Source organism: Notolepis coatsorum, assembly GCF_963971535.1.
Source record: "Notolepis coatsorum genome assembly, chromosome: 17".
NCBI lineage: Eukaryota > Metazoa > Chordata > Actinopteri > Aulopiformes > Paralepididae > Notolepis > Notolepis coatsorum.
This window is the reverse complement of record NC_140181.1, coordinates 94,791,628-94,863,716: the sequence shown is the minus strand read 5'-3', so window position 1 is coordinate 94,863,716 and position 72,089 is coordinate 94,791,628. Positions and strand designations below refer to the sequence as shown.

Here is a 72,089-nt window from a genome sequence, read left to right as displayed (position 1 = left end):
GGGCAAAATGTGAGGAATAAATTGTAAAGCGCTTTGGATAAAAGCTGCTATATAAATGCAGCCATTTACCATTTAGAAATGCCTGTAGGCCTACGGTTTACACAGTAGTGTTTTGATATAATACCATTATGCAGTATGTGCAAAGCACCTCAGACAAAGAACCATTATAATAATAATAATAATAATTCATTTAATTTATATAGCGCTTCTCAATAACCCGAAGTCGCTGACAGTAGTCGGGAGCAGGGGTACAAACAAAGAGGCGAAAGCAAAGAAACAATTATGTTGTTTATGTCATCTCTGTGTGAGCAAACACTAAGCCAACATTCTTGTATGTTCAACACACTTGGCAATAAACCTCATTCAGATATTTTTTATCACACAAGAAATCAGTCATCCATTAATCTGACTCAAAGACTGTATAAATGAGGATACATAAATATATATATTATACAAATTCCTATAATTCATTTAGTTATTTTAATCAAATACACCCATAAGCGAAAAGGAGCAGGAAGAAGAATAAATTCTTATTAATACCTGCCCCCTATCCAATTAAATAAAGTAAATTTGATGGTCGGCGCATACAACCATTACTTTACCATTACAAATTTAAACAAATTCAAAACAAAACAACTAGAACAAAAACGTGCAACAAATGAACTGTTATGGTTTGTAACCGACCCCAATCGCACAACACAAGACAGGTATGAGAGTAAGCCAAAACAGGGCAAATATTTATTATAGAACAAAAAGCGGCACAGTCCCTTTAAGGGAAAACACAAAAACACTAGAGTCAAGGAAATATGGAAAATGCGGCACTGTGCCTTTAAGAGGCGAACAGGCTAAGGGACTAAGGCTAAGGGCCAGGGCTAAGGACCAGGGCTAGGACCAGGGGCACTGGAGAGGGGGACAGGGACAGAGGCCCGGAGAGGCGGGCTGGAGACAGGGACAGAGAACAGGGTTAAGGCCTTGAACAGGGCGAGGGCCAGAGCTGCTTACAGGGATGAGGACAGGGTTCCGACGGCGGAGGCCTGGCACGGGGACAGGGGCCCGACGGCGGAGGCCTGGCACGGGGACAGGGGCCCGACAGCGGGTGCCTGGCACGGGGACAGGGGCCCGACGGCGGGGGCCTGGCACGGGGACAGGGGCCCGACGGCGGAGGCCTGACACGGAGACAGGGGCCCGACAGCGGGGCCGGGCACGGAGATCCTCCTCCTCCTCTTCGGATGCTACAGACGGGCAGCGCAGAACAAAGGGGGTCCCAGGGGACCGGGATGGGAACACGCCGTCCTCCCGTGGAATACTAGGGAGCGACGACGAGCCTCACCCCAGGAACGAGGATCACAAAGAGACGCCTTCCTCCCGTGGAATCGGGAGCGATGGCGTGCCGCCTTGACGTCTGGAGTGGGAACACTGGAAAACCTCCCGTAGAGAATTAGAGAGCGAAGACGGTGTCCCACTCCAGGCAAACGGCGACAGGTGGTGATGGCTGGCACGTCGTCTCACACCGGAGACGCGGCAGGTGATGGTAACGTACAGGATGGTAACGTACAGAACTCCATGAACACAGAGTGAACACAGATACAGATACAGAACGACCCGACCAGGACTGGAAGGGAGCCTGCCACCTAAGTACTCTCCCGAGCAGATTGCAAACTCCCAACAGGTGCGTGAGGGTAGAGGAACAGAATGTCCAAGGGTGGGGGCTGGTGAAGAGTAGGAGGCAGGCAAAAGTTCTCACAAGGGTGGGGGCTGGTGAGGTGAGGAGACAGGGAAAAAAGGTCCAGGGAACAGGCGAATCCTCACATGAACAGCGCATACAACCATTCCTTGCACTAAAATGCTCATTTAAACAAATCCAAAACAAAACAACTAGAACAAAACGAGCAACAAATGAACAATCAAACATGTAGAAAAGCAAAAAATAACCAAAAGATAACTCCAAATCAGGGATGGATATATAAAAAAAGAGACTGATGTGACAAGTGTTTCTGTGGATAGAGTCACACTCTTGGAAGGCCAGGAGGTGTCAGTGTGTGTGTGTGTGTGAGAGAGAGAGAGAGAGAGAGAGAGAGAGAGAGAGAGAGAGAGAGAGAGAGAGAGTGTGTGTGTGTCTTTCCGTGTCTGTGTCAGTCACAATAGGAGGCAGGAGGCCAGGCTGTGTGTGTCCTACTTCAGATGTGCACACACAGCAATGTATACTGTAAGCTCCAACAGCACAAACACAGCCCACCTCCCAGGCTGGTGTGAAGTGTGGCAAAGGCCACGCCTCCCCATGTGGTGCCAGGTTTACTCATGTTAACATTTATCTTGAAGGGGAACATCATGGTAAATGGCTGATTTTTTATATGGCGCTTTTATCCAAAGCGCTTTACAATTTGTTACTCACATTTTACCCATTCATTCACACACCGACGGCGGAGGCAACCATGCAAGGTGCCAACCTGCTCATCGGGATTAGGGGTTAAGTGTCTTGCTCAAGGACACATCGACACGCTGCCCGGGAGGAGCGGGAATCGAACCGGGAATCCTCCGGATTGCCAGACGACTGCTCTACCTCCTGAGCCACTGTCGCCCCCAAAGATTCATCTCCATTGTCTGGGATTCCGACCGTGCTCAGATCCTCTTTGAAAGAGGGGGATGCGTCGCGACAAATAATTTAGTTCTATTCAGAGATGTGGATTTCTTTTATAGTTTACTGTAATTAGGCAAAAATATTAATAATAAACAGAGCAGAAAGAATAAAAGACAACAGAATATGTTCTCGAGCCAAGGAGTCCCTAAGACGAAATGCCACAGACTGGTGGGGCCAGTTAGCTGTCCAGCAGTTCGCCTCAAGAAGCTCCCGTCTGTCCAGTTAGTCTGTCATATATAGCAAAACGTAGGAGTTCCTGGCCCTCCCTCGACAGAGAAAGAGAGAGAACTCTCAAGGTCGGCCTACAAATGGAATGCCGGTTACCATGTAACCTCAACAGTAGTTATGGCATATTGTAGACACTGTTTCATAGTCCTTTTTACAATAGATAGATATAACATAGACACGAGCCAGAAACCAGAGAAGTAAGAATCAAACATCACATAATGAGGTACATGCACACTAGACAGACAGACAGACAGACAGACAGACAGACAGACAGACAGACAGACAGACAGACAGACAGACAGACAGACAGACAGACAGACAGACAGACAGACAGACAGACAGACAGACAGACAGACAGACAGACAGACAGACAGACAGACAGACAGACAGACAGACAGACAGACAGACAGACAGACAGACAGACAGACAGACAGACAGACAGACAGACAGACAGACAGACAGACAGACAGACAGACAGACAGACAGACAGACAGACAGACAGACAGACAGACAGACAGACAGACAGACAGACAGACAGACAGACAGACAGACAGACAGACAGACAGACAGACAGACAGACAGACAGACAGACAGACAGACAGACAGACAGACAGACAGACAGACAGACAGACAGACAGACAGACAGACAGACAGACAGACAGACAGACAGACAGACAGACAGACAGACAGACAGACAGACAGACAGACAGACAGACAGACAGACAGACAGACAGACAGACAGACAGACAGACAGACAGACAGACAGACAGACAGACAGACAGACAGACAGACAGACAGACAGACAGACAGACAGACAGACAGACAGACAGACAGACAGACAGACAGACAGACAGACAGACAGACAGACAGACAGACAGACAGACAGACAGACAGACAGACAGACAGACAGACAGACAGACAGACAGACAGACAGACAGACAGACAGACAGACAGACAGACAGACAGACAGACAGACAGACAGACAGACAGACAGACAGACAGACAGACAGACAGACAGACAGACAGACAGACAGACAGACAGACAGACAGACAGACAGACAGACAGACAGACAGACAGACAGACAGACAGACAGACAGACAGACAGACAGACAGACAGACAGACAGACAGACAGACAGACAGACAGACAGACAGACAGACAGACAGACAGACAGACAGACAGACAGACAGACAGACAGACAGACAGACAGACAGACAGACAGACAGACAGACAGACAGACAGACAGACAGACAGACAGACAGACAGACAGACAGACAGACAGACAGACAGACAGACAGACAGACAGACAGACAGACAGACAGACAGACAGACAGACAGACAGACAGACAGACAGACAGACAGACAGACAGACAGACAGACAGACAGACAGACAGACAGACAGACAGACAGACAGACAGACAGACAGACAGACAGACAGACAGACAGACAGACAGACAGACAGACAGACAGACAGACAGACAGACAGACAGACAGACAGACAGACAGACAGACAGACAGACAGACAGACAGACAGACAGACAGACAGACAGACAGACAGACAGACAGACAGACAGACAGACAGACAGACAGACAGACAGACAGACAGACAGACAGACAGACAGACAGACAGACAGACAGACAGACAGACAGACAGACAGACAGACAGACAGACAGACAGACAGACAGACAGACAGACAGACAGACAGACAGACAGACAGACAGACAGACAGACAGACAGACAGACAGACAGACAGACAGACAGACAGACAGACAGACAGACAGACAGACAGACAGACAGACAGACAGACAGACAGACAGACAGACAGACAGACAGACAGACAGACAGACAGACAGACAGACAGACAGACAGACAGACAGACAGACAGACAGACAGACAGACAGACAGACAGACAGACAGACAGACAGACAGACAGACAGACAGACAGACAGACAGACAGACAGACAGACAGACAGACAGACAGACAGACAGACAGACAGACAGACAGACAGACAGACAGACAGACAGACAGACAGACAGACAGACAGACAGACAGACAGACAGACAGACAGACAGACAGACAGACAGACAGACAGACAGACAGACAGACAGACAGACAGACAGACAGACAGACAGACAGACAGACAGACAGACAGACAGACAGACAGACAGACAGACAGACAGACAGACAGACAGACAGACAGACAGACAGACAGACAGACAGACAGACAGACAGACAGACAGACAGACAGACAGACAGACAGACAGACAGACAGACAGACAGACAGACAGACAGACAGACAGACAGACAGACAGACAGACAGACAGACAGACAGACAGACAGACAGACAGACAGACAGACAGACAGACAGACAGACAGACAGACAGACAGACAGACAGACAGACAGACAGACAGACAGACAGACAGACAGACAGACAGACAGACAGACAGACAGACAGACAGACAGACAGACAGACAGACAGACAGACAGACAGACAGACAGACAGACAGACAGACAGACAGACAGACAGACAGACAGACAGACAGACAGACAGACAGACAGACAGACAGACAGACAGACAGACAGACAGACAGACAGACAGACAGACAGACAGACAGACAGACAGACAGACAGACAGACAGACAGACAGACAGACAGACAGACAGACAGACAGACAGACAGACAGACAGACAGACAGACAGACAGACAGACAGACAGACAGACAGACAGACAGACAGACAGACAGACAGACAGACAGACAGACAGACAGACAGACAGACAGACAGACAGACAGACAGACAGACAGACAGACAGACAGACAGACAGACAGACAGACAGACAGACAGACAGACAGACAGACAGACAGACAGACAGACAGACAGACAGACAGACAGACAGACAGACAGACAGACAGACAGACAGACAGACAGACAGACAGACAGACAGACAGACAGACAGACAGACAGACAGACAGACAGACAGACAGACAGACAGACAGACAGACAGACAGACAGACAGACAGACAGACAGACAGACAGACAGACAGACAGACAGACAGACAGACAGACAGACAGACAGACAGACAGACAGACAGACAGACAGACAGACAGACAGACAGACAGACAGACAGACAGACAGACAGACAGACAGACAGACAGACAGACAGACAGACAGACAGACAGACAGACAGACAGACAGACAGACAGACAGACAGACAGACAGACAGACAGACAGACAGACAGACAGACAGACAGACAGACAGACAGACAGACAGACAGACAGACAGACAGACAGACAGACAGACAGACAGACAGACAGACAGACAGACAGACAGACAGACAGACAGACAGACAGACAGACAGACAGACAGACAGACAGACAGACAGACAGACAGACAGACAGACAGACAGACAGACAGACAGACAGACAGACAGACAGACAGACAGACAGACAGACAGACAGACAGACAGACAGACAGACAGACAGACAGACAGACAGACAGACAGACAGACAGACAGACAGACAGACAGACAGACAGACAGACAGACAGACAGACAGACAGACAGACAGACAGACAGACAGACAGACAGACAGACAGACAGACAGACAGACAGACAGACAGACAGACAGACAGACAGACAGACAGACAGACAGACAGACAGACAGACAGACAGACAGACAGACAGACAGACAGACAGACAGACAGACAGACAGACAGACAGACAGACAGACAGACAGACAGACAGACAGACAGACAGACAGACAGACAGACAGACAGACAGACAGACAGACAGACAGACAGACAGACAGACAGACAGACAGACAGACAGATAGATAGATCCACGGAGGACCCCATAGCCCATGTGCTGCACACATCAGCATCACACCTGGACAAGAGGCAGGGGAACTACCGTATGTGAGAATGCTATTTATTGAGCTCAGCATTCAATACCATAGTCCCCTCCAAGCTCGTAGTCAAGCTCATAGACCGGGGCTTGAACTATGACATCTGCCAGTGGGTCTTGGACTTCCTGACAGGAAGACCCCAGGTGGTGAGAGCAGGCAACTGCACCTCCTCATCCATCATGACTGTGTGGTACAGCGGAACAGCAACACAATTATCAAGTTGGCTGATGACACAGTTGTGGTGGGCCTGGTCTCTGCCAACGACGAGAGGGCCTACCTGGGAGAGGTAGAGAACCTGATGCTGTGGTGCCGGGAGAACTGTCTCTCCCTGAACGTCAGAAAAATGAAAGAGATGATTGTGGACTTTAGGAGGTAGGGGGCCAGGGGCTACAGCCCCCTCAGCATCGACGGGGCACTGGTCGAGAGAGTGAACAGTTTTAAGTACTTCGGAGTCCACATATCCGAGGATTTGACATGGATCACACACATTGACAGTGTAGTGAAGAAGGCACGGCAATGCCTCTACTTCCTTAGGCGCCTAAGGAAGTTCAAAGTGAGTCAGGAGATCCTTAAGAACTTCTACTCATGCACAATAGAGCATCCTTACTGGTAACATCACCTCCTGGTTTGGGAATAGCACCACACACGACCGCAGCAGACTACAGAGAGTGGCATGTTCAGCCGAACGCACAATTTGAGGTGAGCTTCCCACTCTCCAAGACATTTACAACAAGTGTTGCAGGGCCAAGGCTAAGAGAATAACCAAAGACTCTAGTCACCCAAACAACTGCCTCTTTGAACTGTTGCGGTCAGGCAAGCGCTACCAGAGTCTCATGGCCAGTACAGACTCAGAAGGAGCTTCTATCCCCAGGCCATCAGGATGCTCAATGACTCCATGTAACAACCTATCATCTACACTCATTGCACACACATCCACATGCACACACTCACTTTTAAACAAACACTCACCTTAACACTCACTTTAGACACTTTAACACTACATTATATTGATCTATTATTAAAGAGATTTGCACTACATTCATACCTCATTTGAAATTGCAACTTACCTCAAAGTTCTGTACCTCATTTTATGCATTGTACCTCACTGTTTACTAATTTTTACTACTTTAGATTGTATATTGCACTGTATATTGTATATACCGGTATGTATATTGTATATATTGTATATTCCTCTTACTTTTTTTTTTACTTACTTTATACTTACTTTCTTACTTACTTTTTTTTACTGTATGAAGCACACTCTCAGGGGCTTATACAGAACCAAGCATTTCACTGTAAAGTACCTGTATTTTATTGTGATATTTAATAAACAAACTTGAGACTTGGATGTAGTGCAAATGTTTTTGTAATAATACTAGATACAAAAAAAGCTGCTCCATTGACAATGAATGGGAGATTGATTTTGTGGACCCACAGAACACCCTCCACTCTTTATACTTAATGTCATTGTCATCAGAAGTTTGAGTTTTAGCACTCCAGTATTTGGATTAGGGAGAGAGTTGTTTGCTCTCACTAATATTGAGACCATAGGAATGACATGGCATAGGAATACCATGTATGAATTGGGTGTAGTTCCCTTTTAAAGGTGCACTATGTAGTTTTGTGAGAGTCAGAGAAGTGGATATGTTTCCTAACTGTCCTCAGATGAAAAGTGGATCCCTGGAACACAGTTTGAAGCTACAGTAGAAAGCTCCCTGAAAAATTACTATTTCACTGCTGTTGTTTACGCCAGTGATTTCATCACCTCAAAAGCCCTGTTTTTCAAAAAGCAACAGGGCTTTTGAGGTGATGAAATCACTGCGCCCAGGCAGCAGTGGTTCGGCAAAAAAAAACATCTGAGTATATATCTGCTTAGAAAACGAAAATGTCAAAAAAAAATGTAATATATATTTCTCCACGTGGTAAATACACAGGTCACAACAACTCCAGGGTAGATGGCAAATCAGCAAATTTCCCCAAAAGTTGGCGTGGTCCTTTAACAAACATATTCTAGGCTTACGTTTGGTTCACGGTGCCTAACAATTATTTTGTTTTTAATTTATGATAACATGAGATAGGATAATTAGAGTAAATGTATTTTGCAGGCTCTGTAAACAAATCCCCCTCATCCGAAACTGCATAGTGCACCTTTAAAAAAAGAAGAAGACTGTTATCTTATATAAAGACCCTTTAAAAACATGCACAAACGCTCACTTCCTAAGCGTATAGAGGTGGTATGAATGGAAAACAAAGGAGGCAGGGTTGAGGCTAGTGGAATGGTGTGACCAATTACTCCTGTTTGTTCTCTCACATGGATGTCGGTATACAGGAAGTGGATACAGGCCAGACTTATAAAACATACCCTTCCTACTGCAGCTAATGCTGCAGAACTGAAATATGTTTATAACCTTTTGACATTACATTTTTCCTAACCAAAAAAAAGAAAGATAGCTACTAAGTCTCTTCTTAAGTCTTCCAAGTATACATATAAAACCTGTGATGTGTTTCTTGCCTTAACCCTTTCAAGTCAAGATTTGAATTTAGAAAACTGAACATTCTAATAATAATAATAATAATACAACAGAAACTGCAGCTCAAAGTGCTTCACAAGAGAAAAAAGACAGGCATAAAATGAGCACATAAAGTGCAGACATATAAAATCACAGTTTTTCACATTAGGATCTAACATCCCAACAGGCCACCTTGTTTATGGTTTGATTCAGTTTTAAAAATAGAAAATAATAAAAAGATTAAGATAGAATAGACAGAGTAAAATAGTGCAATAGTGCAGTGCAATAAGTAGTAGAATAGAATAGACATGAAATTAGCACATAAAGTGCAGACATATCAAATCAGTTTTTTTTACAGTCCAATAAAATCAATGATGATTCGAGATCAAAGGAATCCGGCAGCACACTGTGTGTTCCAAACAACTTTCAATTCATGGTCATAAATAAAACATGGGAACGAGGGCTATGAATTAAACTGAAGTCGATTTGAAAGCTCCTGGATCACTTTGATGTTGAAGTGTGTTCCTGCTCTGGCTGGGTGAAGAGCACGGCTGAGCACAGGACACCTGCTGGTTCTCATACCGATTAATAAGATACATTTAAATAAAAAACAGCTTTTTCCTTAATAACCTTCGTGCACCCCACTAAAACACTGCACACGGTGTACCCTTTGTACTTTACATGTAATATATATATATTTACTTGTGAATTTCTTTAAAAAATAATTATGAATACCATTATTAACTTCAGTCCTCAACATACATATAAAATATTAATTCATTTTCAGGATTTTAACCCCTTAAATACCAGTTTGTGTGATTGAAGCGTGGCTTATTTTCAAGACAAAAAATACTAAGGGTTAATTATTTTCCATCCCATAAATGCTAATATAAATTTTTTTGGGGTGAGATTATGAGAGCCTGGAGTGTCGAAGATTGGCAAAAAAAATAAGTTTGATACATAATGTTTTGTGCAGTGACACAGTGTAAAAAACGTCCCTATTGACTCCCATGTTAAACACGTTTTTTGAAAACGACGCCATTGCAGATTGAATTTAGATTTAAAAAAAAAAATTCATCTAGGCCCTTTTATGGGCATTTACATAATATGCATGATTACTAATTTCTTTCAAGATGGCCGCATTGCGTCATCAATTTCCGGCGGCCACAGCTTGTGTGTTTACTGCTTATATCCTGCATACCGTTCAACAAATATTTTTATCTAAAATGATACACACACACACACACAGTGCATGTGAATGGCACACACACACACACACACACACACACACACACACACACACACACACTGTAGACACACACACACACACACACACACACTTCATCCACAAAAGGACTGCATTGTGTGGCTGCAAAATGACACACACACACTGTAGACACACACATACACAATACTGTAGACACACACGAGTTGAAATAAAGGTTTGAAATTTAATTAAGTTAAAATGACGACAGCTACTATTGATCGGTATAGAGTTCTAGAATTCTAAGACAGAATTAGGAGAAATCGTTACCAAACGTTAACTTAAAACTGGGTTAATCATCACTAACATCATCACTGTTGATAACAGTGTCACATGGCTTCCAGAACCTTCTGGAATAGATTAGAGCAGCCACCGCCATCAATGTCACAGTGCTCTTAAAACACACTGACTCAGGGGAAAGGCATGAAAGGCTTTACAAACAGGCTCAGAATGTAGATCTTTGGTGTCAAAACTAAACAAAGATGGAGAAAAGGGAGATACTGTAGTAAAGAAATGTAAACACCCCCGTTCTACATAGATTTGCATACTGTGCGCCTGTGCATGTGCACACACACACACACACACATACACGCACGCACATGCACACACAAACACACACAAACACTATGAGGTTTTTAAATCAGTGCTCAAAACACACCTCTTTTCCCTGGCCTTTGACCAGAGCTAGCCTGCCATTTACATATGATGTCCGCTGTCACTCTGGACTTTTTATCCAATTTTCCTGTCTCTTTTTATATTGCACTTTGCCCTTGCTTTCCTATATGTACTGTACTATACCTTTCTTCTGTAATTCTATTGCATTGTATGTGTTTTTATCATGTGAAGCACTTTGGTTTGGCTTTTAGTCATTTGTAAATGTGCTATACAAATAAAACTGACTTGACTTGACTTGACTATGAACATACTGAGACTGTGTTGCTGTACATATTTATGACTGTGTCATAAATGAGCATACACACAAGACACGAAAAGACACATACTGTACACACATGCTTGCAGACAGGCACACACACACACACACACACACACACACACACACACATACATATGTTTACTTCTGCCACTTTTGGGGACATTGCATTGACTTACATTCATTCCCAGCCTCTAACCCAACCTTAACCATAACTGCATACCTAACCCTAATCATAACTATTGATCCAAAAATCTAAGCACAGAAACACACACACACACTCTCTCTCTCTCCTTCACACATTTGCACACACATTTGCTTACTCTCATACACACACCACTTTCCATCTATTAGATGACTAAAAGACCTTAGTCCTTTAGTAGACGTCTAGATCACACCTAGCAGTTGTTTCAACTGTTTATACGTTTTAAATATATACAGTATGACAAACCAGAGGTTTGTCACAAATAGCGAGTCCACACGTGATACCAAGTTAACAAAATAATTTGCTTGGTGGCTGATACAACCTGTCCTGGTAGATGGGGAAAGCAGATGGGGAAAGCAGATGGGGAAAGCAGCCAGAGGGGTTAGACAGGGGAAAAACATATATACTGTGAGTGTGCAGGCAGCTCTCTGCACTGCACAGGTGAGGGTAATTGGGTTAACGACCTACCCACTCTACCATGCTCTCTGAGTCAGAAGACTCCCCATTTGCAGGTAGAGTGGGGGTCGTCACACCCTCCCCCTAAAGAAAGGGGTTCTACCCTATTACCAAATTACATTTTTATTTACAAACAAGCTAACCCAAATCCCAAATGTAACAATAATACTTTTTCCCAAATTCAAATCAAAATCAACATAGTTTTACCCTTCACCCATTCCCCTCACCATCCTGCCTCCGCTCTCAGCAACATAGGGCCCTAGGAAGCAGTTTTAAGAGAGCAGGAGACAGTAGGGAGTGGGGAACAGACAAACCAGGCAAAACAAGAGTTACACACCAGAGGAGCACACACAAATACAAATGTCAAAGCACAAAAGTCTACAATCAAACACATGGGCCAAAAAGGGATATTTTTATCTACAGAGCTAAAAGGTGTTTCCAACCAAACTATCATGGATACCCCACATAGGGAATTCTACATTATCCACTTTGTTTAAGAGTTTAGGCCTCTTCGTGTATTATCAAAATGAGCCCTATGCTTATACAGCAGTCAATGAATTAAGGCCAACAGGTAAAGGGATAATACACCACACAATGAAACACCATCAAATTGGTTCGAGGGGCAAGAGATTAAACATATTTAGAACCTAAACAAAATACAGCAAACTAAGAGTAACTTATTCCCCTGGTATATATACAAATAAACAACATCAAAATCACAAACAAAGCAACACAATTTCAGACACAAATCATCTCCAACACCCCTGCTGACCGGTCACCCTTTCCCCTCACCCTCCTGCCTCCGCTCTCAGCAACCGTGGATCCTAAGAAGCAAATTAAGAGAGCAAGAGACAGAAGGGATTGAGGAACAAACGAGACGAGAAGAACACAGGATGTTAAAAGATGAAATGTACTTCAAAACAATGGAGTCAACCCTATCAGGTCACTCTACCATTTAAACTTAAATGGTCAACCACGCCCAGACCATGTCATCAGGTGCTGGAAAGTTGCGGGCACAACAACATCATTTATCTCAGCACAATGACCATAAAGAGATTTTATCTTCTTTTTTTTCCTTCTCTTTCTCTTTCCAGTTCTCTTTTTCCTTCTCTTTTTTCCCGTTTTAATTTTCTCCTTCCCAACCATCTCACTCTGAATAGTCATGGGACCACCAACTTTCTGACCAAACCTCAGGTCATTAGGGCTAAACCCTGTGATCTCCTGGGCAACCTCTCTGGAAGCCAGTAGGAGCCATGGCTGTCCCTTCTCAGGAACGGGTACTGGAGAAGTGGAACAGAGAAACATTATTGTAGTCCCCATTATTCCCCCCCCCCCCCCCCCCCCCCATTTAGATGGGCAAAAGTTGGTGGGCTTTAAGAGGTTCACATGTTCACATGTTATTGCATTTTTGCCTTTGGCAATAACATTTGTCTCATCCATTTTTTCAAACGGCACAGCCGTATCTAACAGCCCTTCTAAAGCTGGATCACTGTCCTGCTTCCCAACTCACGTAGTCTGCGACATGGACTGAAATGGGTCAGGCAGAAGGTCCCGGGTTCAAATCCCGGACGAGCCCCCATATATGACAAACCAGAGGTTTGTCACAAATAGGGAGTCCACAGGTGATACCAAGTTAACAAAATAATTTATTTACCTATCTAAAGAAACAATTATTGAATAAACAACAAATGTAGGTATCAGAATTGTCAAAGGATCCAAAGTTGGTTCGCTTGGTGGCTGATACAACCTGTCCTGGTAGATGGGGAAAGCAGATGGGGAAAGCAGCCAGAGGGGTTAGACAGGGGGAAAACATATAATACTGTGAGTGTGCAGGCAGCTCTCTGCACTGCACAGGTGAGGGTAATTGGGTTAACGACCTACCCACTCTACCATGCTCTCTGAGTCAGAAGACTCCCCATTTGCAGGTAGAGTGGGGGTCGTCACAACAGTATGTCTAAATTACTTTTAATCAACGGCTAAGCTATAGCTAGGATATAGAGATCTACTAAAACTTTCACTTTTCAAACAAATGTAACCAGATTTTAGAGCCGAGAATATAGTAAACTGAGAATATGTCTGGCTAACTACAGTTATAGCACTTCTAGACGAATCAATAATTATTTTCCTAGTTTTATATTGTGCATCTGTGGACATTTAACATTGTTTAGATGATACTAAACATGTAATAATGTATCGGCTAGAAGCTATATTTAGCCTTGACATATCCGGACATTGAGGAATTTGCTATTCAAATTATTTGAGCACAATATATGTACTTCAGCTGTGCATCTTACACATTTACAGTTATTCGTGTGATATTAGAAATAGAAATCCTTTAATAATCCAGAGGGAAAATCGGCACTACAGATCGCTCACATTGAACAACAATAAACATTTAGGTAGTCAATAGGACTAAAATAAGAATAAGAATCTATATAAAAAATAAGAATAAAATTGAATAAAAAATAAAATACGGTCCGGGATATACATTCTGGTATGTATATACATTCTAAAATCTTAAATATACAACTATCCAGCCAAAAATATACAGTAAAATGTACAGTAATAAGTGTGAAAATGTAAAGTGTCCAGGAAGATTTCTCCAGGCTGTACTGTCGCCCTGTGCTCAGTGATGCAGTGAGGCACAGTGATGCGTTATAGAGTCTAATGGCTGTCGGAGTGAAGGACTTCCTGTGCCGTTCAGTGTTACATCTAGGCCGGGGAGTCTTAATCTAACACTGAACGTGCTGCTTCTTTCAGCCAAGTCCGTGTGTAGTGGGTGGGAGGGGTTGTCCATGATGGCGTGGAGCTTATACGTATTATAAATACGTAATAATAATGAATTAAACTGCTTGGGGTTAAAAGTGGTCTATATTTAGCCAGACATATTCTGGGCTACCCGAGGGCTATGATGATGACATAGCCTCAACATTTAAATGGAGGTCTAGTGTTTACTGGGTTCCATAACATCGGTGACTATAACATCAGTCACACACATTTTATTATTTCCATTTGTCGGCTTCTCCACTTCCTATCAGGTCACTCTACCATTTAAACTTAAATGGTCAACCACGCCCAGACGCATGTCATCAGGTGCTGGAAAGTTGCGGGCACAACAACATAATTTATCTCAGCACAATGACCATAAAGAGATTTTATCTTCTTTTTTTTCCTTCTCTTTCTCTTTCCAGTTCTCTTTTTCCTTCTCTTTTTTCCCGTTTTAATTTTCTCCTTCCCAACCATCTCACTCTGAATAGTCATGGGACCACCAACTTTCTGACCAAACCTCAGGTCATTAGGGCTAAACCCTGTGATCTCCTGGGCAACCTCTCTGGAAGCCAGTAGGAGCCATGGCAGTCCCTTCTCAGGAACGGGTACTGGAGAAGTGGAACAGAGAAACATTATTGTAGTCCCCATTATTCCCCCCCCCCCCCCCCCCCCCCCCCCTTTAGATGGGCAAAAGTTGGTGGGCTTTAAGAGGTTCACATGTTCACATGTTATTGCATTTTTGCCTTTGGCAATAACATTTGTCTCATCCATTTTTTCAAACGGCACAGCCGTATCTAACAGCCCTTCTAAAGCCGGATCACTGTCCTGCTTCCCAACTAACGTAGTCTGCGACATGGACTGAAATGGGTCAGGCAGAAGGTCCCGGGTTCAAATCCCGGACGAGCCCCCATATATGACAAACCAGAGGTTTGTCACAAATAGGGAGTCCACAGGTGATACCAAGTTAACAAAATAATTTATTTACCTATCTAAAGAAACAATTATTGAATAAACAACAAATGTAGGTATCAGAATTGTCAAAGGATCCAAAGTTGGTTCGCTTGGTGGCTGATACAACCTGTCCTGGTAGATGGGGAAAGCAGATGGGGAAAGCAGCCAGAGGGGTTAGACAGGGGGAAAACATATAATACTGTGAGTGTGCAGGCAGCTCTCTGCACTGCACAGGTGAGGGTAATTGGGTTAACGACCTACCCACTCTACCATGCTCTCTGAGTCAGAAGACTCCCCATTTGCAGGTAGAGTGGGGGTCGTCACAACAGTATGTCTAAATTACTTTTAATCAACGGCTAAGCTATAGCTAGGATATAGAGATCTACTAAAACTTTCACTTTTCAAACAAATGTAACCAGATTTTAGAGCCGAGAATATAGTAAACTGAGAATATGTCTGGCTAACTACAGTTATAGCACTTCTAGACGAATCAATAATTCTTTTCCTAGTTTTATATTGTGCATCTGTGGACATTTAACATTGTTTAGATGATACTAAACATGTAATAATGTTTCGGCTAGAAGCTATATTTAGCCTTGACATATCCGGACATTGAGGAATTTGCTATTCAAATTATTTGAGCACAATATATGTACTTCAGCTGTGCATCTTACACATTTACAGTTATTCGTATGATATTAGAAATAGAAATCCTTTAATAATCCAGAGGGAAATTCGGCACTACAGATCGCTCACATTGAACAACAATAAACATTTAGGTAGTCAATAGGACTAAAATAAGAATAAGAATCTATATAAAAAATAAGAATAAAATTGAATAAAGAATAAAATACGGTCCGGGATATACATTCTGGTATGTATATACATTCTAAAATCTTAAATATACAACTATCCAGCCAAAAATATACAGTAAAATGTACAGTAATAAGTGTGAAAATGTAAAGTGTCCAGGAAGATTTCTCCAGGCTGTACTGTCTGTCGCCCTGTGCTCAGTGATGCAGTGAGACACAGTGATGCGTTATAGAGTCTAATGGCTGTCGGAGTGAAGGACTTCCTGTGCCGTTCAGTGTTACATCTAGGCCGGGGAGTCTTAATCTAACACTGAACGTGCTGCTTCTTTCAGCCAAGTCTGTGTGTAGTGGGTGGGAGGGGTTGTCCATGATGGCGTGGAGCTTATACGTATTATAAATACGTAATAATAATGAATTAAACTGCTTGGGGTTAAAAGTGGTCTATATTTAGCCAGACATATTCTGGGCTACACGAGGGCTATGATGATGACATACGCCTCAACATTGAAATGGAGGTCTAGTGTTTACTGGGTTCCATAACATCGGTGACTATAACATCAGTCACACACATTTTATTATTTCCATTTGTCGGCTTCTCCACTTCCTTTCCACAGGCGGTCGGGTGGGGGGGGGGGGGGGTGAAGTTAGGTGAAGTAGGCCTCGCCCTGTTCCCAACGTCGCCACGCTGAGAGGTATGTGAGCGGCTTTCATCTGACGTAGGGATTATCTGGGGGGGGGGGGCAGGTGAGCGGAGCCCAGAACAGCTGTAACATTGTGATGTCATTCAGTGGGACTTTCATGGGCGGAGAAGTCTGTAGTCGGGCAGAATAAAGGTGCACTTGTGCTGCCGGCCCGGTGGAGGCCCGAGGCTTGGTTCTGTTACCGTCTGCAATATGTTTCACAACGTGATACAATGAGAGCTTGTTTACAGATGAAGTGGTTAAGCAGGTTAGGGGAATAACTAATACAGAGTTACACGCACGCACGTATATATACATACAAACAGACATGCATGCGCGTACATGCACTCATGCACACACACACACACACACGCACACACACACACACACCTACACACACACAGTTCTGTTCTGTTTTTCTGTGTGTGGGCAGGTGACAGGGAGTTCCCAGGTAAAAGAGGTGGGTCCTGGTACTACAAACAGGATACAGGAAATGACCATTTAACAAGGGCCAATCAAAAGACCGCTCTGGAATAATGGATACAATGTCACTCCTGTTCTTGACAGTCTGCAGGCGAGGACTAGTTAGTAAATCACTTCTGGGAAGAAAACAGCGAGAATGTCAGTGTGGTTCATAATGACGTTGAAAAAACACAGATACTCTTAACTTTTCAAACCACAAGACCACAAAAAAATCGTCAACGGCAAACGTAGTGGCAGAAAAGTATTTTTCTGGAATGAGATATAGCGTTGTGGTACTGTGTTGGACAGAACCTCTCCCATAAGGGCTACGTCTGTACTATGAGCCATGTCTAACAATGAGATAATGTCTTGATGATGTACTGTTGCTGATGTTAGTCACTGAGGTTATAGAGTAAAGGAACGGTAATAATAACAATAATAATAACTTTATTTATATAGCACCATTCATAGATTGCAGCTCAAAGTGCTTTACACAAAAAACTAAACAAAAAAAGGATAAAAAAAAAACATTAAAGTGATAAGAAATGGTAATAAAACAATTACAAATAGCAAAATAAGACAAACAGTAAGACAAACAGTAAGACAATAACATAAGACAATAAGAAATTACAAATACAATAATAAAGACTGAAAGGTAAAATAGTTAAAATAATAATAATAGTTGAATTAGACAGTAAACAATGAGAAAAACATTTTATAACAGTAAAATAAGACATCAAAAAAGTACAAATAAAATGATACATAAAATAATTATATAAATTATAATAAAACTAGCTATTAAAAGCTAGTTCAAAAAGGTATGTTTTCTTCAGATTAGAGCAAGACAAAAAGAAAAGTTCTTTGTTCCGAGACAAACGTGTTCAACACTGTACACTTCTAGCGTCACCATGACGACCTTGTTTGATAGTTTTATATTTCTTTTACAAGAAAGGGATTTGTGATCCATTTGTCCTCCAGCAACTGGATTTCATACAAATTACCTTGGGTGGAAATGTAATCCTTTGATCACATTTAACATGTAAGATTCCCCACTTACAAAATATATTATGTATCTTTTCTTTAAAAGCAAGTAAAAGAAGCCTAATTAAATTACAGTAGATTCTGTCAGGTCGGTCAAGCCAAACGTGGTTGGCTACTTCTTAAAGCACAAAGACTTGTGTTGTGAACAGGGCGTTGGGGGCAAGGCTCTCAGAGGGCTGGGTGTGTGGATTTCAACACAGGGTGTTTGTACTTATTTGTTCCCAGCTCCTGGTGGTTTGCTGTTAGGTTTGGAGAGAGGCTGTGTTGGTGAGCATGTGTGAAGTGAAAGACCCCAAGATGTCAACCAGATATGGCACTGACTATAAGGAATGGCCCAGGGTGTCACTAACTGTGTATTAACTTCCATTATAACAAGAATGACGTTTTTTTTTAAATTCATGTACAGTAACACGTTTGTGAAAGTCATGCATCATCATTAACCCTTTCACTGCCACATTACGGAAGGTTAACCCTTTCACTACTGTAGTGTGGTAGTGAAGGGGTTAACCTTCACAAACACTTTGTCATGTGGCAGTGAAAAGGTTAACCTTCTGTATTGTCGCAGTGAAAGGGTTATCCCTTTGGTAGTGTGGTAGTGAAAGGGTTAACCTTCTGTAGTGTGGTAGTGAAAGGGTTAAGGACATGATAATCAGGTAACTTTATGAACCAAAGGGGGCAATATTCCCCGCAGAAGGGCTGGGAACTGCTACTTGCCACAAAGTCTATGGACAAAAAGAGTGTACAGTAGCTTTAGTCAATGTTGTTGGCAAAACTGGACGTCCACATTGCTTCAAAACCTTTCCGGTCGCTGTTTTTAGGGATGATGCCCACAGCATGACGTTAAAAATCGATGACTCAAACAAAACATGTTGTACAGTAAATCCTTTGTCATTAGATTAAATAAAAATGTATTGTCATTACTGTATACAGCGCAAGTATGGTATGCAAATAAGTTTGGCATCCGACCAGAGTGCAAATGTAACAGTAAAGTGCAATAGTAATATACAATGTACAGGTGATTAAACTGGAGTACAAAATATATAAATTAGTACTACTGAGTAATAGTGCCGCCATCAGATGTATGTACAGAATATATTAATATGTACAGTGATACTGGTATAAAGACAGTATGGTAGTAGTAAGTCATACTGGCTAGCAGCGTAAAGAGTAGGTGTATACAGTAGTGTACTAATGTATACAGTAGAAAAAGAAAATAAGTTGGTGTGTTTTAGGCCTGGGGCCCACAGTTCCACACGCTGCAGCAGCCACGCATCATTATTTCCTCGGTGTGTCGTGATGTCAACATGGGGGAAAGCTGCTCAGACAGTGGCCTCCAGTGATTCTCAGGAAGATCTGCATTGTAGCCGTTAACCCTTTCACTGCTGCACTACCAAAGGGTTAACCCTTTCACTGCGACAATACAGAAGGTTAACCCTTTCACTGCCACATTACAGAAGGTTAACCCTTTAACCGCGGCTGTGGTGTGATAGTAAAGGGTTAACCCTCTGTCGTGTGGTAGTGAAAGGGTTAAACTGGGTTTTCTAATCATTTGAATGAGAAATAACATTTGGTGTGAAGGCGATGACACTGCCCCCCCCCCCTCCCAGAGTCTCACGCTGGTGTGACTCTGAGGAGGCGGCTCAGCGTGGGAGGGGATATGCAGATAGGGGCCGCTGGAACCCTATTAGGGGCATCGGCAGGGCCCCCTAGAACTCACAGTGGACTGTTGTCACTCTGACGAAGGCCACCACACCCAACGCCTGGATCACCCACGGCCACTGACGCTCGACAGGGTTGCATTCTGCTCCACAGAGCTGCCCCGGAGGCTTCGTTTTTTCTGTGTGGTCACTTCTCTCAGCGTGGACCTGCTTTTTCTTATTGATGTCACCTGTTTAAAGTTAGGCATTAGGACCCTTTTTTTTGTTCTTTTCAGAGGCCTGACACTTCGACTGTACACTGTTTACACATCAAGCGGATCCCTTTGAAGATTTTAGTTGTTTTTTGTTTTTCAAGGAGATACTTGCCTACTTTTTTCTTTGTCACTCTCGTGTACCTTTTTGTTTTAGCCTTTCCTTGAGCCTTTTGATAAACTAGTGGGAATACCGTAACCAAGATGCATTTCGTGGCGGCTCTGGGTCCCCTTCTTCTCATGTCGCTTTCTGTGTCACTGGTCCGAGCCAAGTTCTACAGACCGCACCAGTACAACCTCTACAAGGATGGGCCCAGTCATCACCATGAGCCAGGGAGGCCAACCAGCAGACACAAGTAAGTACTCTATCTATCTGTCTGTCTGTCTGTCTGTCTGTCTGTCTGTCTGTCTTGATTGATTGATTGAAAACTTTATTAACAGATTGCAGAATGGGTACAATACAGTACGGCTCAATACACACAATTGTTAAGGGGATGCAGACCAGAGAAAGACTTTCGTCTTGTTTACATCAGGGTCCCCCACTTTCAATTCATCAAGACATTCATGACATACACGACATACAGATATACAGTACTGTTACATCCAGACATTTATGACATACACAACATACAAATATACAGTACTGTTACATCCAGACATTTATGACATACAAGATATACAAATATACAGTACTGTTTATTTACAGACAGAGTTTCTAAAAGAGAATATATACATTTGAGGGGGAGGAAACTGTACTTTGGGGGGGGGGGGGGGGGGGTTGGGTCTGTCTGTCTGTCTATCTGTTTTCAATTCTGTTCTTGTGTATTAAAAAGCATACTAGAAATCACAGCTGTGTATCCTCTCCTCTCCTCCTCTCTTCTCCTCCCCACCTCTCCTCTCTTCTCCTCCCCACCTCTCCTCCTCTCTTCTCCTCCCCACCTCTCCTCTGCTCACCTCTCCTCTCTTCTCCTCCCCACCTCTCCTCCTCACCTCACCTCTCCCCCTCTCCTCTCCTCTCCTCTCCTCTCACCTATCCTCCCCCCCCCCCCCCCGCTCCTCACCTCTCCTCCTCTCTTCTCCTCCCCACCTCTCCTCTCCCCCTCTCCTCTCCTCTCTTCTCCTCCTCACCTCTCCTCCTCTCTTCTCCTCTGGAAGGAACCACTGTGCCTATGTGGTTGAGAAGACAGTATCGTTCTCCATGCAGGATGGGGCAGCACCGTATGTAAAGGCTGAGTACAACAAGTGTTCCTCATGGGGACAGAAGTGCCCGGCTCTCCTGTGAGTAAACAGAACGGCATGATATCTAGGGCGGGTCCCCCGCTGGCTATTAGTCAGTCGACCAAGACTTTGTTTGTTGATTAGTCATTTCTTAATGCTTTTTCCCATGCTGAATTTAACGCAGAGTTATTTTCAGATTTTATTTGGTATGCACAAAATCCTGTGACTATTAGTCTACTAATAATAATATATTAGTATATATAGACATTCAGCCCTATAATAATATCATTATCATCCACTGTCCTTCCCGAATGACATTCATATCATTCACAATATACAAGATCACTTCCTAGTAAATATTTGTTTGACTAACGTGGCCTGTGGTGAAACCCCCCAGGTATCGTCTGATGTACAAACCGACCTACAAGGTGGCACATAAAACCGTCACGGAGCTGGAGTGGCGTTGCTGCCCTGGTTACTCTGGCTACGGCTGCATGGAGGGACCTCCTCCGGTCTACATGATGCCACCGTTCAAAGGCGGAAACCTTAAGGGGCAGTTCAAGGGCCCCCCATTCAAAGGCGCACCTGTCAAGGGGCCTCAGTTCAAGGGTCCGGTGTACAAGGGGCCACAGATGAAAGGCCCACAGTTCAAGGGTCCTCCGATGAAGGGCCCACCCGTCCACCATGGTGTGCAGGCACGCGCCTGGGGTCACCCCAACGGACTGGCCCACGGCGACGTGAACCCGTACCACACACGTCACATGGGACCTCCCATTTCCTCCCAGTACCCGGAGACCTCCTTCGAGCCGTACCCCTCCGAGCCAGAGCTAGAACACCAGGGACCTGAGCCGCACCACGTGGAGCAGGAGGGAGAGCAGGAGGGAGAGCAAGAGCACGGCCACGGGCACCACCACGAGCCTGGGCTCCACCACGAGGCAGAGGAACACGGTCCGGAGGAAACAGCTCCCCCTGCTGGTGGTGAAGAGATTGAAGGTGAGACTGATGTCACCTCGGTTCACTCTCTATAGCCATAAGCAGCAACATAGACTTTTGGTTTTCCTGTATCATAACACTGTCTAGTATTGACACATTCTATAAAACGTTACATATTTAGTGACTTGTGAGTGATTTGTGATGATATTGTAACTCTTAATCATTCATTTATATGTTACAAATCAAATTAATTGGTTTTGAACAACACATTTTGAATCTTAAAGGAGCACTTTGACATTTTGAATAAAGTATTAGCTTCATTAGCATCATTCGTCATTGAAACCTTGCTAGCTGCAAGCGTTATTCTAGCATTTCAATGAGGAATGCTAATAAAGGTAACATGAAACTAACATGAGTCAAAGTGTCAAGTGAAGAAAAATTATCAACTGAAATTCAAAATGTCAAAGTACTCCTTTAATCAGCTGCTAACAAACGAAGACAAACTGTCCTGTTTGTTTGTGTGTGTGTGTGTGTGTGTGTGTGTGTGTGTGTGTGTGTGTGTGTGTGTGTGTGTGTGTGTGTCACTATCAACAATGAACAGCTTTTCCTTCTTACTCTTTTTAGGCCATGCTCTTGAAAGCGAAACGCAAGATCGTCTGGAACAAATGGAAGAGGACGTGCGACGCCTGAACCAGGGTTTGGAGACACTGCATGGGACAGTGAGCGGACTGGAGGACGGCCTGCGGGCCTCGCTGAGGGAGGACGCCAACAGGATGCTCTCTGCGCTGCTCTCTGCCGCACCTGGTCCTGTCCCTGCCCCAGCACTGGCCTCAAGCCACTCTTCTGTGGGCTTTGGGGACATCCCTGGCGGAGGCCCAGAAGCAGGAGGTCTGGACGGGAGACACGTGTTCCCCGGCCTGGGGGAACTGACCGGGAGGGTGGAGGAGCTCAGAGCCGAGCTGCGAGCCAAGGCTTCGGAGCTGCAGGGACTCAGAGCAACGGTGATGGGTCACGAAGGAGCGCTGTCGAGGCTGTCGAGTCAGGCGGGGGTGGGAGCCGGCTCCACTGGGCCACAGGAGAATGACACTCAGAGGGCGATGGAGACACTGGTCGACTCCAAGCTGAGTGGAGCCAGGTCAGAGATCCTGGATGGGTTTGAGAGGCGCGTGGAGAATGCAGAGGGCCGCTGTGAGGAGCAGGCTGGCGAGGTGCGTCGTCAGTGCCAGAAGGAGCGAGGGGAGAGCCAGGTGCAGATGGAAGATGTCCTGGAGGGCAGCAACGCCGGGTTGAGGAGAGAGATGGGAAACCTCCAGGCTAAGATACACGGCTTAGAGGAGGCAGAGGGCTGCTGTGGCAGAATGGCTGGTCTGGAAGAGAGGGTGCATCAGCTGGAGCAGTCGGCGGCAGGCCTCCACCAGTCCCAGGGGCATCTGACCGTGGCTCTGGGGGCACACAAGGATCACATAGAGGGCATGCTGGAAGGGCGTCTGGGGTACGTGGAAGACATGCTCAACCAAAGTATGAAGGTGAACGGCGATCAGATGGGACAGAGCAGTGTTGTCCAGGACAGCAGTGAGGGAGGGCAGGGCCTGGAGGCCAGAGTGGAGAGGAAGCTGAGGGCTCTGGAAGATCGTCTGCTGATAGCCGTGGAGGAACTGGGTAATGTCACTTCTCCCGCCGTGCTGGACGGCCACGCCGTGCCCACCCTGGAGACGGAGCTGCAGTCCCTCCGGGGAAGGCTGGAAATAGACGTGGACAGAGTACAGAAACACCTGAGCAGACTCGAGGTCCGCTGCACCTCCTCTTGCGCCCCCTCGCTCGCCCCCTCGCTCGCCCCCTCTGCAATTCAGGGAGACGCAGCCGCTGCGCCGAGTGTCGCCCCGGTGGCGGAGGAGGAGAGCGTGAAGGGGATGCTGGACACGCAGGCCGGCCGCCTGGACAGCTTCAACACCACCCTGCAGAGCCTCCTCGACCAACTCCAGGACCACCGGGCGGAGGAGGAGGAGGAGACGGGCAGCCTCCAGGGAGAGCTCACGATCCTCACGTTCAACGTCCGCTCTGTCAACCGAACCCTGAAGGGCCTACAGGAGTCTATGGTGACAGTGGCCCACGACGTGGGACAGGCCAACAGCACGTGGCAGCAGAGAGAGGAGCGCCTGGCCCACCAGATGAAGGGCGTGGTCCAGCTGGTGGGGCAACAGGCGTCCATGCTGGGGGCCGGCGAGCGCAGACTGACCCGGCTGAAGGGCGAGCTGCAGGGGATGAAGAGGCGGCTGGCCGGGGAGGTCCAGGGATGCCGGACCACAGCTCTGGGGGTCAAGAAGGAGGTCCTCGAGGTAGGGGGGCGCGTGACCCACGTGGAGGACCAGTGCAAGGGCCTGAATCACATGGCCGAGGACCTGGAGAGGATCAGGCAGGAGCTGGAGAGGCAGTCAGACGGGCTCCTCTCTCAGGTCAACGGGACCCTCATCAGCCACGCGCAGCAGCTGTCCGAGCTGAGGGACGGACTCAGGAACTGCACCTTGAAGGAGGAGCCCACCTCACAGAGCCCGGAGGTAGAGCCGGAACACGGAAGAGGAGACACTTTCACTTTGATTTAATCCCATGGACGATAAGACATAAAAGGTTAATAAACAAACAAACAAACAAACAAACAAAAAAGTACATATTATTCAGGTGTGGAACAGGTCCACAGGAGACCTGTCCCATTTATTTGCAACATAACATACAGAAAGGTCTATGACACGCACTGAAAGGAGTACGATTTGGTTTAGTTAGACTTAATCATCCGACAAGAAATCAAAACATTTAAAAACGCGCAAAAAAAAGGCAGCTGACGTACATAAGCTCATCACTTTGAAACATATTCCTCTGTTGCACTCCGAAAGGAACATTGGGCTTTACAAGTAGTAACATTGTGAATATTACTCTAAAAGGAATCCCATTCTACTGATTGGTAGGCCTGCTGTTATCTGAAGCCCCAGAGACTGACGACAGAATGGAGGCTGTTTTGCTCCTCCAATGATTCATGGAGAAAAATAAATCAGAGTGTACCCTTGAATTGTGATTAGCAAAAATGTTTACATGTTTATGTTTTTGTATAGTTATTATTATTATTATTATTTTTGCTGCATAGTATGTGTCTAGGCTAGAGGTATCCAAGATACAATGTTTTTATATTGTGTTTCCGTTCTCGAGTATGACTTTTGTATTTCTATTTCTGAAAAATAAAATAAAATGTTATTCACATTTCTATTGTTTCCTGTTAAGCCCTAGCGGCCTATTTTCTGAAAATCCGCCTAAAAATACATACCTAAGTAAATGGAAGATTGCTCCACTTCTACAAGGTCCATTTGCATGTTCCTGGTATCTAGGGACATTTGTGGACCTCAGGGAATGTATTCCCAGTGTCAGAAATATTGTGTTACTAGGCTTGCTTGAGTAAATTGTGATGAAACAAAGGAGAATATAAATTAAGAGTTTTCTTTGCATCTTTGACAGTGAATAACACCATGCTAAAAATGACCAGACACTGAGCTCGTTCAGCACCTACTTGAGATCACGTGTACAAAAAATCTAAGCATGATTAAACAGAATGTTTTGTAGATACAGTACTGAATTCTGCCATCCGGACACATGCAATTTGAAATATTATTATAGAATATAGAATACCAGAGGGCGGCTGGGTGGCGCAGAGGACTAAGCGCTCGTCAGCAACGCGAGAGACACTGGTATCGAATCCGGCTGTCAGCGTTGCCTCCGGCTTGGCTGGCCGTCCTACTGGCTCAATTGGCAGAGTCAGCGGGAGGGAAGCCGGTGGGGTGGTATTCTGGTCGTTGTAAACAGCGACTCCTACAGGTCGGTCAGGGCGCCTGCACAGCGAGGGAGGGAGATGGTGAGGGTAGTGTGACCTCCCACACGTTACACCTCACCAATGAGAGTCCGCGCTGGCAGGTGAAAAGATGCTGCTGGCTGTCTCCTATGTCTCGGAGGAAGCATCTGATAGACTTCAGGGCTCCCTAGACCGACCAGTGGGGGGCACATGCAAGCAACGACCAGGAAGGGGAGGGGGGAATTGGCATAACGACTAAATTGGGATGGGAGAAAAACACAGAAAAACAGGAGGAGAAAAAGTGGATAAAAAAAAAGAATATAGAACACTTTCTAAGAATTGTTGATAAATGAGGGCCCAGGCCTATAAATTACCTTATTATAGCCAACTCGCACATCTATGGATCAGGCCAAATCTCCTCTTTCAAATGGCAGAGTTCAATTTGGATTTAGTATCTCCAGGCGTGCAGGAAGAACCGTGAATGAAATCTACTGTATGTACAGTTCCATTCTTATAATGGATATGGCTCCGCCATTTTGGATCGGATTGCAACAGGGATTGTTGATAAAAGTTCACAGAAGGTAGACACACTAACTGTGCTCCAATCTATGCTAATAATGTTCAGTTTTGTGAAAAGAGAATCACGAGAAATAAGAGAAATAAAAAAAATTCATACAGAAGTCATTTGCTTGCAGGAAGCTGGAATTGGCTGGGAAAGGTAGTTTTTCGAAATGGGGGATATTCGCAAAATTATGAAAACATTCCATAAACTAAAATCTCACTAATAACACTTTAACCTATTGGTAATAGGGATGTTAACAATTAATCGAAGATCGATTGCTTGATCGTTAAGGTTTTACTCGAACACATGACATTTACTCGATCAAGCAATGATATGTTACAATGTTGTCGGTCTCTTATTACATTGTAGCCGTCAGTAGAGTGGTATGCGTGTGGCTCCTGGTACAACAGTGCCCCCAAAAGTCAGAAAATAAAACTACAGACATCACAAAACAAGCTAATCAGGGTAATACTAAGGCTACCTGCCCGAACCCACCTTGACCCATCTCACTTTGAGAACATGAGATGGAAGACAGAGTCAATCAGATAGGGATGTGCCTAGTTCACAGAATCGTGCACGGGGTAGTGCCAGTGTACTTCAACAACTACTTCAACCGAATCAGGGACACCCATGCATACCCAACTAGGCGTAGCTCAACTGACTTTGTGCCAGTCAGATTCAGGAGTTGTATGGGGAAGGAGTCATTTTTGTATTCAGCAGCTGTCTTTTGGAACAGTCTGTCCAGTGACCTGAAAATCGTAGTCAATGCTGTTAGATTCAAGTCCAGCCTGAAGACATGGCTCAAAAGGGACTATAATTAACCTAGACACTCAGCAAAAAGGCACCCTTGCATGTTCATTGATTGATTGATTGATTGAAAAATGTATTAACAGATTGCAGAATGGGTACAGTACAGTACAGCTCAATACATACAATTGTTAAGGGGATGCAGACCAGAGAAAGACTTTCGTCTTGTTTACATCAGGGTCCCCCATTTTCAATTCATCATAACATATATGACATACACAACATACAGATAGACAGTACTGCTACATCTATACATTTATGACATACCAGATTTGCAAATACAGTACTGTTTGTGATACAAAAAGTGTCCAGAAAAAGAGTGTATATACATTTGACGTAGAAACTGTACATTGGAGGAGGTTGGGTAGGTGGGGTGGGGTTGGGTGGGGGGCTGTACATTGGAGGTGGGGGGGGGGGGGTTGGGTAGGGGGGGGGACACTGTACACTGTACATTGGAATACTGACAAAGCCATACTTGGTCATTTACTGTACAACTGGGTTAGGACATTTGTAGGGGCCAGTTTCGAATTGCAGTCTCCCGTAGGTGTTTTTTGAGAGTGTTTTTGAAAGTGGGTAGTGATTCACATTCCTTTACAGCTTTGGGTAGGGCGTTCCACATTGATGTGGCATAATTGCGAAAAGTGTTTAGTCCCTTGTTTGAGCCGAATCTGGGTTTAACATGATTTGTGGAGCTCCCTCTGGTGTTGTGATCGTGGTATTCACTGACCTTTGGGAAGTATTTTGACATGTACATGGGTAGTGTACCTTGGTCGTGTAGTGTATCTTGTAGACCAGGCCCATTGCAAGTTGCTGTACTCTGTCGTCTACTCTAAGCCATCCTAGGTTGTCAAAGTGGGCAGGGGTGGCGGTGAGGTGGGTTCTAGGAGTCAGGTCAAGCATTGATTGATTGATTGAAAACTTTATTAACAGATTGCAGAATGGGTACAATACAGTACAGCTCAATACACACAATTGTTAAGGGGATGCAGACCAGAGAAAGACTTTCGTCTTGTTTACACCAGGGTCCCCCATTTTCAATTCATCAGGACATATATGACATACATGACATACAGATAGTCAGTACTGCTACATCTATACATTTATGACATACCAGATTTGCAAATACAGTACTGTTTGTGATACAGAAGGAGTCAAGAAAAGGGAGTATATACATTTGACGTAGAAACTGTACATTGGAGGAGGTTGGGTGGGGGGGGTTGGGTAGTCTGACTAGTTTGTTTTGAGATGTTTGTAATTTGTTTTTTAGTGTCTTTGAGGTGCTTTGGTACTATGAGGTGCAAGCATAGTCGTAGTACCCTTGAATGAGTGCTCCTGCCAGAGTCTTCAGGGTATTCTTGTTTACCAGAGAGGAGATCTGGTACAAGAATCGAGTTCGTTGGTTGACTTTTTTTTATTACATTGGATGCCATTTTGTCACAGGAAAGATTAGCCTCTAGGATGGAACCCAGGTAGGTAATTTCATCTTTCCTTTCATGAGTCTAGCTGTTATGTATATAAATGGTAAATGGTATATGATGTGTTGTGATGGCATGTCTGTATGATGCATGTCTAAGCATCTCATTCCCCTACCCCCCTACAAGGACCACAATGGAAATAAGCTCTGAGCTTTTTTGTGTTCATCCTTGGCAGTATCTCCTGACTGTGCTTTCTGTCACATGTTATTTTTATATTGTCAAATAAAGTCATTCATTCATTCATTCATTATTTTCAAAGCATGTTTAAATGAACAGATAGAAGGCGCAATATATCTATGATGACGAGAAAGAGACTACCTCCGTGTCTGGAAAATAAGCGAGGGGAAGAAACACGAGCGACGGCAACTTGCAAAGTTAAGCAGGCTAAGAGAAGCGTTGATTTTGAAAAAATAATCCATGATCGATAATATGGTTGACGGCGAAGGATTTCGGCAAATGATACACCTGCTTGAGCCAGCGTACCATCCTGAGGCACAACCACCTCACGCATCTAGAGCTACAGAGAGGACTGACGACGAGTCACCACTGCGGTGTTGCTAACTAACTTTAGAAGTTTATCCGGTCGACATATTGCTGACCACCTTGCGTAACAGTTAAAAGAAGAAGCCATTCCCCATCCATGGATATAGTGGATACAAATCCGACTGACTGGTGGAAAGTCAATTCGGGGAGATTCCCCAGGCTGGAATCGGGACCATGCATGCATGTGAGTCAGCCTGAGACAGGCTATTTTATGTAGGCTATCTCGTTGCAAAATAATAATAATAATAATAATAATAATAATAATAATAATAATAATAATAATAATAATAATAATAATAATAATAATAATAATAATAATAATAATAATAATAATAATAATAATAATAATAATAATAATAATAATAATAATAATAATAATAATAATAATAATAACCTTTTATGACCCCCTAGTCATACAAAATCTTTTGTATAAAATGTTCTAAAAATCTGGATGAGTGATATATCAAAAAATCCTCTAGCAAAAAGTTGTGGTATATGGATAGGAGGAAACGTGGCCACTTTGGTGTGTGGAGGTACTAGAGAAATTGAGATTTTTTGTTTTATGTGTAATAGAAAAAGTTTTGTATTATCTGTAAATCAGTATGACATGTATGACATAACAAACCCTTTGGCACAAAGAAGCAGGATATAGATATGAATAAATTTGGAAAGTTTGGTGTGTGTAGATGCTAGGGAATTGGTACATGTTTGTACCCTTTGGGAAAACGCCTTCAAAGGTATTGTAAAATGACATAATCTTTTTTTGAAACCGCTATTTACAAACACAACACCCAATCAAACCATTAGTAATAGACAACCTAAACACATGCCTGATAACTGAATAACATAATAACATAATAATAATGATGTAGTAGTAGTAACAGTGTAGTAACAAACAACACAACCGATTACTGTACCCCCTAATAGGCAAAAAAGACATTTGAATAGATATCACTATGAAACTTTCTCAGTTTGTTATGCACATATAAACTAAGAACAAATATATTGCAAGTTTTCTGAATTTTATGTTTATATATGCAAATGAGGCACTTCCCTATTCAATGTGTGCACATTTATGGATGTAATCATGCAAAATGAAGCAAAATAAGCAACTAAATGTGTTTTTTTTAAGTTTTCTTACTAGTTTGAAAGAAGACATGTAAAGGGGCAACATTATACAGAAATCTCAAAATTGCCCCAAAATCAGGAACATTTTATTTTAGGTGGGTGGTCTCCCCTTAACACTTTCAGTGCCTTTGATTAACGTTGATTTACCCCGTTTAATGCCACCATCCACTTCAATGTTAGCGTTAAAAAGGCCTAATCTATGTTTTAAATTATGGCTATGTGTCTAATCTGCCCGTCGCTTATCAATGACTCGTTTGCAGTCAACATTGTCAAAGCGGATTGTTTTTTTATCGGTTCATTTTCGTTTTATAGCATTTTGAAAAGCCCTCGTTTTCAAGGAAAATATAAAGATTCCATGATAAAAGACATTTACTGGAATATTCTATTCTAATTTCTATCTAATAGGGACAGCAAACGTATTCAAAACGTATTCAAACGAAAACAAAAACAGTGTGTGTAACAAGGGCCTTAGCATGTCTCTCTCCCGTTGTCTCCTCCACGCTCTCTGGGCCACACCTTCCCTGTCTGTCTGTCTCCCTCTCTCCCTCTTCCTGTTTACACTACCCCCCTCTCTCTGTGTCACTAATTACTATATTTGTTTTCTGAGCACAGTTCTCATTGGACCACGCAATGGGCCATAGGCGACCTTGATAATAACCCTCGGTGGTCAGTCAGCCCCCCCCCCCCCCCCCCATCGAACGAACGGCCACTCAAATGAAGGATCTGTGGGAGATGAACCACTGTTGTCAGTGTTGTCTGAAAAGTGTTTTGGCCCTGAGGCGTGTGGTGACTAGCAACTAGGAGACGCAAACATTCAGATGTGCACACACATACACACGAGTACTCAGTGAGTAGCCAATAATCGACACGTACGCACGCAAGCGCACAGAGGCTTTTCTTTTTGGTGGTGTGTGCCTGTATTTGAAGCTATTGTAACCCTGTTGCAAAATGTAATAGATAAATACATTCATTAAAGCCTTTGGATCATGTATATCATTCTGCCCTTAAATCTATCGCCAGTGACAGATACCCATCATTGTATCCTGCATGATAAGGTTGGGTGGTCCCCAGAGACGTGGTTTGCACTAGCATCTGTTTCTATATATGGCCATTATTAGTGATCTTACTTAACTTAATTCAATCACTTAATTACTGGACTGGAACTCTTGATCTTATCATACTCGCTCTGGTGATCGGCTTCCGCTTAAGGTCCCCAGAGTTTGCACTGAATTAAGAAAATCTTCTGTGCCCCCGACACATGGAACATTTTGCAATGCACTTTAAAACTCAACACATTAGCATCCAGTCAGTTTAAATCTTTAATAGCATTGATTGACTTTTCTGTTTCTATATTGTTTTTCTATTTATTACGTGCTGTATTTCTTGACGTAATTCTTTGGAAGAAAATGTAATATTGTGTTTGAAAACATTGTTAAGGGTTTATTGCAATAAGAGGGAGGACCTGATAAACATCTTGCTTCTTCCCATTCCTTTTTGGACAAGAGACAGTTTTGTTTATAATTTTATCTTGCTTTATTTTGATTAATTTTCTTCCTTTATTATTATTATCTTTTATCATACTTTAAAAAAAAATGTATTCAGCGGCTGGGTGGCGCAGCGGACATTGCGCTCGTCACCAACGCGAGAGACACTGGTATCGAATCCGGCTGTCAGCGTTGCCTCTGGCTTGGCCGGCCGTCATACTGGCTCAATAGACCTATCTCAAACCCTGCCCCTTTTCTTGATCCTCCAATCACAGCTGTCGCTTACCGAGGAAGTCCGAGGTAAGCGACAGCTGTGATTGGAGGATCAAGAAAAGAGGGCAGGGTTTGAGATAGGTCTATTGGCAGAGTCAGCGGGAGGGGAGCCGGTGGGTGGTAATCTGATCGTTGTAAACAGCGACTCCTACAGGTCGGTCAGGGCGCCTGCACAGCAAGGACAGGAGATGGCGAGGGTAGTGTGAGCCTCCCACACGTTACACCTCGCCAATGAAAGTCCGCGCTGGCAGGTGAAAAGAAGTGGCTGGCTGATCCGCATGTATCGGAGGGGACATGCGATAGTATCTATCAACCCTCCCTACGACCGGCCATCTTGCTCTCAATGATCTTTAGAAATCAAATAAAGATTGAATGAATGAATCAAGGCAGATACGAGATGTTTCCGTCTCATATATTTAGATTAAAAACATGGAACAATGTTAACCTTCTTACTGTCTTTTTACTATTATGTACCGTGCTACTATGCTACTATATGTATACTACCATCTATCATACTAAATTATGTCTCTATACTACTATGCACTCAGAGTGTAACACTCAAGTTTAACATTATTTGACGAACTATGTTATTGAACCTTAGCTGCCAGAGATGTATCCTTCCTGGTGACTTGTTGTTCACAATTTGTAAGTCGCTTTGGATAAAAGCGTCAGCTAAATGACTAAATGTAAATGTATCTGTAAAAGGTCAAAGATCAGCTGACAGATGCCGTTTTATCAGCTGATTGATACACTGTAACTATCTAACATACATTATACATACAGCACAACATACACAGGTTCTCTATTCTAAGACTGTAACCAAAACATCAGGAAGAGGGGATCACAGTGTAAATGTTATGATGTCATGTATGTTGTGTATGTCATAAATATCACTATGAGTTGAAAATGGGGGACCCTGATGTAAACAAGACGAAAGTCTTTCTCTGGTCTGCATCCCCTTAACAATTGTGTGTATTGAGCCGTACTGTATTGTACCCATTCTGCAATCTGTTAAATAAAGTTCTCATTCATTCATTCATTCATTCATTCACAGTAAAACATAGGCAAATAGCATAGTAGGTCTTAGAACTTTATTCAACAAGTATGGATGTTACTACAAAATATCATAAAGATAATATAAAATTCATTAATATATTGACGATAATAAGTGAAAAGAAGTTTATCATTGCATTTTAAAATAAGCATGGTGAAGCACATTTCAGCATTTGTCAATGTTGCCGTTCTACCTCTGGATTAGAATAATAATGTTAGCAGAGGTGGGACGTAACGGATTGCACCAAAAGAAAATACACACCATGTAAGTAACCGACAGTACTCATTCACTCCTACACATTATAGAATAGAATATAAATCCTTTAATCTTCCACACAACAAACGTCCATAACGACATCCTCCAAGTAGAGGATGAGTCTATCATTAAAAATCGACTGGAAACCATAATTCCCAAATCCCTCTCGTTCTCTCCATTCAGCACTAGGATTCAATTCTAAATTCCAGTCCCCTGTAGCTTTCAAATACTTCACATCCTTCAAAATCAGCTGTGCAATAGTGTCAGTATATTATGGCGACGAGACTCTGTGGCCCGTCGGTTTGCAGACCGACGCTCACCATCTGCGGCCGCGTGCGGGTCTCCGGACCCTCCTCCTCACTCAGATGGTATCTCCAGACCCTCCTCCTCCCTCAGATGGTATCTCCGGACCCTCCTCCTCACTCAGATGGTATCTCCGGACCCTCCTCCTCCCTCAGCTGGTATCTCCAGACCCTCCTCCCTCAGCTGGTATCTCCGGACCCTCCTCCTCCCTCAGCTGGTATCTCCAGACCCTCCTCCTCACTCAGATGGTATCTCCGGACCCTCCTCCTCCCTCAGCTGGTATCTCCAGACCCTCCTCCCTCAGCTGGTATCTCCGGACCCTCCTCCTCCCTCAGCTGGTATCTCCAGACCCTCCTCCTCACTCAGATGGTATCTCCGAACCCTCCTCCTCACTCAGATGGTATCTCCGACCGCCAGGGTTTCTCCGTGCCGCTGTGGTTTGCTCTGGTTGGAAGCTTGTCTCTGGGTGGAGCGAGAAGACCGGGCGAAGCAGAAGGTCAAGGTGCTGCTGGAGCTGCAGTCGTAGGTCCCGTCCTGGTGGAGCGGAGGGGAGGAGACAGTGAGACGAGGAGGGGAGGAGACTGTGAGACGAGGAGGGGAGGAGACTGTGAGACAAGGAGGGGAGGAGACAGTGAGACGAGGAGGGGAGGAGACTGTGAGACGAGGAGGGGAGGAGACTGTGAGACGAGGAGGGGAGGAGACAGTGAGACAAGGAGGGGAGGAGACAGTGAGACGAGGAGGGGAGGAGACTGTGAGACAAGGAGGGGAGGAGACAGTGAGACAAGGAGGGGAGGAGACAGTGAGGCGAGGAGACAGTGAGACAAGGAGGGGAGGAGACAGTGAGACGAGGAGGGGAGGAGAATGTGAGACGAGGAGGGGAGGAGAATGTGAGACGAGGAGGGGAGGAGACTGTGAGACAAGGAGGGGAGGAGACAGTGAGACGAGGAGGGGAGGAGACTGTGAGACGAGGAGGGGAGGAGACAGTGAGGGGAGGAGGGGAGGAGACAGTGAGACAAGGAGGGGAGGAGACAGTGAGACGAGGAGGGGAGGAGACTGTGAGACGAGGAGGGGAGGAGACTGTGAGACAAGGAGGGGAGGAGACAGTGAGACGAGGAGGGGAGGAGACTGTGAGACGAGGAGGGGAGGAGACTGTGAGACGAGGAGGGGAGGAGACAGTGAGACAAGGAGGGGAGGAGACAGTGAGACGAGGAGGGGAGGAGACAGTGAGACAAGGAGGGGAGGAGACTGTGAGACAAGGAGGGGAGGAGACAGTGAGGCGAGGAGACAGTGAGACAAGGAGGGGAGGAGACAGTGAGACGAGGAGGGGAGGAGACAGTGAGACAGTGAGACAGTGAGACGAGGAGGGGAGGAGACAGTGAGACGAGGAGGGGAGGAGACTGTGAGGGGAGGAGGGGAGGAGACAGTGAGACAAGGAGGGGAGGAGACAGTGAGACGAGGAGGGGAGGAGACTGTGAGACAAGGAGGGGAGGAGACTGTGAGACAAGGAGGGGAGGAGACAGTGAGACGAGGAGGGGAGGAGACTGTGAGACAAGGAGGGGAGGAGACAGTGAGACGAGGAGGGGAGGAGACAGTGAGAGGAGGAGGGGAGGAGACTGTGAGAGGAGGAGGGGAGGAGACAGTGAGGAGGGGAGGAGACAGTGAGAGGAGGAGGAGACAGTGAGACGAGGATGGGAGGAGACAGTGAGACGAGGAGACAGTGAGACGAGGAGGGGAGGAGACAGTGAGACGAGGAGGGGAGGAGACAGTGAGACGAGGAGGCGAGGAGACAGTGAGGGGAGGAGGGGAGGAGACAGTGAGACGAGGAGGGGAGGAGACAGTGAGACGAGGAGGGGAGGAGACAGTGAGACGAGGAGGGGAGGAGACAGTGAGACGAGGAGGCGAGGAGACAGTGAGACGAGGAGGGGAGGAGACAGTGAGACGAGGAGGCGAGGAGACAGTGAGACGAGGAGGCGAGGAGACAGTGAGACAAGGAGGGGAGGAGACAGTGAGACGAGGAGGGGAGGAGACAGTGAGACGAGGAGACAGTGAGACGAGGAGGGGAGGAGACAGTGAGACGAGGAGGGGAGGAGACAGTGAGAGGAGGAGGGGAGGAGACCGTGAGACGAGGAGACAGTGAGACAAGGAGGGGAGGAGACAGTGAGGCGAGGAGGGGAGGAGACCGTGAGACGAGGAGACAGTGAGACAGTGAGAGGAGGAGGGGAGGAGACCGTGAGACGAGGAGACAGTGAGACGAGGAGGGGAGGAGACAGTGAGACGAGGAGACAGTGAGACGAGGAGGGGAGGAGACAGTGAGAGGAGGAGGGGAGGAGACCGTGAGACGAGGAGACAGTGAGACAAGGAGGGGAGGAGACAATGAGGCGAGGAGGGGAGGAGACAGTGAGAGGAGGAGGGGAGGAGACCGTGAGACGAGGAGACAGTGAGACAAGGAGGGGAGGAGACAGTGAGGCGAGGAGGGGAGGAGACAGTGAGAGGAGGAGGGGAGGAGACCGTGAGACGAGGAGACAGTGAGACAGTGAGGCGAGGAGGGGAGGAGACAGTGAGGCAAGGAGACAGTGAGGCGAGGAGACAGTGAGACGAGGAGGGGAGGAGACAGTGAGACAAGGAGGGGAGGAGACAGTGAGGCGAGGAGGAGACCGTGAGACGAGGAGACAGTGAGACAGTGAGGCGAGGAGGGGAGGAGACAGTGAGGCGAGGAGACAGTGAGGCGAGGAGGGGAGGAGACAGTGAGACGAGGAGACAGTGAGGCGAGGAGGGGAGGAGACAGTGAGGCGAGGAGACAGTGAGACAGTGAGGCGAGGAGGGGAGGAGACAGTGAGGCGAGGAGGGGAGGAGACAGTGAGACAGTGAGGCGAGGAGGGGAGGAGACAGTGAGGCGAGGAGGGGAGGAGACAGTGAGGCGAGGAGACAGTGAGGCGAGGAGGGGAGGAGACAGTGAGGCGAGGAGGAGACAGTGAGAGGAGGAGGGGAGGAGACCGTGAGACGAGGAGGGGAGGAGACAGTGAGACGAGGAGGGGAGGAGACAGTGAGACGAGGAGACAGTGAGACGAGGAGGGGAGGAGAGTGAGGCGAGGAGGGGAGGAGACAGTGAGAGGAGGAGGGGAGGAGACCGTGAGACGAGGAGGGGAGGAGACAGTGAGACGAGGAGGGGAGGAGACAGTGAGGGGAGGAGACAGTGAGGGGAGGAGACAGTGAGACGAGGAGGGGAGGAGACAGTGAGAGGAGGAGGGGAGGAGACCGTGAGACGAGGAGGGGAGGAGACAGTGAGACGAGGAGGAGAGGAGACAGTGAGGGGAGGAGACAGTGAGACGAGGAGGGGAGGAGACAGTGAGGCATGCGGCTACGTTCACGCTGCAGGCAGAAGTGGCCCAAATCTGATTCTATTTGCTCATATCTGTGACTCAGATCTGTTCTTAGTTTTCTTTTCATGACAGTGTGAACAGCACAAATCACATGGAATTTTTTATTTTATTTTTATTATTATTTTATTTTAGATTCTGATTTGGGCCACTTACATAATGTAGTCGGAAGTCCTAAATCAGATACAGGCATTCAACTTCATAAATTAAACCATAATCTGTGACTTAAGTGTTCTCTGGATGCGGATACAAACCACTAGCCTACAGTAGCTGTTGGCCAAAAACACCTCTCCAGGAGCTATAGGCTATAGGCTAGTGGTGGTCCATATCTGCTTTCATTCATTATGCTAAACTAGGCTAGCTTTCAGCCAGATAGCCTTCTACTGGCCACACAAAGGGGAAATAGGTATCTATCTTCTTGTCCGACTCTGGAGAAGACGGTAAGCCCATAATGTTGGTGTGTTCCTTTACAGTTTTTTTCCGATTGCTTAAGCATGATTTTAAAAACGGGGCCCGATGTTTCAAAACACTACACACAATTAGCACAAACACACAATTAGCAGAACACCTCAGATCCTTTGCTAAATGAAACACTCTTGTAAAAACGATACTAATTTTAAAAAAAAACACATTTTGTTACCATATGAAACACACACGTTTCATATGACTTCATTCAGTTTGACTCAGTTACACACTGCTGTGCTTAACCTAAAACACTTTTAGCAATTCTACTTCTCAGTGATTAGAGTACTGTAAGTGAAGTACACAGAGAATGTGCCAATATACAATAAATTCACCAAACACTACACCAATGCTGTAAACTGATGGAAATATAATTGTTCTCTCCATATACCCAAATCAGTCAACATTTCAACAGAGAATCACAACAAAACATGTCCCAGTTTTCATGCTACTACAGTAGCGTGCATAACACTGTAAGCTCAGCAAATATCAGACAAACATAAAATACTGTATCCAGTATAAGTTACAATTACAGTAAAACAAAAACAGAAATAGAAGAAATTTAAATAGAGTACAGAAAATACTAGACATTATCTCTTCGCCTAGCTGGATCTGGCCAGAGAATTTATGGAAAACTGGGACATGTTTTGATTCTCCATGTTGAAGGATGTCTATGTTTTTCAATGTATATAATGTATATATCGGTGGGTGACAGCATCTACTCAGACTGATCTATGGATCTTAAAAGTAGGGCAGTCAGTTCTGTGTCTCCACGGTGGCAAGCAGAGCCCAGTGCTCCGAGGTCGTCCGGCAGCTTGTACCATAAACAACTAGATAAGGACTGAGAGAGAGAACTATGGAGAGTTTGACATCAATAGAACGGACGTTTAGTGTGTGTTAAAGGTGAACAGCGCAGTTGTCATGACAGCGTGTCACATAGCAACGAGAAGAGGGGCCGGGCCTGTCGTTGCTATGGCGAGAATAATATAATGAGAGTGTCTTCCGGGTGGGAGTTAGACTGAGAAACGAACCACACAGAAGAGAAGAACCATCAGAGACGTTGAGACGGCTCCCTCCTCCCCTCGCAAAGAGAGGGGGGGGGGGGGGCAGCAATGGAGGAGTGCCACGACGACAGGCTTTTGGAATAACCACCAGGCCGCGATGACCACCGAGCGGGGTGAAAGGAGAGATCATTAGAATAATGAATTTAGTTTCTTCCCAAGACTTTTCAAGGACAATTACAGAATTGGTTTTCATCTTGTACGAGGTTTTGTTTATGGAATAAACAACGTTTGTCGAAGAAAGGTATCACGCTGGCAGTGTCGTTTCTTATGACTATGGATGTACCATCAGGGGTTGCAAGAAAAACACAACGCACAAGAGAGAGGGAGACGAAGGAGATGATGAGATGAGATTGGCTGATTGCCAGAATCCTACAATGTTGACATGTTGACTGATTTGGGTATATGGAGAGAAAATGTATATCTGCATCATTGGTTGTCTTGTGTAGTGTTTGGTGAATGTATTGTATATTTGCACATTCTCTGCGTACTTCACTCTCCTTCCATTTTGGTTGGAGACCACAACAATTAAGCATTCATGTGTTTGTGCACCTGGTGGCTGTGTTTAGTGTGAGAGAATAGTCCCCTCCCCCTCAAACAATCCCCCAGCCATGTTTCAACCCTCCCTCCCAGTACCCTCCCCATCCATTCACCTTTTGTCTCACACCTTCAACGGTTCTTTGTCTAAACAGCTTCCGATGGGTAAAACTATTGTTGTGTTGTATATCACAACTATAGAAGTAATGGATAATGGGATTAGGGGTGTGTCAATTGACTCAAGCTCCGCCCTCTTTTCTTGATCCTCCAATCGTAACCGTTGCTTGTCCAAGGGAAGCAACAGCTGTGATCGGAGGATCAAGGAAAAATGGGGGCAGCGCTTGAGATACAGTAGGTACAGTAAATTGAATACCATAATGGGAACGTACGCACACATCACGTATTGCATTACATAGCTCACCTCTACTGTGATGGTGCTTAAGCTCTGCTCCCTACTGATGTTTCCTCTCCCGGCAGCCTGGTTCTGACCGCTCCCCTTCTCCTCCTTCTGGACACGGCCCGCCTCGTCCCTCTGCTTCATGAACCGCTGGTTGACGATCCTGGTGACGCTGTCGTTCCTGTGCACCGACGCGCCGGGGGACCTGGAGGGAATGCGCTCCACGCCCTTCAGGCCGCTCTTCCCCTTGTTCAGCCCGACTACCGCCGGCACCGGCTTGTCCTGTCCCCGGCCACTCACCCGCCTCAGGAACTCTGTGACCAGGCCACAGCGGTTGGACCCGGCGGGTTTGCTGGGGGGCTTTATGCTTCGGCCCGAGCCGCCGACCTCACCGTTGGGAGTGCTGTGGTTTGGTCCCGCACCTGCTCTGGTGTTCGTGGGCCGCGCCCACGCCGCCCCGGGGCGGCCTTGAGGGGAGAGATTCTTGGTTGCGGCCGCGGACGAGGAGGAGGAGGAGGACGGCGCCGACGATGTCGTTGTGGAGGCGCTAAAATTGGTGGAGGAATGGAAAGAGGAGGAGCAGGAGGTGGAATGTCTCCGGTACAGCCTCGGGGAGGTGGATGTGGGTTTGGGCCTCTCCACCCGGATGCCCGCAACCCTCTCCAGGGAGCTGGAGATGTGGTGATTGCGGGCAGCGGCCAAGGAGGAGGAGGAGGAGGAGGAGGACTGCAGGATCCGTGTAGGGCTGTGCCTCATGGCGACGAGACTCTGTGGCCCGTCGGTTTGCAGACCGACGCTCACCATCTGCGGCCGCGTGTGGGTCTGGGTACCCAGGGAGGTCACCTCCGCCTCCTCCCACCCTCCTTCGCCAAACCTCCCCGTCTTCCTCTCCAGCGAGCCGGAGCGACCGCCCGACTGCCGCAAGCCGGCGGTCATCTCCTTCATGTCGTCGCTCATGTTCGCCGACAGCCCCAGGCAGAGGGTGGAGAAGGAGCCGGGCGGCGTGCACCAAGGAGACGTCGAGGACACGGAGTCTCCGTCCTCCGCAGCGACGGGGCTTCGCCTCCGCTGAGCCAGCCGGACTCTCTCCGCCGACGGGGGACTGTAGTAGAGGCGGAGGGCGGTCCGCTCCGGAGCCGTGTGCCATCTCTCCACGGGCGTCGTCCGGTCCAAGTCGAGGTCGGGGAAGCTGAGCGGCATGATGGGATGGTCCCAGGTCTTAGTGGGGTCTTCTCGGTCCATCTGAGCGGCCTCCTGGCTGAGATAACACCAGTTCCTCCTCCGGTTGGAGCCATAGGGAGAAAAGGGCCGTTTCCCTTTAGAGGCGTACGTCCTGTAAAGACAGCGGGGTCCGTGTAAAGGATTCAGTAACAGTAGACTCCAGCGATTATATATTATGGTAAAAGAGTATGCGCGGATGTTTGTGGGGAGAACTGACCTGTCCGTTTGAACGTATCTTCCATTATCGGTGACAGAATTGACAGCACACTAGGGACAAAAAAAAAGAATCCAATGATTTGGCTAATATTGACTATTGAACTTGATTCATTATATTTCAGATTGTTTATCATAGACCCTATAGTCCCCCTGCTTCTTCAGCAAGGTTTGTTTGTCTGTGAAGAGGTGATGGATCTCTTTAAGTGGAGTAACAACCATTCATGACATTAATAATTTTCCTGTTGAACAGACTTGCTGTGACTAGCCGACACCACTTTCTGGCCAGAGCCAGACTGCCGTTTGGCAAGAACTCAAAACACTAAATTACAAGTCTTATCTGAGGTGTAGAAAGAGCTTTACTGGAGTTGGTCCCCAGGGGGGGCGCTGCTCACTGCTCCTAAATAGCTAGGATGGGTCAAACACAGAGGACCCACTTCTTCAAGCAGGAAGAACCAAGAATGTAACCCTTTGAGGTGTAAGATCTCACAGATGAGACGGAATTTTGAGAACTGAACATTCCAATGATGATGATGATGATGATGTAACACATGGTTACCGGTCACCGAAGTCTGTGGAGTTTGATGTACATTAATGCTGTATATACTGGATACATATATATTTATTCTTACTATATATATATATATATATATATATATATATATATATATATATATATATATATATATATATATCCACATTATGTGACCGTGGCCAGCTCTATCGACCAGGCACTTCGCGCGAGAGCAAAACAACGCTTCTTTAATTTTTTTTATTATATATTATCACAGTTTGAATGTTTAAGAACATATTTACTGTAAAAGTGAACAGTTATAGTATCTCTAATAGTAACAATTCTTTGTTTAAAAAAAGGCTGTTTCCGTGCGACTTTTGTCATTGCATGGGGGCGGAATAAAATGTGCATGCGAATCAAGTCGAGTGCTTTCGTTGGCGTTGGGAGAGTGGGAGAGCGACGCCCATAAACACACATGGCCTCTGTTGGTAAACTTTCCATCAGATTTAATGAACAAGGTATTGGACTCTGCCTCGGAGGGTCTGTCGGGTCTGTCTTTATGCGTAAGTTGTTGACTAGTTGTTTATTTAGAATGTATGCGAAATGCAAAATAATAAGCTTGGCGCATTGGACCGGAAACCGGGGCGAATTAGACGTGAGAAGAAGAAATCGTAGTAGAAATCGTAGTCCTAAAACAGAGGAGACCCCAGGGCTTTCGATTTGCGTCTAGATTTTATAAAACTCCACCGACAGTGGCTGCCGACAGCGGAAGTCCAACCATATCACATTTTTCGTGTTTATATCTCACGGGTCAAACAAACCTAAACGTTATTGTTTCTTTACCTTTCTGTGAACATAGAAAAAAGTCTGTTTTAACATCGTTTAACATTCTCAGAGACACACACACACAAGATACATGCACATGGAATATTGTTATTGGACACAGACACGGACCCTGCACTTTACCTTAAGATGCATACAACTCGGGCGGCTACATGGCGTAGTGGGCAAGGCGCTCGCCACGAAATGCTGGAGATGCTGGGCTCGTCAGTTCGAGCCCAGCGCTCCACATTTGCTTTCAGTTTAGCTGGTCGTCCATACTAATACACATTGGCCGTGTTAGTTGGTGGGAAACTGATGGGTGGGGATCGGGCGTTGTGGACAGCGACTCCTACAGGTCGGTTGGTGCGCCTGCGCAGTAGAATCAGGAAGTGTCGGGGGCAGCGTGAGCCTCCCACGCGTTACTCCTCGCCACTGAGAGATCGAGCTGCGCAGGTGAAAAGATGCGACTGCTGTTACCTCAAGTACCGGAGGGGACTTGTGCTATGTATGACTTAGTCCACATTGCAGCCGGCTTGTGGGAGGCAAGAAACAGCGTCCGTGACAGGGGAGGGTTGAATTGGATGATACGAAATTGGGATGGGAGAAAATATAGAAAATGGGAGAAAAAGTGGATACAAAAAAAATAAGATGCATACAACTCAGTGGCCGCCGGCCGATAGGGGGCGCTGGGGCGCCGCCCCCCCTGGTTGAGAGAGAGTGAGAAGAAGAACTTGTGTTTTTTATTTTAGATATTTTGAAGCCCTAAAAATAAACTAAACATGTTTAAAATAATTACTATTGAAATGCACAATAACGTTAATATAGCATGTATGTAATATAGTTTGTTCATGCTATTCTCCCCTCTCGTTTGTGATTGACGTCACTCTCATAGAACTCTACCTACCTCCAAACCTGGGCGCTAGTCCTTAACGCACACCGACTCGGCGTCACTGCGCGCAAGCGGCCAATGTAAATGAATCAAGGAAATAAATTTAGCCTATCAACTGTCATAAATATGATCTGTCGGGCGTGGCTTTCTAGCGCTCCAAGCAAGCAGGGTCACTGGTGTGTTGTCACCAGTGATGCCACAGATTACTTGTAAAAGTAATCCGATTACTGATTATTGATTACTCCTTTAAAAAGTAATCCAAGTTACTTTACTGATTACTTGATTATCAGAGTAACTTAGTTACTTTGAAAGTAACTAGGTTACGAAGTCGTCGTCGTTCCCCCAACCGTTTTTTTAAACGCTTTATTGAAAGTGCATAAATTGTTTTTAACTTGTTTCTCTGCACATAACGTAAATTGTTAAACTAGTGCTTCAGCTTCTGTACCATCAAGTATGGTAAAGCAACAGTCTATGATGCTCACAGCATTAGAGCAGCCAGCCAGTGGTTTTACAAAACCAGTGTATCCATTCACATCTAACAAATGCAGGCTGAACTATTCAATTATATCAACTGTAACTATTAAATTGTTTTTATAAATGTCTCTCTATAAACATACAATCAGTCTCTCTTTAACATGTAAATTAACTGTAAATCTGGCAAATAAGAGCTTTTGCTCTGCCACCATCAAATATACATTAATCAAAAGGGAAAGAAACAATCTCTCTCTTTTGCTGTTTGGCTGGCCTCCGAGTCCTCCTGTACCTACTAGTCGAAGCGTCGGCTAGTGTTGTGAATCTGTGATTCCAGATGCTTTCAATGCAATTGGATGTGCTGTTTTTAGCAGTAGACAGTATTTTGTTTCCTCCGCATATGAACGTGAAGTAGTGACTGACGAGCGTTTTGGGATGGAAGTCTGAACAGAAACTCACTTTTAATTTTGCCAAGCGTTTTGGGGTGGAATTCTCCGACGACGGAGCCCTGCTGTCACACGATTGGCGCATATGTCACATGACGTGCTGTGAAGACCCGCCCTACTCTGCCTCTGATTCGCAGACTGTGGATGGGGAATGTGATTGTACCAAAGCAGAGTCACTCACAGACAGAGTGTCCAGTCACGCCGCGGCCCGCGGGACACATTCTTGTGTAACCCTTTCACTGCCACACTACGTCACTCCCAAAAGAAAAACGGCTCAAAATGTATTTTTGACTGTCGAAAACGAAATAAAATACTGCATTCCGCCTGCATTATGAATTTATGATGAGATAGTAACGAAATAGTAATGCACAGCCACTTGGACAAGTAACTGCAATCAGATTACTGGCTTTTAAAGATTAACGCGTTAGATTACTATTTTCGGGGGAAAGTAATCAGATTACAATAACGCGTTACTTAGTAACGCGTTACCGGCATCACTGGTTGTCACTCCCTCCACACAGAACGGAGAGTTTGCTAGCTTACTAGTAGCTACCATGGATCATGAGGGCAGAACATTCCAACCTCGAAAATGCAGGTAAATCCCTCAAAACAATACCTTTTGAGAGATGAACACTGGAGTGAAAGAGTTTCGACCTCATCAGCCTGATATCTCAATTCAGAAACAATCAACAGACAGAGGAAGACAATATACTCTGTAGTTTTCAAGCTGGTCGTAAGAAGTGTTGGCTACTTGGCTAACAAGAAGCTATATGCTAGCTGGATGCAGTCATGTAAATACCGTATGTTGCTTTCAATTCCTGCTTTTTAAAACGACAGGGACAGATGCAACATGCCCATGGACTGTTACTGGAGTTTCTTTTTGAGTGGATTTAAAAGAAAAAAAGTGGATTATGGCTTGTGGACAGCTGAATATCTCGCCCCCTTCAACTCTTGCGATGGTAAGTCTATGTTTAATTTACGCAAGCTAGCCTTGGCTCTTTTAACAATATGCTAAATATGCTGTACTCATACTGAAGTTATTCTTGGTATATACTGTATACTAGATGATCCTTTGCAGTTCCTTCTAATTTGTGTAAGGTTAGTGCCTGGGATTCCACGTCATGCTGTGTGTGTGTGAGAGAGAGAGAGAAAGAGAGAGATAGAGAGATAGAGGGGGATACTAATTAATTTCGCCTGGGACAATATATTGGTAACTTGTTTCAAATGACAAGATATACCTCTGTGATTATTATTGTACGGATCTGAATACGGGTGTGCGCGTGGGAGCATGCACAAATATATTACAGTGATAATATGCTGCTCCCGAGTCCGAGAGAGAGAGAGAGCGAGAGCGAGAGAGTGAGTTTTGAGATCTGGGCGTGCGTGTTTGTGTAGGCGCTATTGGAAACGTGGCTGCATTGACTGTGATCATATATTGATTGATGGCAATGGTGATAGTTGTACTCTTACCTACTTAAATATTCGTACCTTGTGGTTTCGCCGAAGCTCTGACGTGCACAGTAGGCTACTCAGTGTGTGGTTTCGTCAATGCGTGCACGCGTGCGTTTGTGTGTGTGTGTGTGACATTGTGATACCTCGGTACATGTTTGCAAAATGTTTGGTATAGCGCCCCCCCTGGAGAAGAATTCACCAGCCGCCACTGATACAACTGTGATTATAGTGAGTGCTCTCACCACCATGTAACTATGATTATAATTTTATAGTAGTATTACTACTACTTATTGTTATTGGACACAGACACACACACACATGGACCCTGCACTGCACCTTATGATGCATACACTTGTACGCAAGACACTTTCTGTCGAAATTTACTATTTTATTTGACCTCATTTTATTACTACTATCTATTGTAATATAATCCTTTTTACATACCTGTCGCTACTACTATATCTCTACATATCCCTTACTAGTTCTGCTGCTGGCCAGTGCAAAATTCACAGGGTTAAGCTATTTTCACAGCCATGACGGCCAGCACGCACTGCCAGTTTACAGTATGTTAATGCTATTCAGTGAGGCGAGTGGCTGGGCGGATTGTACTACAACTAATTAATTAATACTACAACTCTGTACATACATCTGATCTGCACTATTACTCAGTAGTACTAATTTATATATTTTATACAGAGTTTATTCTCTTGTACATTGTATATTACTATTGCACTTTACTGTCTCATCGTTGTACTGTACTTGTGCTGTATAATGACAATACATTTAAATCTAATCTAATAGAAAACTACCAAAACAAAAGCCTACACCTAAAAGGAGTGAGAAGTGGGAGGTACTCAGGTTGATCTAGCTCAGTGGTTCTCAAACTGTGGTACGCGTACCACTGGTGGTACTTGGTGGTACTGCTGGTGGTACTTGAAAAAAAAAATATATATATATATATATATTATATATATATATATATATTTTTTTTTTTGTCAGGCCACTGAACTTAGAAGCAGGCCAGGCCAGTGTTTCTAGTTGCGGCGGCGCGATAGTTAGATAACCTAAGTGGGGAACAACCAGGACATCACTGTGACAGAGAGTAATGCAGTCTAAACAGTCATAAATCTTTTATTCAACTTCAGCCCTGATCATAACCATTTTTATTTTTAGATCAAAAATTAAAAATGAAATACTCCCACTTTTCTGAAAAGAGTTGTTGTTAAATCTGACATTAGAAAAAACAAAATATCTATCAAAATCTGTGTTGTTGCTAATCATTGACACATGCCTAGCCTGTAATAATCCCCCCCAGAAAAATTTACTTTGCATTTGATATATTGAAAATATTTTACTTTGTGTGTTTTTTTTACAATAATTTGTGATGCCCATCACAAACACTGGCATTTAAACATTTAAAATGTCAAAGATTCCCGCACCAGAATGCAGGAAATTAAGTCTTTGTAACAAAATAATTCCTGGTGGGGGACCCCCACTTAGAAAGTGGCCTGACTGGGGCTATATTTCACATAGTGCTGTCAATCGATTAAAATATTTAATCGCGATTAATCGCATGATTGTCCATAGTTAACTCGCGATTAATCGCTAATTAATCGCATTTCTTTTTATCTACCTTAAACAGATCTTTTTCAAGTTCCAAGTTTTAATACTCTTAATCAACATGAGTCAACAAATGCTTTATGCAGCAATTTAACACAAAAGGATGACCCTCATGCATTGCAAATTTGCATCAAATTCAAAACAGAGTGATGCACAAAATAACTTAAAAGAAAATAATAATTTAAAACAATGAATAAAGTGTGCATGAAATAATAGGGACTTGTTACATTCACCCACACAAGGGCTGAGTAATCACACCCCCCCCTCTCTCTCACACACACTCTCCCAGCTTCTTCTCTTGCCCCTTCCTCATCTCTCACACCCCCCTCGCTCTCTCTCTCTATATCTCACACACACACACACTTCAGAAACAAACATAGTATCAATGAGAGCATCAATAATACACCCGAGTGAAGTCTAGTAAAAAAAAATAAGAACAAGTAAAAAAAAAAAAAAAAAAAAATCTTAAGTTAATCGTGAGTTAAAAAAAAACAGTGGTGTTAATAGAATCGGGCAATAATGTGTTAATACCGCGTTACCTTTAACAGCCTTTCACACTATATTTCCCAGCCTGAATTATTTCCCCAGTCCGGCCCTGCTTATGCGAGTTGTCAATGGACAACAACATGCTGTGTGTGCTCATCACCCGTTCTTTCATGGCAGACCATGAGCTTGGGCACGGCAGCCAATCAGCTGAGTGTTGTCGTGCACGAGACGTGAACATGCATGTCCTGTTTGGCTGTAGCCCATGAGATTAGCCTAAATACTGTGGCGTGAGTCTTCTCAGGAGTGCAGGGAAGAGGCCTTGCCTGAGAAATACCATCAGTTGGGCTTTACCACTGTGTCCCCAAGAGGTATAAAGTAAATGATTACTATTCCTCTAGTTTCTGTGATTGAGAAGCCTATACATTTACTTATAGTCACGTTTAAGTACTTACTCATAACCAATACTAGCTTTATAGATATGATTAAAAAGGAGACCATCTCCAAACCTTGGATGTACAATGATTCTTTAAAGAAATGTGCAAAAACCATGCTTAAAGTTGTACCCAAGTTCATTTTGTGGGGACAACTTTGGAACATGTACAAAATCTTAATAGGTTTAGTTTAAAAAGTAACTAAGTACTTGAGTAAGTCTTTGGCCTTTTAATTTTACCTAATTAATAGTATTCCAATATAAGTAAAACCCTTCTGAAGTAACAGTATGAAGTGAAAACGCCTTCCTTACCTCAGTTCCTTTGCCCTGAGTGGCCTTGTCCTCGGTCTTGAATTCAACCCCTTCGTCCTGAAGCTCTGCTCCCAGTTCTCGCATTAGTCCCTGCAGCATGGACATGGTTGTCTCTCTGACCTGGATCAAAATACACAAGTCTTGTGGGTATATAGTTGTGTACAGTTAAGTATTCTTAGCCATTTCACATAGTTTGATTACTGGATATTAGATTATTGGATATTGGTGGTTGTCTTTTGTGTGCGTGTGCGTGTGCGTGTGTGTGTACACGAGTCCAAGTCTCTAGTCCTTTGTCATGTTTACTTGTAATGTTATGATGTAAGTATTATGTGTGTGTACTAGTCCTTTGTCATGTTTACTTGTAATGTCATGTTATGATGTAAGTATTATGTCCATGTGTGTGTAGACTAGTCCTTTGTCATGTTTACTTGTAATGTTAGGATGTAAGTATTATGTTGCATGGTCATAATGTAGGTTTTTTGTGGACCCCAGGAAGAATAGCTACTGTAATGTTATAGCTAATTGGGGATCCTAATAAACTAAACCACACACACACACATCTACATCTGGGGGTTCCGTGCCTTGCTCAATGGCACTTCAGTGGTCGTTTTTGAGGGAGAGGAGAGCGCTATTCACCCTCGAACTCCCAACCCTACAATCACAAACCTGTTCCTCTAACCAATTACAATGATACATTTCCTCCTGCCCACCTCTTTTCCCTCTCGTCCAGGTCCTCTTCCCTGACACCAGTGGTGGAGGACCCAGAGGATCTGCAGGGTGAGACGCATCATCGGGTCTCTGCAGCTGGGAGCAGGAGGTGCCGGCCGTCCCTGTTTCGCTCTCTCCTTGACCTCCGCGGCCCGCAGGTCCTCCTCCGCGCTCTCCCGCTTCCCCTGCGACCCCACGACCGCCGCACGGCCTCCGGGAAGAAAGGACATAATGTGAGAGTCCCAGCCACTCCTGTCCTTCTGAAGGGAAGGACCGCCAGACTCTCCTCCCGTCGTCAGCATCGTCTCCACCCTCCCGATGAAGGCCAACAGCATGGTTTGCAAAAGCTCCAGAGCCTCGCCCAGGGGCACCTGTGAGCCCGGGTCCTGCTGCTCCCGGAGCCGGGCCTTCGGGTCCACCTCCGTCTGGGAGGCGTGAGGAGGAGACGAAGGAGAGGAGCAATGGCCGTTTTTGGACGGCGTCGCCAGAAGCCGGAGGGCCGAGCTCACGATGCAGGAATGGTCTCTCAGAGCGAGCAGCGCCTCGTTGTCCTCGACGGTCAACGTGTGGAGACCTCCGCCCCCCTTCTTCTTGTCGGGGTCGTCCTCTCGAAGATCCACGGGATCCCACTCCCCCCCCACGGGGCCCTCACGAGTAACCTGGCAAGCGTCGGACATCCCGTCCACCTGCGTTTGGTCGTTGCCCCTCGGGAGAGAGTCCTCGAGCTCCACTGTCCCTTCCATGTCCTTCCCGTCGTCCTCCCGTTCATACTCCACAGGTGCCGTTTCCAAACCTCGCTCCCGTCCCTCTCCGTCCCTCACCCAGTCGGACGGGGACAGGCTTTCCTCCGCCGCCGCCGCCGCTTCCCGCGGCTCCTCCGCTGCCTCCTCCTCCTCCTCCTCCCCACCCCCCATCCTCTCCCTGAGGTCGCTCATCTCCGCCCTCAGGCCGCGGTTCTCCACCTCCAGCTCCACGATGCGCCGGCTCAGCAGCGTGGCCTCCTCCTCCACCAGACGCAGGTGCACCCTGACGTCCGCCTCCCTGGTGTGCGCGGAGGAGTTCGCCTCGCCTTCGGGCGACCGGCCGGCGCCCAGGTCGCCTCCGTAGGTCGCGCGGTACTTCAGCAGCTCCTCGCGCATGCTCTCACTCTCCGATACCAACTTGGCCAGTTTCTTGCACATGAGAGACAATTCCTCTTTGGCAAAGTGGAGCTGGCACTTGAGATCAGCGCTGTCGTCCTACAGGGAACACGCATCAGAGTGAGGACAGTGGTGTAATAAAGAGCAGAGATATATTTGAATATGCTGGGGTGATGTGCATATATATTTGAATATACTGGTCTGTTGTGCAGATATGTTTGAAGATGCTGGTCTGATATGCAGATGTATTTGAATATGCTGGGATCTTATTCAGATTTTATTAGAATTATGTGCTCCTACTGATCGAACTAATTGCATTTGAGATCAGTCAAGAAACATGAATATATCAAACCTCAATCTGTTGAGAAAGCCTCTTCTCAGCCTTGCTGAGTGCTGGTGATCTGGCGCCCTTCCTCTTTAGAGTACTCTGGGAGTTCAAAAAAGAAAAGTACCTGGTTAGAATTGTATGGGATTATCCTTGCCAACAACGCATCAGAGATCTTCTTGTATGGGTTATGGATTATGTTCAACAGTGATATTCATACGTTAAAACACAAACCATCCTGCAGCCGACATCAAAGGAGGAGGAGAGAGGGGGGCGCCCCGGTGGCGCACCACTGTGATGACCCTCCCCCACATTGTTTGCTTGTTTGCTCTGCTTGTGTCTTGTCTCACAGGATTGGTGGGTGGAGCTGGCAGAGCAAAGCTGGGGAGGGTCATCAGGGCAATTGGGGCACACCTGGGCCTGTGTGTCCCAGTCCTTTATACATGCAGGCTTTTTTTAGTCTTTTCTCTCTCCACCCGTTTTGGTTACTTTGTTTGTTTAGAAGCCTGCCTTGGTTTTTACACTTCCAACATTCATGCTGCACATACACTCTCATCCATGCACTGCTTACATGTTTTGTTCTGTTGGTACTTTTTAGTATATTTAAATTAATTCCTTTTGTTATTTCTTAAATTGTGCCCGTGTCTCCCTTTTTGTTGCAAGCGTGAGCCAGCTCGTAACACCACGTGTATACGCTTGTAGCATAGTCACAACTTCCTGGGTTCGAATCTGGCCCAGGACAGTGTTGCGTGTCCTCCCCATCTCTCTCTCTCTCCAAATTTCCGAACTGTCCTGTCAATAAAATGCACTTAAAAAGATTCCCTAAAAATATATCTTAAAAAAGATATAAAAAAGAGGAGGAGAGTACGGCTACATTCACACTAAATTCTGATTTATTGCTCAGATCTGATCGTTTTTGTTTGGCTGTTCACATTATTTTTTAAATGTGGCCAAAATCTGATTCCAGCGTGAACTGGTCACGCTCCTGAACTGACCCGCATGCGCAAATGAACAATAAAGGAGATGGATGTAAGACATTGTGACAAATGTCAATCTAGAGTGACTTAACCCTTTCACTACCACACTACCAAAGGGTTAACCCTTTCACTGCGACAATACAGAAGGTTAAACCTTTCACTGCCACACGACAAAGGGTTAACCCTTTCACTACAGAAGGTTAACCGTCTGTGGTGTGGTAGTGAAAGGTTAACCGTCTGTAGTGTGGTAGTGAAAGGTTAACCGTCTGTAGTGTGGTAGTGAAAGGTTAACAGTCTGTAGTGTGGTAGTGAAAGGTTAACCGTCTGTAGTGTGGTAGTGAAAGGTTAACCGTCTGTAGTGTGGTAGTGAAAGGGTTAACAGTCTGTAGTGTGGTAGTGAAAGGTTAACAGTCTGTAGTGTGGTAGTGAAAGGTTAACCGGCTGTAGTGGCAGTGAAAGGGTTAATCTTATGTAGTGTGGTAGTGAAAGGGTTAACCGTCTGTAGTGTGGTAGTGAAAGGTTAACCGTCTGTAGTGTGGTAGTGAAAGGGTTAACCGTCTGTAGTGTGGTAGTGAAAGGTTAACCGTCTGTAGTGTGGTAGTGAAAGGTTAACCGTCTGTAGTGTGGTAGTGAAAGGTTAACCGTCTGTAGTGTGGTAGTGAAAGGGTTAACCGTCTGTAGTGTGGTAGTGAAAGGTTAACCGTCTGTAGTGTGGTAGTGAAAGGTTCACCGTCTGTAGTCAAAGGTTCACCATCTGTAGTGTGGTAGTGAAAGGTTAACCGTCTGTAGTGTGGTAGTGAAAGGTTAACCGTCTGTAGTGTGGTAGTGAAAGGTTAACGTTAGGTTATGACTATAACCAAGTTCTGTTAGTATAGCGACGCTCGGCGTCACTCTCTGCACTGTCCTCGCACACGTGCACGCGCACTGAATAAAGACCACAATGTACCTTTAATCCCAATATTTGTCTGACCACACCCCTATCAGCTTACCCATATAAGCAGGGGTGGGGCCACCCACTCGCCTCCTTCCCAAGCTTTCACCACAAGGCGAGATCAAGGGCTGCAGCGGCGTCGGATGCCGAGCGTCGCTATACTAACAGAACTTGGTTATAGTCATAACCTAACGTTCTGTATCGTATAGCTCTCGCTCGGCGTCACTCTCTGCACAAGGGAGGCCGAGCGAGAGCCATCGGCCGACAAATACACCCCGCTGAAAGCCCCCCACAACCATCAGAACAGGGAGGGCCGAGCCCCCCCGACCCACCCTAATGGAGGGCACCCCCCCTATTGGGGGCTTCACGGGAGGGCGACGGACCCGACCGTGCGAAGAGGCACTCAAGCAACTCAACGCACAGGGTGAGCAGACCGTGGCTTGACCCCACGACTACACACACGCACAACCCGCATGCCACCCGGGAACAGAGGGAACAACCTCGTTACTGCCCCCAGAATCACGGGGTCAAGGGCAAACCCAACCCCATGGCAAGGCCGTAGCAGCGGAGCGCGAAGGAAGACCCAGACCCACCAAAGGGACTGGACCCCCTGGAACGGGGGCCCGGAGAAGTCCATGATGCCAGCATCAAGACCCCACCAGGTGGGCACTTAGTGACCCCGCCCCCCACATCGCCAGCATATTCGGACAAAGGCCCCTCAGCCGAGCGGGCCCTGTCCCCCCAATAGTACACCGCCTGGCACACTGACCCTGCAGAACAGGCAGTCAGCATGGCCGTAAGCACACAAAAAAGGTTAACCAACGGAAGCAGGCAGCGCACCGGGGAAAAACCAGGCAACAGGCTGTTAACCCTAGCCTGGAGACTGCGGACGAGACAGGCGCCAGAGGGGACAGCTGAACACAGCCGCCCCGGCGGAAGGGGCGTAAGCTGGCGTTGTTGCATGACCAAGCCTCCATTTAAAAAGCCCCCACCCAGAGGGTTGAGGCAGAGAAGGCTGACACGATTGGCAGACGTCATGAACGTGCAGGGGCACCCTCAACCGGTGAACCCGGGAGTTAACACTGCTCCAACACACCAGGGAATCAACCACCTTGGTGTTACCCAATGCGGTGGTTGTTCCTATAACTCCTCAAGAAAAAAACTCCAAAACACACCTGCGGGTATACACCGGCTATACCGCAGTACAAGTGTTTCAGTTTTCAAAAAAGGGTTAACCCAGGCCTACGGGTCGACGAAACATGACTTCGGACCGGGCCCGGCGATACGGGAAGCACAGGGTCACCAGAGGAGGTCAAAGACCACCCCAACAGGCCCCTCTTCGCCATGCGTGAGAGAGGAGCGAAAAAGAATGGAGAACCAGCCCCAAGCACACCGTACTTGGTATTCCCAGGCGGTCTCCCAACCAAATACTAACCAGGACCAACCTGCGTAGCGGCCGAGATCTGACGAGATCGAGCGTGTACAGGTTGGCATGGCCGTAAGCCATTATGACAGTGCTGAGTAAAACATTTACCCAACCAGGGTTTCCATAGCGCTTAACCCTGTGACACCCGGACCGACCTGGCATTTTTCCCCCTGAAAAAAGCCCAAGTCCCTCAGGGTACCAGAACAGCAGATCTGCATCCCCGGCGGACAACGGGTTCAACTGATCCGGACCAGCGTGACCAGAACCAGTCCCGTGCCCTAACCACGCCGACATGCCTACTCCAGGAGAAGGGGCAGATATGAGTGTTGATCTTAAACATGAAAAGAAGGCGCCACCCAGACGTTCGGGCGAACCGCGCCCGGTGGCCCACCCCCAGGGCGTGAGACCCCTCTACATATGTTCAGATCCATTCAGTCATCATCCCCCAGATATGAACGAGAATCCGTCGACAACCAAACCAGGTCGTCGGATTTGGTCGTCGGAAGAGGAAAAACCTCCATCCCAGTTGCTTTATAAAAACGCCGTTTTAACCTCAAGCAACCAAGGCGTGCCAGTCAGTCGCCCGTTTACAGAACACCCCGAGCTAGCACTATACGTGCGTCGGGACACACCCACATCAATGAACAGGCTATTTAGACCTGTCATTGAATCCCCAAGGCGCCCAGGGGAACGACAAGAGGGGTGTGATACTTCCTAATTCCAACTCTTTTTAGTAGAAAAGAAGGAAGCACCAACAGTATGTATCCCAGTCTACACAGCCGGGGGTAAAAAAATTTCACATTTTTACATCCCACCACCCTCCCATAGGAAGGAGACGGGAATCCCCAGAGAGACTTCCCACGCGAGCTGTACAGATTGAAAAGAATATATTGCACCTTGAGCCATGTAAAAAATTGGTTTTAGGGCTCTCCGGGGAGGAGGCACTGAACCCATACACACTCAATAATCGAATTGAATCGAATACATACACAATAGAGTAGGACTCCTTCTAGAGGGTCCACTCACCTTGACAATCTGAGGAGGAGGCTCTGTACTCTGAAGGAGGCTCCCTCCTCACGGAAGGAGTCCCAACTCACAGAAGGCCCGAATAGGAGCTTGGTGAGGAGGAGCCCTGACCACCCCCCGAAACAGATCCATCACATAGGGCGCCTAGGTGGTGTAGTGGGCAAGGCACTCGCCACCAGTGTGGAGACGCTAGGATTCGCGTGTTCGAATCCAGCTCTCCACATTGTTTTTCAGTTTGGCTGGTCGTCCGCAGTAATACACATTGGCCGTATTACGGGGAGGGAAAACTGAAGGGTGGGGATCGAACGTTGTGAACAAGCGACTCCTACAAGTCGGTTGGTGCGCCTGCGCAGTAGAATCAGGAAGTGTCGGGGGCAGCGTGAGCCTCCCACGCGTTACTCCTCGACACTGAGAGATCGAGCTGCGCAGGTGAAAAGATGCGACTGCTGTTACCTCAAGTACCGGAGGGGACTTGTGCTATGTATGACTTAGTCCACATTGCAGCCGGCTTGTGGGAGGCAAGAAACAGCGTTCGTGACAGGGGAGGGTTGAATTGGATGATACGAAATTGGGATGGGAGAAAATCTAGAAAAATGGGAGAAAAAGTGGATCAAAAAAAAAAACAGGTCCATCACATGGTCCTGAACAGCACACGGAAGTCCTACCAACAGAGACGCGCACGGTGACGTACTCTATGGCGGGTGAATTTCTGCGGTGCACACGCCCAATATTCCAGGCCGTGGGACCAGGAAACTCCCTCCCCCCCCCCCCCCCCTCACCCTGTAACGTGCCGAACCGCAACGTGACAGGAACCTTGAAGGACAGGTGGGTTTACCCCTGACCAACAGAAAAAAGGGGGAGGAAAGGTTACCAGTTCACCCCTTTACGACCCCACACCCATGATACGATGTAATGACAAAAAGAGAGTATGACACAGTCATAGTCAGCTCTATGAAACGTCTGACAGCTTCACACAGCGCATGAGCTAACCTGCTATCTGATTTTTACTAAGGAAAAAACACAGAATAGAGAGGGCTCTCCAAGAGCCCCGGTACCAAACTTACACATGTGCTTCTGTGGCCAGTCCAACCCAGTTGTAGGTCACATGACACACACAACCCATCATCACCTACAAAAAATGGCAAAAACACTCTACAGAGGAACGCCGTTTTTCATAATGAGAGAATACATAATTCTCGATTAGTATCGGCCACAGGCCTTGCTAAGCACACACGAAAGCGACCAAACAATTTTCTCTTTTAGGAAAATAAAGTTTCTCCAGCAGTTTTAGCACAACCTCAGCAATCAAGCTAAGGGTTACATCGTATCCCTACCAGCTACCACACAGTGACACAATGTAGTGCAACAACATGTCTGAAAGGAGGATGAAGAAGTCCCCAGGGAACCGGGGGGAAACACAATCCTCCTACTTTACCCTTAATACGGCCAGTTAAACAGGAAAACCTGTTAATATGTGAACACACTGTTCATTGTCATTACAGGCTGAGAAAAGAATCATTCTTTACTCATTTGTCACTAAGCATAGCTTTATAGGTTAGTTAACCCCCTTAGTTGTGAGTACACGGTACATATAAACACACATGATGTTTCTCAACACAACAAACCAGATCATTTTCACATCTGTAACAACAACCCGATTTGCATGGAGAAGCTAAATACCAGTGACAAGACAATTCACACATAACTCGCGTCGTATCCTAAATGTAGTGCAGCAACACTCGTTTTGGAAAACATCGTTATTTACAAAACATTTAGAAGGGAAAGCCAGAAGAAGTGTACAAGGTCTGGCCAAACCTTGCCTACCCGGAGCGTAGATCAACGAAGTGCAGTCTCAAGGCACCGTAGTAAACACAGCCGTTCTGTGTTGCCGACCCGGCCAGCGTCGCCGCTCCAACCCGTCGCTACGGTCCCATTTGTTGACGCAGTCCTTGCCGTCCTGGCTCAGGGCAGGGTCGACGAACATCCTCTGTCAAAGATGACGTCGTAGTCAAGAGTGTTTAAAACATGTTATAATCAAAGCACGTTCAACAGAGTAGCATTAATCTAACGGCCGCTCCAACCGTCGGTCGCTACCGCCCCTGCCCGCGAGACGCCGAGCGAACGGCGCACGCGACCAGAGGGGAGCTTCGAATCCCCCCCCGCCTCTCCCCGTGAGGGAGAGGGGAGTTGGGAACCGCGGCGGCGCGCGAGGGGCCGGAGCCACCCCGCGCTGGGCCTCGGCCGATAGCAGCAAGCTAACGTTTCCTAGCCTAGCCAGGTAGGCCACCTAGTGATCACAGCAGGCTAGCGCCGCAGCTAACAGCTGACTGGCTAACAGTAGGCCACCACTAGCACGTAAGCTAAGCAGCGACAGCAGCAAGCAAACGTTTCCTAGCCTAGCCAGGTAGGCCACCTAGTGATCACAGCAGGCTAGCGCCGCAGCTAACAGCTGACTGGCTAACAGTAGGCCACCACTATCACGTAAGCTAAGCAGCTATCACCTGAACTTGTACACAATGATATAACACTCACCCAGACAGGCCGCCGTTCTGAAACCCTCCTCACTTTTTAAGAGAAAGGAGAAACAAGATGTCAACACAGTTTTACAACGGTGATTTTACCAACACCCGACGGAGCCAGCACAATTCCCAACTGGTCTGTGTAGCTGACTTTGAACACAGATCTTCCGCTAATGAACATCTATGCCCATATCTCCTCGTGAGGGAATACTCTCATTTGGATATGAAAGATGGGGCCTAACACGGTGACAGAGAGACATCCACTCGTCCAGAAAACACAGGGATCACCAGTGTTAATGGTCGTGGCCCACTAGTTAAACTATAATGGGCTTCAGACCAAGGTCTTCTGTCGCCTAGGAGGCTGAACAAAGGACCCTAGTCTGGGGCCGGTTTTCATAAACATTGTCAACTAGCCCCCATAGCACTAACAGACAAGTGGAGCTTGCCAGCAAAACATAACTCACCAAACCTGGAACCCACCGCTTCTCACAACAGCAGCGCGTCCTACAGCCCAGCTGTGTCTTTACCGCAACCAGCACACAGCAAGGACTGCAGTTGGAAAGGCATGTAGCGGCGCGAACTCCCAATACGAAAACCGGTGGAGGATTTTTAGAATGATCATCATCTTCCAGACACTCCAGTACGAAGACAATATCGCCGTATTTTCTCGAAAATAGTGAGAGAGAAAATAAAGATATGATGTCAACGTATCCTTGTTTTCCAACTCTTCTCCTACCATCACATCACTTCAAGTGGGGATCTACCAAGGCACTTCCTTGTGGTGAAAGCGAGAAGGAGGCGAGTGGGTGGCCCCACCCCTGCTTATATGGGTAAGCTGATAGGGGTGTGGTCAGACAAATATTGGGATTAAAGGTACATTGTGGTCTTTATTCAGTGCGCGTGCACGTGTGCGAGGACAGTGCAGAGAGTGACGCCGAGCGAGAGCTATACGATACAGAACCGTCTGTAGTGTGGTAGTGAAAGGTTCACCGTCTGTAGTGTGGTAGTGAAAGGTTAACCTTCTGTAGTGTGGTAGTGAACGGGTTAACCTTCTGTAGTGTGGTAGTGAACGGGTTAAAGGTGCATGAAAGTCGTGTTGTTGTTCAGAATGAGGTCACATTGCAAAAGATCACACCTGTATCTGATTTAGGACCACATATGAATGAATCAGATCTGAGTCACATATGCTTGCAGTGTGAACGTAGCATAATAGATAGACATGTCATCTCGATTGAGAGATGCAACTGTTGTGATTGGAGGATCAAAAAGGGCGGGCCTGAGATTATCTTGGCTCGTAATTCCCCTTTCACTGCTCATTATGATCCGAATCCTTGAGATGAAGAACAGTGTAAGTCTGTTATAAGTCTTCAAATGAACAACTTTCAAAATGAATTATCTAAAGATTAAATGGTTGGAATGTTGTTTAAATTCATAGGTAAAGAGTAGTAGAGTGGTGGATGTCTCAGGGTCTTGGCCAAGATTGCAGTGACTGTTCTACGTGCACCACAGAGGCCATGGATCAGCTTCTTACCGTCTTCTGTCCGTGGTCTGTCAATGTGGTTCAGACGTTCATTGCTGGGTTAAGTACTTCTATTCTATTCACGTGATATGCCTACTACATATATCTATTCTATTCACATATATGCTTACCACTTGTATCTATAGCTATGTCCGCCCATCACAATCACGCAAACTGTCTAACGCCTGTCCCGTCTCCCTGTCTCCCTGTGAGTGGCTGTCTCGGAGTGATGACCGGAGTGTTGGACGTCCCGTGATGAAGACCGGGAGGATGCGAACCTATCTGCGCCGCCCCTTCACCTCAAATAGATCCGCTATCAGTTCTATCTTTAAAACATTTTCAGTTGCTATCGCTATCAGCTCTATCTTTAATCTTTCAAAATGGTCAGTTGGTATCGCATGCACTTATCTGTGTTTCACTACACATAAGAGTGCATGCCTACCAACTGTCCGCCTGTTTTATTGCAACACTACTATCACCGACATCTAGAAGGGAGATCCCCCCTTGAATGGCCCTTCTAAGGTTTCTCTCCTCCACACTGCCTGTGGTGCATTTTTTCCTATTGCTAGGTTTTAGTGAGTTTTTCCTTACCTTCGTGTGGGATATGTCTGGGAGTGTTGCATTTATTTATTTTGCATTTATTTAAAAAAATTTGGACTTCATGGTGTTCTTGTTTTGTTCTTGACTTATTGTGATGTTTTCTTCTTGACTTGTTTAAAGAAGACGTGTCCGGCCCATGGGGACATTAACGTGTGTTGTCGGGCCTTACAAATAAATTTGATTTGATTTAGAGGATGAAATATTTCGGGTGATGTATCACAACTGAAAATACATGAGTTTTGTCCAAATCTCTCTTTGTAAGGTGCTACCCCCCCCCCCCCCCCCCCCCGTCTCTGCTATGGATTGTCTCCATTTCCGGAATCGAACTGGGAACCTTCCGATTACCAGATGACTGCTCTACCTCCTGAGCCAGTACCACACTCAGTAGTACTAATTTCTTTTTTTTTTATCCACTTTTTCTCCCATTTTCTATATTTTCTCCCATCCCAATTTCGTATCATCCAATTCAACCCTCCCCTGTCACGAACGCTGTTTCTTGCCTCCCACAAGCCGGCTGCAATGTGGACTAAGTCATACATAGCACAAGTCCCCTCCGGTACTTGAGGTAACAGCAGTCGCATCTTTTCACCTGCGCAGCTCGATCTCTCAGTGGCGAGGAGTAACGTGTGGGAGGCTCACGCTGCCCCCGACACTTCCTGATTCTACTGCGCAGGCGCACCAACCGACCTGTAGGAGTCGCTGTCCACAACGCCCGATCCCCACCCATCAGTTTCCCACCCCCTAATACGGCCAATGTGTATTAGTATGAACGACCAGCTAAACTGAAAGCAATGTAGAGCGCTGGGCTCTAACAGGCAAGCCCAGCGTCTCCGTCATTCGTGGCGAGCGCCCCTCAGTAGTACTAATTTCTATATGTACCACCTGTACATTGTATATTGCACTTTACTGTTACATTTGCACTCTGGTTGGATGACAAACTTATTTTCATTGTACTGTACTTGTGCTGTATGATGACAATACATTTGAATCTAATATAATCTAATTCCAGTGACACTTATTTCTAAAATAGAATTATGAGAGAAAACATTCCAAAAATACCTAAAAGGGTTAACTGGTGAAGCTAGACGGGTCGTTACGACACACAGAACCTGCAAACTAAAAGGGTTAACTGGTGAAGGTAGACGGGTCGTTACGACACCCAGAACATGCAAACTAAAAGGGTTAACTGGTGAAGGTAGACGGGTCGTTACAACACACAGAACCTGCAAACTAAAAGGGTTAACTGGTGAAGCTAGACGGGGACGTTACGACACAGAACCTGCAAACTAAAAGGGTTAACTGGTGAAGGTAGACGGGGCGTTACGACACACAGAACCTGCAAACTAAAAGGGTTAACAGGTGAAGGTAGACGGGACGTTACGACACACAGAACCTGCAAACTAAAGGGGTTAACTGGTGAAGCTAGACGGGACGTTACGACACACAGAACCTGCAAACTAAAAGGGTTAACAGGTGAAGCTAGACGGGGCGTTACGACACACAGAACCTGCAAACTAAAAGGGTTAACTGGTGAAGGTAGACGGGGCGGTACGACACACAGAACCTGCAAACTAAAAGGGTTAACTGGTGAAGCTAGACAGGGACGTTACGACACACAGAACCTGCAAACTAAAAGGGTTAACAGGTGAAGGTAGACGGGGACGTTACGACACACAGAACCTGCAAACTAAAAGGGTTAACTGGTGAAGCTAGACGGGACGTTACGACACACAGAACCTGCAAACTAAAAGGGTTAACAGGTGAAGCTAGACGGGGCGTTACGACACACAGAACCTGCAAACTAAAAGGGTTAACTGGTGAAGGTAGACGGGGCGGTACGACACACAGAACCTGCAAACTAAAAGGGTTAACAGGTGAAGGTAGACGGGGCGTTACGACACACAGAACCTGCAAACTAATGGGATCCACTGCAGGCACTCTTTCCTTCCCCCGAGTTCATCCTTTCCACCGCCTACTTTATTTGTTAAGTCTGAGTATGAGAGGAATGTAGACTTAAGTCTCTCTCTGTCTGGGAACATTGTCTCATTAGTGGACACTAGACAGGAGGTTAGAACGCTTTAAATAGAAATGGATCGCCTTTTCAACCCAGGGTCTCTAGAGGAATATGTCAGGAAGCCGTGTCGCTATGCAGAGACCTGCAATGTAATATTACTAATTCACTAACCCTTAACCACTAACTATTTGCGTAATTATTACTAATTCACTAACCATTAACCACTAACTATTTGCATAATTATTACTAATTCACTAACCATTAACCACTAACTATTTACATAATTATTACAAATTCACTAACCATTAACCACTAACTACCATTTACATAATTATTACTAATTCACTAACCATTAACACATTGGGCGCCGGGCATTGTGCCCATCATTATACCCAGTCTGCCAGCGCTGTGAGCCTATGGATATGCCTTCTTTGCAGGGCTATAACTTTTTAAATATTATAGCTATATCTGCATTACTATGGCCCATTCAACATCGATTATCCATCGTTCCGGATGTGGGAACGTTATATTTTTTCATTCATACATTGTTGTGTTAATACCGTCTAGAATATAAGTATGTTTTTAAGCTTTTCTGCTGTAATTCCAAAAACGCTAGTTAGGCCCCGACGCATATGATAGATTATCGAAGAAGAAGAAGAAGGAGTTTCTTTCCTATACACGCTATATTAAAAAATGCAAATGTATATGATCGGTATACAGTATGCTTAATCATGCGTGAAGGAAAGGGGGGGGGGGTCGTTTATAATTCCTTGATCGTCAGTAACGGCTTTATTTAGTATGGGTTGATATATTGATCAGACTGATTGCAAACAAAGAGATGGACAATCGGGCTGAAAATAACGTTAGTGTCCTCTTACCATTCGCCGATGAGACTGGAGGAAAAAGATCCCAATTATTTGACGTCAATCTCCTATATCCATTTCCGGTTTGTATGGCGCAATAAACGCCGAAATCATATCGATTATTGCGTTTCGAAAGCGATCCAAATGCACTCGAGTGTTTGTCTGGACCCACGTAACAAGATATTACTGCCGGAGGAATTTTCTAGATGCACAGATCGCCACTTCCGCTTTAGCAGACGATACGATTGCAGACGATACAAATGTCTTCTGTGAGGGAGAGATAAAAGCTGTTAAAGACTGTCGCAGCTGAGCTATCCAAGTTGAAAGTGTGGTTTGATGCAAATAAATCATCATTAAATATAAAGAAACCCAAATTCATGATATTTGGTAAACGTGATATACAAGAAAACACACCGGTTGAACTAATGATTGATAGTATTAAACTAGAAAGGGTATTTGAGAATACATTTCTGGGTGTAATTAGACCACAAACTCAACTGGAAACCTCAAGTCAAATATGTCAGGACAAAATTGGCACAGAGTGTTGGAGTTTTAAGTAAAATAAGACACATTCTAAACCATAAACCATGTATGCTTTTCCTTCCATATGAACTACTATGCGTAGGTGTGGGGTAATGCCTACAAAAGCACTCTACAGCCAATATGCACCATGCAAAAAAAGCAATAAGAATAGTCAACAATGTAGGATATTATGAACGCACCAATAACTTATTTCTAAAGTTACAAACATTGAAATGTATGGATTTAGTTGATTTCAAAACTGCTCTCATTGTATACAAAGCCAGATATAAATTAATCCCAGGCAACATTCAAAGATGGTTCAGAGACAGGGAAGGAGAATATAATTTAAGAGGGAGAGGGAATCTTAAACAACCAATGGTACACACTATGCTGAAAAGCATGTGCATATCCGTTTGTGGAGTGAAGTTGTGGAATAACTTCAAAATGAGTAAACATATTGCACAATTTAAAAAGCAGTTTAAAAAATACACAGAGAAATATATAAATGAGTAATGCGGATAAACGAAGTTATGTTATATATATTGTGTTGTATTTACTGCCGTCAAGCGACTCAAGTTCTCTTTTTGTACTATAGTAAAATGTATATTATATAATGTATTATACTAAATTATGTTATATCAAGTACAAATTTATGTAGGACATTCTTTTAATGTAAGGGATCAATAAGCTTAGCTTCCCTCTACTCCTTTTTTGAACATGTCAACTAACTACATTGCTTTTTGTTTATAATTTCTTTTTCATTCCGATTGTTCTGTTTGACAAAGCTTGATATTATGATTTATTTAGAGGAATGTAAAGAATACATGTTCAAAAATAAAATGTTTCATTCATTCCACTAACTAACTATTTACATAAGTATTACTAATTCACTAACTAAACAAATGTGTTTCCCGGTTTCAATGGGCTAACCATTCACGTAATTATCACTAACCAGTAATTATGCCTATTCTTTGTTAATAGGAAAAAGGGGATAACCTATAGTGTATATAATCTGTGTTTACTGACACTAAAATGAAAGTGTAGTGATGCTCTACTTATTTCTGACCTCATTACTCTGTGTCTTCACTTATCGTTTACTGGTTTTTCAGACAGACATTGTTGTGTCGCCACGTGGATCTCCCGCAGGCGGGGTCACAGGCGGTCTAGTCGCAGTGTATTCCTTCCTCCTCCCCGTCTATCTACACTGGATAGATGTCCTCCTATAGATTAGGTCATCTAAGTGGATTTCCCCTTGCTGGGATCAGAGGGACTATAGCAGCTGTCCTAGATGAGCGGCGCAAACCGAGCCTGCGGCCAACGCCTGGATTAAAACGTGCACGTGTGGCAGGAGTGCACCGCCGTTAAGCAAGGAAAAGGCACAAAACAGGGACGACAAAGAGAGGTGGACTGGATGTGAAATAAATAAAGAAGCAAATTGATAAGACAAAGTCAATTGACAAGACAGCATTGGTGCTTATAGGTCAGTACGACTATGCCAGTGTCCAATACAAGCCTTTTTGAAAGGTTGATTTAGCCTAACTTAATAGACCCAGAGAGAGAGAACGCCAGAGAGAAAGAGAGGAGAGTGTGGGTTACAAAAATAGATATATCTCTCTCTCTCTCCCCCTCTATCTCCCCCTCTCTCTCTCTCTGTCTCTCTCTCCCTCTCTCCGTCTCTGTCCTTTCTGGTGGCGAGAATGTCAGCTGTGCGTGGAGTCGAGACTCCGGGCTGCTATGCTGCGTCGCCCCACCCCGGCACCATGCAGTCAGCTGCTAGCCTGGCCCTCAGCATGTATCCTTGATGCAAAACCACCGGTCATCTGTCACCTGACATCAGCATGACAGCAGGACAGGGCAGCTGTGTCCAGTAATACGGACATGGAGACGAGGACCGAGGGGATGGGGGTTTATGGAGCACATAGGGTGCTAGGGTGGTGGGTTACAACTAATGGCTGCTTTTAGGTCAAGGCTGGGGTTGCCCCACATATCTAGGCCCAAGAGATACAGAGATATAAGCTAAACATGTTCATTCAGATTCAAATTCTTTATTGCCATAATTATTGTAACATATAATATAACCTTTTGTTTACACTATTTATTTTTATATTCAGATCTAATTGTATTGCCTATATTTATGTCTTTGTACCATTACTCTGCCCATACCTGTACCTCCCCTCCCCCTTCCCCCATGCTGCTATGACGCCCGAATTTCCCCCAAGGGGATCAATAAAGGAATATCTTATGTGGCATATTCGTATGTGGCATGGCACTAACACTGAGCGGACAACAATGAATAGATTTATTTTTAACCCGAGTGTGTCACACCATGTCTTCCTACCTACAGTGCAGTCTACTGTTTCAAGGTAGCGCCTCTCTCTCTCTGTAGGCGTCTAGTCGCTTCAGGTAAACGTCCCACGAGTGGTGTTACTTTAAGGCAGTACCTATAGTATACCTAGTACCTAATCTACTATTTTATTGCACTGCACTATTTTATCTTACTCTTTTTATTATTGTCTATTTAAAACTGAATCAAACCATAAACAAGGTGGCCTGTTGGGATGTTAGATCCTAATGTGAAAAACTGTGATTTTATATGTCTGCACTTTATGTGCTCATTTTATGCCTGTCTTTTTTCTGTCGTGAAGCACTTTGAGCTGCAGTTTCTGTATGAAAGGTGCTATACAAATAAAGTATATTATTATTACCTCTCTGGCTTTCTCCAGCTCGGCCTGCAGGACCTGCTTGGCCACCTGCAGCTCCTGTGTCCTCTCACGCAGCCCCTCGTTTTCCCACTCCAGCTGGGAGCTCCTCTTCTGCACAGACTCCAGTTCATTGTGCAGACGGAGGGACACGCTCTTCGCAACCTGCAAGCAGAAGTCAGTCATGGGTTATTATATTATTGCTCCCCAGAGATTTCCCTCAAATCAGGCCAGTGTGAGGCAAAACTCTTAGCCCTGGTTATAAAACACAACGTCATTTTGTAGCCAAGGCCTATTCTCTTGAAACTAAGAGACTTAGACAAGAAAGTGATTTTCGTAGGAATCCGGGGACAGCGAGGGTATGAAAAACAAGAGGGGGTAGAGGGGGTTTGCGTTGGCAAGGGTATCACATTCCCATCCATACTGCCTTTTGGGAATTCCAACACCACACACAGCTGTGTAAAGAAACCTAGTATGGCTGCCACCAGCATACCCCATGAAAGAACACTGTGATTAACCTTCCACGGTGCTGGTTATCTCCACCAGGCAGTAGCCTAGGGGGGATTATGCATTTGGTTGTGTGTGTCTGTGTGTCTATCCAGAGCTAATCTTGCCAACTACAAGGCCGTGGTGGATGAAACGTGGCACATAGCCTGACAGCAGGCCAGGGGCATGGTTTGGATTGTGATTGTGAATTTAACTGTTTTTAAATTGTTGTACGGCCACCTTGAGTGCCTTGAAAGGCGCCTTATAAATAAAATGCATTATTATTATTATTATTCAGGAATATTTTTCACATTGGTCAGTAACAAGTATTTTATTTGAATTAATTTCCATCATTGTCCATTGAAATAGATATTCTGTATAGATTTACACCCAAGAGGGCGATGCTACACAGGTTCGCTGCTTAGAGCCTCTGGTAATCAGCCCTCTGGCCTCTGTTTACAACATGCAAACGCCATAGTGAACTTATTGTCGTTGATATACCTATGCATTTTATGAATTCATTGTCCATTGAAATAATTAATGGCAAAATGCTCAAACAATTAGCATCATACTCAGGGAGGTATAGTTAAATAAAGATTTGGGTGAGATTCCGGTGGGAATCAGTGACATTTTCTCCATGGCTGTTCTAGTGTTAATAGATTTATATAATAATTCTACAAATAAACATTTTGGTGATTGATTAGAAAAAGCTGAAAGGGAGCTGTCAATCAAGCATGGTCTGACCACGCCCCCACAATTCTGAGAAATGGTCAGAGCAGCCAGATTAGCTGTTTTTGAGCTGGGTTTTATATAGTTATATATCATTCACATTTGGCTGGGTGGTTAATAACCCATTTTTCTGTGGCGTGACAAACTCAGAAGACATTTATTTTCACTCTACCCCAACTTTAAGTGTGTAATATAGTGTGATAGTGTAATAATGGGTAATACTGTAATAGTGTGATAGTGTAATAGTGTGTAATATTGTAAAAATGTAATTATGTATAATAATGTATAATAGTGTAATAGTGTGTACTAATGTAATAATGTAATAGTGTGTACTAATGTAATAATGTAATAGTGTGTACTAGTGTAATAATGTAATAGTGTGTAATACTGTAATAGTGTGTAATAGTGAAATAATGTAATATTGTGATAGTGTAATAGTGTGTAGTAGTGTGTAATAGTGTGATAGAGAAAGAAGAAATGTGTGGCAGCTGCCTGGTGGCGATTTGTGATCTGCTGAGCTCGCCTTTCTAGTTAACATTACAGTTCATTTTTCTGGCTCTTCGCCACAAGACCAACTCACTACATAATTATGCTATGGTAACAAAACAAATAAACAGGATACAGACATTTGAGCATATAGTACTTATGGTTTGGTGGCATGCGCTATACTGATGGGGCCTTCTTTACTGCGCAGTATACAGCCATCTGAGTCATAGGCCGTCAACTGATTACAGTCTTTGAGTGTGCGTTGCCTGCAGTCACAGGAAATGAGCAAGACTGTTATTTAGCGTGTAGTGCGGTCGGAGACCACCAAAATGTTCTTTTTTGACTGACTAGAATCGCCGTGATTCACTCGAAAAGCCCAGTTTGAGTAAGAGCTCTCAGCTCTGTTGTGCAGTTTGTGGTGAGCGCGTTCTACCGAGGCCACCCGTGGGCACGCACACCCTGGCAACCTGCTCCAGGAATATGAGAGAGAGAGAGAGAAACAGAGAGAGAGACAGAGAGAAATAGGGAGAAAGAGAGAAAGACAGAAAAAGTGAGAGAAAGAAAGACAGACAGACACACACACTAATGTCATGGAACCGGACTCCTCAATCATGGTCGTATAGATGGATCTTCATGATCAATAGGTTTAATAGTGAAACACATGGAGGGCTCTCATCCTGGCCACCTGCGGGAGAACACTGAGGGAGTGGTGGGGAGGGACCCTGAGCTTTAAGCTTAAGAGTAGAGGGCTCTCACCAAGGTGTGAGATTGAAGCCATCGTTGGGAGACGACCAAACGGGGTTCCTCCACCTCCACACACTGACCTTGATGTCGTACTCCAGGGTCCGGACCAGCTCCCCGTCCACCTGTCCCGTCTGGGCCACTCTGATGCTCCGGCGCTCAGCCTTGCGAAGGCGGTAGTGCAGGATGCGACACGTCTTGTTGGCCTGCTCCAGCTGCACCCGCAGCTCCTGGAGCTGGTAGACGCCCTCCTCCTGGAACAGGTCGCGCATCTCCAGCGTCTCGCAACGCAGCTCCTCCAGCTCATCCTGCAAGACGGCGAGACGTGACATCATCAGAAGAACCGATAGTCGCCGTCGTTTAGTTATCAGGGGTGTAGCAGCGTGATGATTGCTTGCGATCTTGCACACACATGTCCGTGAATTCGAAACCTAAACATTTCCCAATTTGAATGATGTAAAAAGGTATGGCCGTAACAAAATGGTGTTTTAGGCATCATAACAGCCATATAAACTATATACAGTATAACCATATAACTACATTTATGTATTTACATTTACTGCATATATATATATATATATATATATATATATATATATACACATACATACATACATACATACATACATACGTCAGCATGGCTTACTATACCATAATCTTTATACCTGCATCACTGTACATATTAATACTACTATAAACTCTGTACATACATCTTATTAGCACTATTACTCAGTAGTACTAATTTATATTATGTTATACCCAGTTTAATCACCTGTACATTGTATACTATTGCACTTTACTGTTACATTTACACTCTGGTTGGATGCCAAACTTCTTTCCGTATACTGTACTTGTGGTGTATAATGACAATACATTTGAATCTAATCTAATCTTATCTAATCCAATATTCATTAATAATTTGTTCACAAATTACCTTCTTCTTGAATGCATTTGGAATTTGGCTAGTGGTCCGTATCCACTTCCATTAATTTGTGCTAAGCTAGGCTAGCTTGCAGACGGATAGCTTTCTACTGAACGCACAGAGGGGAAGTTGGTCTCTATATCTTCTTGTCTGACTCTAGAGAAGACTGTGCGTATTTCCCATAATGTTGGCATATTCCATAATGGTGCAAGGGGCCTAAATGATAGGCATAGGCCCAGAGTCCACATTTATATTGATCTGGCTCTGTGATCAGTGTCACAGAAGGTATACTACAGATTGTATAGATTGATACAAATCTTCAGGCCTGCTGGCTGCTGCCCAACCTGACTTTTGACGCGTCCTTGCTTGCTGGCCCCCTGTCAGCCAGTCAGCCGTGTGTCACTAATCGAGCTTGGCGTGGCTATAGTCACAGAAAATCGGCTCAGCTGACTAAAGCCTGAACTTCTTGGCCTGGCTGTCACGTGTTCACATTATGGGGCTATAGCCTACACTTAAGTCTACGGGAATTGAAAGGTAAAACGCCAGAGAATGTCTATGTATCCAAGTTCTACTAATAATAATAATAATAATAATAATAATAATAATAATAATAATAATAATAATAATAATAATAATAATAATAATAATAATAATAATAATAATGTAACGTCCTTACTTTCAAATACTCGTTTTCTGATCTCAAGTCTTCGACCTCTCGCACAAGGTCTTCTGTTGTCTCGCACATGATGAGCTCCCCGGTCATGAATGCCCCTGACGCGCTGAACACACCCGAAGACCCGCCAACACCTGGTGGAGACCCTCCAACACCTGGAGACCCTCCAACACCTGAAGACCCTCCAACACCAGGTGAATCGTTGTCTGCATCTGAATGGAAAGTGCCATTGCGGTGCGTAGCCTCTGATGCGCACAGGTTGCCATCTCCGACTGAGCCGTCTGGGCTCACATAAGCTTTCCCGTCCATCCAACTTAATTCGGTGGCACTTGGAGAGTCAGCCTGGCCGTTGCCCTCCGACGGGCAGTCAGAAATCTCCAAACTGCTGTCAGAGGAGGATAGTTTCCCTGACACGCACCCGGAATCCTTGCTCAGGTCCTCTGAAGCGTTGCTGCTGGCATCAGACAGTTTCCTCTGCGCGCCGCCGGGATTCGCTTGTTGTTGGCATTCTGTGATGGCAGGAGAAGGCGCAACGTTCCCCGGTCGCTTTTCTCTCTCCAGTTTCACCTCCTTCCTCCCGGTGTCCACGGTGGTCCCCGCTGTCTTGGAAGAAGAAGAAGAAGAGCCACCGTGATGGGTATCTTTATCAGATGGCGTTGATGATGATGGAATCCGCCTGTTCTTCTTCGGACCAGAACTCTGCTGTTGCGCCTTGGATTGTTTCTGGCACCGGGGCGCCTTCTGTGCGCCTCTGTCTCCGTCTCTGTTGTTCATTTCTTTTAGTCTATCTTCTTCTGGGTGTTGGTTGGTGAACTGATTGGACTGAAAGAGAACTTAACTTAAGCACCTCCGGAGAGGCTAGCTGGACTGGACTGTGAGTGGATCCTATACCCAAGCTACCGATCTCCATCCTTTGAGTCTGAAACTCTGCCAGGAGGGAGGGATGGAGATGGCTGATCCCCGCCCACATCTTTATACGCCCCTATACAGTATGAGTAGCAGTAGGCTATTAGTCAAGAAGACTTTGGGCGAGCTTATCCATTGATTGATTAAAAACTGTATTAACAGATTGCAGAATGGGTACAGTACAGTACAGCTCAATACATACAATTGTTAAGGGGATGCAGACCAGAGAAAGACTTTCGTCTTGTTTACATCAGGGTCCCCCATTTTCAATTCATCATAACATATATGACATACATGACATACAGATAGACAGTACTGCTACATCTGTACATTTATGACATACCAGATTTGCAAATACAGTACCGTTTGTGATACAAAAAGTGTCCAGAAAAGAGTGTATATATTTGACGTAGAAACTGTACATTGGAGGAGGTTGGGTAGGTGGGGTGGGGTTGGGGTGGGACTGTACATTGGAGGTGAGGGGGGGGGGGGGGGGATGGGTAGGGGGTGGGTGGGGGACACTGTACATTGGAATACTG

At 45.5% G+C, this 72,089-nt stretch overlaps 3 protein-coding genes across 3 annotated transcripts; 1 reads left to right on the top strand and 2 right to left on the bottom strand.

Annotated features, from left to right (window-relative positions):
* The first annotated feature begins 20,669 nt into the window (after positions 1–20,669).
* Positions 20,670–26,166, top strand: emilin3a (elastin microfibril interfacer 3a). The gene is made up of 4 exons (XM_084334212.1): positions 20,670–21,118; positions 21,918–22,040; positions 22,378–22,973; positions 23,538–26,166. Exons 1-4 carry the CDS (start codon positions 20,967–20,969, stop codon positions 25,511–25,513), a joined length of 2,847 nt encoding a protein of 948 aa, XP_084190338.1. The 5' UTR covers positions 20,670–20,966; the 3' UTR covers positions 25,514–26,166.
* A 7,925-nt stretch (positions 26,167–34,091) lies between these two features.
* LOC311243763 (uncharacterized protein) lies at positions 34,092–41,410 on the bottom strand. The gene is made up of 2 exons (XM_084333105.1): positions 40,488–41,410; positions 34,092–35,163 (listed from the first exon to the last, which is right to left on the bottom strand). The coding sequence occupies exons 1-2, from the start codon at positions 41,406–41,408 to the stop codon at positions 35,023–35,025; spliced, it is 1,062 nt and encodes a 353-aa protein (XP_084189231.1). The 5' UTR covers positions 41,409–41,410; the 3' UTR covers positions 34,092–35,022.
* A 124-nt stretch (positions 41,411–41,534) lies between these two features.
* On the bottom strand, positions 41,535–71,418 carry LOC311244155 (uncharacterized protein; the record flags this gene model as incomplete). Its single annotated transcript, XM_084333563.1, has 8 exons — positions 41,535–41,796; positions 41,902–41,951; positions 49,340–49,459; positions 50,050–51,285; positions 51,545–51,613; positions 66,614–66,772; positions 69,133–69,357; positions 70,648–71,418. Coding segments are annotated over 8 exons (2,892 nt in total), but the record flags the coding sequence as incomplete, so codon positions are not given.
* Positions 71,419–72,089: the final 671 nt, after the last annotated feature.

What these genes read in the sequence shown, in the direction of transcription:
- emilin3a (XM_084334212.1), top strand. Translation starts at nt 20,967, where the DNA reads ATGCATTTCGTGGCGGCTCTGGGTCCCCTTCTTCTCATGTCGCTTTCT. An exon ending in AGGCCAACCAGCAGACACAA is followed by an intron (nt 21,119 to 21,917) that starts GTAAGTACTCTA and finishes CTCCTCTGGAAG; the next exon opens with GAACCACTGTGCCTATGTGG. An exon ending in TGGTGGTGAAGAGATTGAAG is followed by an intron (nt 22,974 to 23,537) that starts GTGAGACTGATG and finishes TACTCTTTTTAG; the next exon opens with GCCATGCTCTTGAAAGCGAA.
- LOC311243763 (XM_084333105.1), bottom strand. Translation starts at nt 41,408, where the DNA reads ATGAAGGAGATGACCGCCGGCTTGCGGCAGTCGGGCGGTCGCTCCGGC. An exon ending in TAAGCACCATCACAGTAGAG is followed by an intron (nt 35,164 to 40,487) that starts GTGAGCTATGTA and finishes CCGCTCCACCAG; the next exon opens with GACGGGACCTACGACTGCAG.